This window comes from Gopherus evgoodei, chromosome 9, assembly GCF_007399415.2.
Source record: "Gopherus evgoodei ecotype Sinaloan lineage chromosome 9, rGopEvg1_v1.p, whole genome shotgun sequence".
Taxonomy (NCBI): domain Eukaryota; kingdom Metazoa; phylum Chordata; order Testudines; family Testudinidae; genus Gopherus; species Gopherus evgoodei.
In genome coordinates, this window is record NC_044330.1 from 66,217,541 (window position 1) to 66,284,346 (window position 66,806).

General features: G+C 45.8%; 2 protein-coding genes across 2 annotated transcripts; one reads left to right on the forward strand and one right to left on the reverse strand.

Moving 5' to 3' along the window:
- Positions 1–1,163: 1,163 nt before the first annotated feature.
- LOC115657146 (glutamine amidotransferase-like class 1 domain-containing protein 3A, mitochondrial) lies at positions 1,164–13,869 on the reverse strand. The gene is made up of 4 exons (XM_030574520.1): positions 13,718–13,869; positions 9,364–9,535; positions 7,601–7,802; positions 1,164–1,879 (listed from the first exon to the last, which is right to left on the reverse strand). Exons 1-4 carry the CDS (start codon positions 13,823–13,825, stop codon positions 1,687–1,689), a joined length of 675 nt encoding a protein of 224 aa, XP_030430380.1. The 5' UTR covers positions 13,826–13,869; the 3' UTR covers positions 1,164–1,686.
- A 2,961-nt stretch (positions 13,870–16,830) lies between these two features.
- LOC115657025 lies at positions 16,831–29,759 on the forward strand. Its single transcript, XM_030574219.1, has 10 exons — positions 16,831–16,840; positions 18,380–18,451; positions 18,951–19,064; positions 21,746–23,431; positions 24,018–24,117; positions 24,796–24,944; positions 25,119–25,231; positions 27,362–27,451; positions 28,552–28,674; positions 29,249–29,759. The coding sequence occupies exons 1-10, from the start codon at positions 16,831–16,833 to the stop codon at positions 29,450–29,452; spliced, it is 2,661 nt and encodes an 886-aa protein (XP_030430079.1). The 3' UTR covers positions 29,453–29,759.
- The last annotated feature ends 37,047 nt before the right edge of the window (positions 29,760–66,806 follow it).

The window sequence follows — 66,806 nt, forward strand, 5'->3', positions numbered from 1 at the left end:
CCATTTCCGAGGGGGGGACTGAAGCGTTATGTTTGCGTGTGACACTCCTTTATATGTTGGCAAGATGGCAAAGATGCATCATATCTCAGAAGGGAAAAAAGCCCATTAATATCAAAATTCTAGGACTTTAGATAAACTGATGGAAATTTCAGATCAATCTCTCAGAGTCTGGAACAACCCAAGAAAACTCCTCTGCCATTCAGCAACCTAATGACAATTGCTATGTCAGGCCACTAGAAGCCTGACATAAGCACGAGACTGTGATGCACCTAAGTACTATTATTATTGCCAATGCTTACATTTCATTGCCAGTGTACGACAGGGTATCTGTGGTAAAGGTGGCAAGATCTTAGCGATAAAGATGCCCAGGTTTGTCTAGAGGAACATTTCTCAAATGCGGCCACCATGGGCTTTTCCTGTGGCCACGACAGCCTCCTGGGTGGTGATGGGGGAAGCATCAGCCCCTCCCTCCTTGTTGCTCCTGGATGTGCCATCCTGCACCATCTCTGGAGAGAGGGGGGGCACAACGCTGCAGGACCAAAGTTCTTGAGCCACGTTGTGGGGAGAGGGGTTGGGCAGCAGACTCCAGCGGCAAGTCTTCAGGAACCTGGCCATGCAGCCCCAGGCTCTGACTGTGGGGCAGTGGGTACTGACTCCTCCAGCTCTGATCACACAGCCTCCACCTCCTCTCTGCCCCCATTGGGGACTCCTGTCCCATCCAACCCCCTTGTTCCCTGATGGCCCCCCAGGGACCCTATCCCACGGCCCCTTCTCCCTGTCCCGACTGCCCCTGGAACCCCTGCCCCTGACTGCCTCCCGGGACTCCTGCCCCCATTCAATCCCCTGTTTTTCCCACTAACTGCCCCATCCCCACCCTCTGACCACAACCCCAAACTCCCGTGGCCTTTATCCAACACCCCCTGCTCCCTTCCCCCTTATTGCACAGCCTGAAGCACCAGTGGCTGGCGGCGCTACAGCCGCACCATCCGGCTGGAGCCAAGCTACATTGCCACCACCACCATGCAGCTCAGAGCACTGGGTCAGGCCAGGCTCTGCAGCTGTGCTGCCGCAGGAGCTCACAGCCCCGCCGCGCAGAGCATTGTGCCAGCGGCGGGGCGAGCTGAGGCTGCGGAGGAGGAGGAACAGTGGGGGAGAGGCCGGGGGCTAGCCTCCTGGGCCAGGAGCTCGGGGGCCGGGCAGGACAGTCCTGCAGGCTGTAGTTTGCCCACCCCTGCACTAAGCCCTGGATAGGGGGAGGGGGGACTTAAAGGCAGGAGACAGCATTATTTTTGTTATTGAGTCTGCCAAAAAAACCCTACAAATATACATTACAATGATTGGGATATGTATCTGTGCATATTTAATTGTTTTTCCTAAAGGTAATTAAGTATTTTAGAAAAAAAGCGTCAGTGTGGCCACCAGTGAGAGCTGGTGGCTGCACTCTGAGGCCACCAAAAATTTTGATGTGAGAACCCCTAGTCTAGACCTCTCCCTCCTTGGTAGCTAGCAGCAGTCCAATGGGAAAGGGCCCAGTGTAATCAGAAATATGCTTTGTGGCACAAGGGTGTAGGAAGAAGAAGAGCAGTGACCCACTCTCAGTGGCTGCTCTCCATTACTATGTATCCAAAATTTATTTCAGAAGACTTGGATTCCCATCATTTTCCAGCATGTTCTGTAGTCAGGCATTCAGGCAAGTTTCAGCACTTCTTTGATCATCTTTCCAATACCATCATAGACCTCATGGACTGGGGCATTGCACATGAAGGCACTGGTCGTCACCAACTTGTTCTTCACATCCACATGAATCTCATCTACGTGCTTGTTCACGTATTTGCAGCCAAGTTCCTTCATGGCTTCTGCAGTCTTTGCATAGGGCCACCTAAAAGAAGAAGTGAGAATAGATCAAGTGTGTGTAGGTGATCCTGACACAGAGAGACGCTGCCAAGGCCTTCAATGGAAAGGATCCTTTCTCATTAGGCGTCCCACAGCAGTAGCTAGGAGTCTGCCATCACTAAATGAATACCCCTCAGGTAAGAGACCACTCTGTGGAAGACAGTGTATACTGTGGCAGAGGAATTCCTCAGAAGTCAAGGAATTAAGCAAACTCTATACTACTCCCTTTCCCTCACTAAAATAATCAAAAAACATCAATAAATTTAAACGTTAAGGGTATGTCTACACTACGAAATTAGGTCTATTTTATAGAAGTTGATTTTTAGAAATCAATTTTATACAGTCGACTGTGTATGTCCATGCTAAGCGCATTAAGTCGGCGGAGTGTGTCCTCACTACCGTGGCTAGCATCGACTTACGGAGCGTTGCACTGTGGGTAGCTATCCCACAGTTCCCTCAGTCTCCACCGCCCATTGGAATTCTGGGTTAAGCTCCCAGTGCCTGATGGGGCAAAAACATTGTTGAGGGTCGTTTTCAGTACATGTCGTCAGTTGCCCCTCCCTCTTTGAAAGCAAAGCAGACAATCGTTTTGCGCCTTTTTCCTCTGCAGATGCCATGCCACAGCAAGCGTGCAGCCTGCTCAGCTCAGCTCAGCTCAGCTCACTGACACCACAGGTGTTGTGTCCTGGGTGCTTCCTGGGTGCTGCTGGCAGCAGACGGTGCTATAGGACTACAAACCATTGTCATCATCATACACTGCTTCTGCTGCAACTCCGCTTTCCTGCTCTCCTTCAGACGCCATACCACAGCAAGTGTGTAGCTCGCTCAGCTCACCGACACCACCGCTGTTCTGTCCTGGGTGCTGCTCTCAGCAGACGGTGCAGTAGGTCTGCAAATCATCGTCATCGTCATACACCGCTTCTGCTGCAACTCTACTCTTCTGCTGTTGTAAACAAGCTCAGTCTCAAATGAGTAAAAGATGACTGACCACAATAGAGTAAATGAGTTCAGTCATCCACCGCTCCACTGCAACTCTGCTTTCGTGGTGCCATGAATCCACCTCGCAGGTCTTCTCGTCGTTCAGTATAAATATCTATTCTCGTAGCATCCATCATCATCCACGAATTCCGCTGCAACTGTGCTCTGCTGATATTTCCTTGACAGCGAATTTCTCTGTTGTCTGTCATGGGCTCCTGGGTCCTCAGGAAATGTGTGCGGTGCTAACCGTCGTCTGCTACCGCTTCCACTGCAGCTCTGCTCTCCTGGTGCCATGGATCCACCTCTCAGGTCCTCTTGTCATTTGGTATAAATATCTATTCTTGTGGCATCCATCGTCATCCACCGATTCCGCTGCAACTCTGCTTTCCTGCTCACCTTCAGATGCCATACCACGGCAAGCATGGAGCCCACTCAGCTCACTGCTGCTGTTGTGAGCATTGTAAACACCTCACGCATTAGCCTGCAGTATGTGGAGAACCAGAACCTGCAAAAGCAGGTGAGGAGGCAATGACAGCATGATCATGATAGTGATGAGGACATGGACACAGGCTTCTCTCAAAGCACGGGCCCTGGCAATTTGGATATCATGATGGCAATGGGGCAGGTTCATGCCATGGCACGCCGATTCTGGGCCTGCGAAACAAGCACAGACTGGTGGGACCGCATAGTGTTGCAGGTATGGGATGATTCCCAGTGGCTGTGAAACTTTGGCATGTGCAAGGGCACTTTCATGGAACTCTGTGACTTGCTTTCCCCTGCCCTGAAGTGTAAGAATACCAAGATGAGAGCAGCCCTCACAGTGGAGAAGCAAGTGGCGATAGCCCTCTGGAAGCTTGCAATGCCAGACAGCTACTGGTCAGTCGGGAATCAATTTGGAGTGGGCAAATCTACTGTGGGGGCTGCTGTGATGCAAGTAGCCAAAGCAATCACTGAGATGCTGCTACTAAAGGTAGTGACTCTGGGAAATGTGCAGCTCATAGTGGATGGCTTTGCTGCAACAGGATTCCCTAACTGTGGTGGGACGATAGACGGAACGCATATCCCTATCTTGGGACCGGACCACCTTGGCAGCCAGTACATAAATGGCAAGGGATACTTTTCCATGGTGCTGCAAGCACTGGTGGATCACAAGAGATGTTTCACCTACATCAATGTGGGATGGTCGGGAAAGGTACATGACGCTCGCATCTTCAGGATCTCTGATCTGTTTGAACAGCTGCAGGAAGGGACTTACTTCCCAGACCAGAACATAATTGTTGGGGATGTTGAAATGCTTATTGTTATCCTTGGGGACTCCACCTACCCCTTAATGCCATGGCTTATGAAGCCATACACAGGCACCCTGGACAGTAGTAAGTAGCAGTTAAACTATAGGCTGAGCAAGTGCAGAATGGTGGTAGAATGTGGATGTTTAAAGTGCACTGGTGCAGTTTACTGATTCAGTTACACCTCAGCGAAACCAATATTCCAATTGTTATTGCTGCTTGCTGTGTGCTCCACAATATCTGTGAGAGTAAGGGGGAGACGTTAATGGTGGGGTGGGAGGTTGAGGCAAATTGCTTGGCTGCTGATTATGTGCAGCCAGACACCAGGGCAATTAGAAGAGTGCAGCAGGGTGCGCTGCGCATAAAAGAAGCTTTGAAAACCAATTTCATGACTGACCAGGCTACGGTGTGACAGTTCTGTTTGTTTCGCCTTGATGAAAACCTGTGCCTGGGGTGGAGTGGTTGGGTGGCCAGAGCCCCCCCCCCGCCTGCGTTCTTGGGCATCTGGGTGAGCAGGCTATGGAACTTGGGGAGGAGGGCAGGCGGTTACACAGGGGCTACAGTGACGGTCTGTGTTCCTGCTGCATTTCCTGCAGCTCCACCAGATGCCAGAGCATATTGGTTTGATCCCCCAATAGCCTCAGCATAGCATCCTGTGTCCTCTCATTGCACTGTTTCCACCTCTCCTCTTGCTCCCGCCAGCTCTCGTCTCGCTCGTCCCTCCTGTCCTCATGTTCATTTTCTGCTTTCCTGGATTCTGACATTGTCTGCCTCCACACATTCTTCCTAGCTCTTTCATTGTGGGAGAACTGCATGAACTCAGAGAACATTTCATCGCGAGTGCTATTTTTTTGCCTTCTTATCTGCGCTAGCCTCTGGGATAGAGATGATAGGGGCAGCGTTGAAACATTTGCAGCTGCGTGAGGAAAAAAAGGGAGGGTGGTATATAAAAAAAAGGGAGAGAACAATGGGTAGACTCTTTCACGGTGAACCAAGCTGTTAACATTACATAGCACATGTGCTTTGGGTACAAGGTCGCATTTTGCCTCTTATATTGGGGGCATGCCAGTTTGGTGTGAGAGATCACACATGCAGGGCCGGGCAACAGAATTCGGCTTGCAGGCAGCCATGGTAAGTCACAGTCTTTTGGCTTCTTCGACCTTCATAACGCGTGGGAATGCTTTCAAACAGCAGCGGCCTCCTTTCCCATACCAAGCACCCGTTGGGTTGGCCATTTAAAAGGAGGGGCTGTACTGGCCGTGAATCCATCCCAAGTCTTCAGGACAAATTAATCATTAAACACGCTTGCTTTTAAACCATGCATTATATTTACAAAGGTACACTCACCAGAGGTGCCTTCTCCAGCTTCATAGTCCGTGAGCCTGGATTGGGAGGGTATTGTCTCCAGGGTGATAAACAGTTCCTGGCTTTTGGGGAGAATGGTTTCTCTGCTTGCGTGCTGTGTGCTATCCTCATCCTCCTCCACCTCCTCATCTTCCTCATCCCCAAAATCCTCATCCCTGTTGTGTGACACTGCACCCTTGCAGGTGTTCATGGACAGAGGTAGGGCCCCCCCTAGAATTGCATGCATCTCATCATAGAAGCGGCATGTCTGTGGCTCTGACCCGGAGCAGCCGTTTGCCTCTTTGGTAGGCTTGCCTGAGCTCCTTAATTTTCACGTGGCACTGCTGTGGGTCCCTGTTGTAGTCTCTGTCCATCATGCCCTTAGAGATTTTTTCAAATGTTTTGGCATTTTGTCTTTTGGAATGGAGTTCTGATAGCATGGCTTCATCTCTCCAAACAGCAATCAGATCCAGTACCTCACGTTCGGTCCATGCTGGAGCTCTTTTGCGATTCTAGGACTGCATGGTCACCTGTGCTGATGAGCTCTGCATGGTCACCCGTGCTAATCACCTTGCCATGCTGGCCAAACAGGAAATGAAATTCAAAAGTTCCTGGGGCTTTTTCCTGTTTACCTGGCCAGTGCATCTGAGTTGAGAGTGCTGTCCAGAGTGGTCACAATGGAGCACTCTGGGATAGCTCCTGGAGGCCAATACCATTGAATTGTGTCCACACTACCCCAAATTCAACCCTGCAATGTCTTTTTAAGTGTTAATCCCCTCATCGGAGAGGAGTACAGAAATGGATTTTAAGAGCCTTTTAAGTCAACAAAAATGGCTTTGTCGTGTGGACGGATCCACAGTTAAATCGATCTAACGCTGCTAAATTCGACCTAAACTCATAGTGTAGACCAGGCTGTGACTGTACTGGGACTCACCACTGCTGGCGCCTCCCACTGGTGACTTTGGGAATTAGCCCAGTCCATGGGGAGAGCCCTCTGCTGGGTGGTGTCCCGTCCGTCTTTTGCCCTCCATTGGCGCCTGGACTCACGTTGCTCCCTTCTGCTTGCAGCGTCCCCTTCAGGACACTACCCTCCGGCAGTGCCCCCTAGTCTGTTCTCACTTCCCTTCCAGGAGGAGGGGGGGCTAACAGCAGCCTTTCACCTGCCGCAGTGGCCAGCTGCTCCCAAAGTCTAACCCTTTCTTTCAGGGGTATGGTGCAGTCCAATATGGCCACTTCCCATGGCTAGTTGCAATATAAGGGAGAAGGGGGTGACTCAGACCCACCCGCTACTCTGGATCCTGACCGAAGGACCCTCTAGTGGCAGCCTCCCTCTGCCCTCCTTCTCTTCCCTCGCTTGCTGTCTGCTCTCCCTGGGTCACTTCCCCTCTGACCCTTTGCACCCTTTTGGCCCTTCCCTCAGGGCCTATAATGTGGCAGGTAGTGGGCTGGAGTTCCCTTCAGCTCTCCTGAGCCTGCCCAGCACTGCGCTGTCCCAGATGTTGGTCTCCTAGCTCAGGAGACAGACCTTCCCTGTTGGAGGTCTGGGAGAGACTGCCTGCTCTTCTCATGGACAGCCTTTATATAGGGCTGAGACCAGCCCTGATTGGCCGCCATTTGCCCAGCCCTGATTGGCTCTCTAACAGGCCCTCCCTGATTGGCTGCCTCTGTGCACAGCCTCTCTGGCCTGTCTTAGACCAATCTCTCATAGGGGTGGGGCAGCTGCCCCACCACACAGGGCTAAGACTCTAGCATCCCTCAGTAAAGCTACAAGTAGCCCTCCTCCCCCAGGTACCTGTATTGGGTTATTGACCAACTCTACTCAAACAAGTTAACTCTCCCTCAAACAGCAGATGCCAGCACAATACATTTCCTGCCACTGGGATAATTTAGCCCCAACGTTGAGGCCCTTTACTACAATGGTCTCGGCCTGGTTAGTGGAAGAGAAGAGGTATTGTGTCAGTATGTACCATAAATGATGTAATGAGCATTGTGAATCACTACCCTGGTGTCTTTCCTACCCTTGGGTTGAGAAAGGTGGACCGTTGTGCTGCGTCAATCCTTCAGAGTCAGATTTTGCACTAGAACTCTGCGACACTTACTTCTCACATTCTCTGTCCTGTCCAACCGTCAGCTCGCATCCTGGGAAAATTTTGGCTGCCAGGACTGGGGAGATGCAGCACATGCCAATGGGTTTCTTGGCAGCATGGAATGCCTTCAAAGTTTCCTCCACAACTTTAGAGATTGTGCAGTTCTTCCCCTGTGTTGCCCAAGTACTCAGGTTCTTAGCCACTCCAAAACCACCTCAGAATAGGGAAAGAGATTAAAAATAGGCGATTGTTTGAATGTAGGATTCTTTTTTTGCCAACTCAGCTATTTCACTAAAATGCTTAACTGAATTTGGTGCAGTGTGGCATTTATCCATGGTCCAAACATATTTCAATAAAACCTCAGCACACCACCACATCCACTGAATACCTGCAGCTCCCTCTTAGGCCTGGCATAGTTTTGCTGGCATAGCTAAATCAGTTAGGAGTACTGGGGGAAAAAAAAATCACACTCCTGACAGATATAACAATGCCAGCAAAAAAAAAAAAAAGTAGAGACAGTTATACCAGCCGATGAGTACCTTATTCAGTATCGCTTATTTAATGCAGGCATCTGGTATAAGCTGTACTGGCACTAGAATTTGTTTGGCGGCATAAACTGCATTTCTGCTAAATGGGTTTGCTGGTATAGCTCCACTGGTGTAGTTATACTGGCAAACCCTTTGTAGTACAAACAAGGCTGCCAATTACCGTCCAATGGAAACTGCAAAGAATCTTGGTGGTCTCTAAATATCTGGAGATGTATTAGTGCTTTATTCATGAACTTACTCCTCTTCCATTCTCTTATTTTTCTAAAGTTATGGTGGAACATGTTGCCAGAATAGTTCCCAATTAAATCCTCATCTAGGGTCTGAGCCTGTGCTCACTGAAGTCAACAGCCACACTTCCATTAGTTACAACAGGTGCAAGAGTGATTGAGCTTTTCATCATTTGCTCTTACACTACCCCTCCGTGATTCTCCTGTCTGTGCTAATGGCTGTACCAGGTACATCTTGATGTTGTCTACTAAAGTCAAGGAAAGAGAAGCATGGCTGGTACCGTGGTGGACCAGAAGTAGTGTGGCCCACTGACTAGAGCACTCAGGAGGGCTGGGCTGTAGTTCTGGCTCTGCCATTGGTCTGTTGGGTGACTTAGAGTGAGTCCCTTCACCTATCTGTGCCTCAGTTTCCTGTCTGTAAAATGGGGATAATGATACTGATGCTCTCTGTAAAGTGCTTGAGATCTACCAGTGAAAAGCTGTAGATGAGAGCTGGGTATAATTATTTCCTCCTCTTATTATTTCCTCCTCCAAAATAGAAGTCACATCAAATCACATTTATACCAAGCAGTCTGTTAGTGCAGCTCTCCTAGTGTGCTGCAGCTTTTCTTTAGGGCAACAGACCTTTCTCTCCCAACCTCCAAAAACCACTACAAACAAAAAAACTCCTCTTCCTTGTGACTCATGGTGGGGCCTCTCCAGATTATGCCAATGGACAGTTGCTCCCTTCCATGGGATCTCTAAGGGGATGTCTACGCATCAGCTGAGAGGGCGTTTCTCAGCACAGGTAGGCAGACGCACTCTAGCTCTGCTTGAGCTAGCATGCTAAAAATAGGGATGTGGTCTTGGCAGCTCACGCTAGCCACTTGAGTACAATCCTGCCCAGATCCAGGCAGCTAGCCTGTGCTGCCATGGCTACACTGCTATTTTTAATCTGCTAGTATGAGCAGAGTTAGTGCTTGTCTGCCTACCCATGCCGGGAGTCCACAATCAGCCCTACCTGGCATGATCAGGGCATCCAGTTCCTTGACATTAAGCGTGGCTAGGTCCTTGATGTTGCCTCTGGCAATTCTGGCACTCTCGACCAGCACGTTGCGTTTCTCCTGAGTTGGCTGCCCTTTCACATGGTCCACCACATGCATCTGTTCTACATCTGGAGCATAGAACTCCCCCTGGGACAGAAGAAGAGAGAGATTTTTTTTTTTAACTTGGGCATTGGCTGGAAAAAATTTTTAAGTGATAATACAGATTTGGTGACCCTGAAACATTGTGTGAATTCATGTTGACTATCAAATTGTTACAGTGTTTTCAAAATATAACATTTCAAGTTTCTGCTTTGAAATTACTTTTAATTTAAAAATTTCCTCCAATTTTATTTTTTAAATCATTAAAAAATGCTTTAAAATATTTGAAGCTGAAACAAAACATTTCAGTTTTGTCAAAACAAATCATCTTGTTTGACTTGAAATGAAAATTTCAACTTTTTGATTTGCCAACAATTAAAAAAAAATTAGGGCTGTCAATTAATCACAGTTAACTCATGCGATTAACTCAAAAAAATTAATCACGATTAAAAAAAATTAATCACATTGCTAAACAATAGAATACCATTTGAAATTTATTAAATATTTTTGGATGGTTTTCTACATTTTAAAATATATTGATTTATATTACAACACAGAATACAAAGTGTACAGTGCTCACTTTATATTACTATTTTTTATTACAAATATTTGCCCTGTAAAAATGATAAAAGAAATAGTATTTTTCAATTCACCTCATACAAGTACTGTAGTACAATCTCTTTATCCAGAAAAGGTAACTTACAAATGTAGATTTTTATTTGTTACATAGCTGCACTCAAAAAACAAAAAAATGTAGAACTTTAGAGTCTACAAGTCCATTCAGTCCTACTTCTTGTTCAGCTAATTGCTAAGACAAACAAGTTTTGCCTGCTTCTTATTTACAATGTCATCTGAAATTGAGAACAGGCATTGGCATGGCACTTTTGTAGCTGGCATTGCAAGGTATATACATGCCAGATATGCTAAAGATTCATATGTTCCTTCATGCTTCGGCCACCATTCCAAAGGACACGCTTCCATGCTCATGATGCTTATTAAAAAAAACAACAATGCATTAATTAAATTTGTGACTGAACTCCTTGGGGGAGAATTGTATGTCTCCTGTTCTGTTTTACCTGCATTCTGCCATATATTTCATGGTATAGCAGTCTCAGATGATGAACCAGCACGTTAGTTTTAAGAACACTTTCACAGCAGATTTGACAAAAGGCAAAGAAGGTACCAACGTGATATTTCTAAAACTAGCTACAACACTCAACCCAAGGTTTAAGAATCTGAAGTGCCTTCCAAAATCTGAGAGGGACGAGGTATGGAGCATGCTTTCAGAAGTCTTAGAAGAGCAACACTCAGATGCAGACACTACAGAACCCAAACCATCAAAAAAAAAAATCAACCTTCTGCTGGTGGCATCTGACTCAGATGATAAAAATGAACATGTGTTGGTCTGCTCTGCTTTGGATCATTATTGAGAAGAACCCATCATCAGCATGGACGCATATGGACATATGAATCTTTAGCACATCTGGCACGTAAATACCTTGCAATGCTGGCGACAATAATGCCATGAGAACATCTGTTCTCACTTTCAGGTGACGTGAACAAGAAGCAGGCAGCATTATCTCCTACAAATTGTAACCATACTTGTTTGTCTGAGTGATTGGCTGAAGTAGGACTGAGTGGACTTGTAGGCTCTAAAGTTTACATTGTTTTGTTTTTGAATGCAGTTTTTTTTGTACATAAATCTAAATTTGTAAGTTCAACTTTCATGATAAAGAGATTGTACTACAGTACTTATATTAGGTGAACTGAAAATACTGTTTCTTTTGTTTTTTACAGTGCAAATATTTGTAATAAAAATAAATATAAAGTGAGCACGGTACACTTTGTATTCTGTGTTGTAATCGAAATCAATATATTTGAAAATGTAGAAAACATCCAAAAATATTTAAATAAATGGTATTCTATTATTGTTTAACAGCATGATTAATCGCATGATTAATTGCAATATTTTTAATCACGCAATTAATCGTGATTAATTTTTTTAATCACTTGACAGCCCTAAAAAAATATTTCTTGTTCTTACTCAAAATAATATTTTTTGGAGGCAGGACCACCCGGAACACCTGGAGCCTGCATCTAAAGCCCGTTTCGGAATGTTGCCCTGCGAGCATAGGCCGGAGGACTCAGGAGGAGCAAGGGCAACCGCGCAACCAGCAGCTAGAAAGAAGTGGCGCTTTCCTCTTCAAAGCCGGCTGGAGAGAAGCAGCACTTTGAAGGGGAAAGCACTCCTTCTCTCCAGCCACTGGCTGCATGGCTGCTCCTGCTCCTCCTGAGTCCTCCGGCCCATGCTTGTAGGGCCGCATTCTGAAAGGGGCTTTAATAAAGCAGGCCAGGGCCTCGGGGTCCCCTTAGCCCAGGGCCCTGCAGCCTCTAAAGTCCCACTCTTCGGGGGGGGGGCGGGGAAGCTCCCAGAATTGCAGCTCCCAGAATCATGGCCATGGGGGCAGTGCTGTGCTGCGCACAGCCACCTGCACACCTCCTGCACCAAACAGAAGTTGCCCCAGGTAAGTGCTCTGCACCTCCTGCCTGCCCCAGCCCTGAGCCTCCTCCCGCACCCCCACCTGGAGTGCCCTCCCACACTCTAACTCCTTCCCAGACCCTGCACCCCCAGCCCTGAGCCCTAGGGGTAAGCCGGGGCACCTCCCCATCACAGTACAGTACTGTGCAGTATATGCCTTTTGTCTGTCACTCCCCCACAAATTTCCTTGGAACCTATCCCACGCATTTACATTAAATCTTATGGGAAAATTGGATTCAACATCCTTTCACTTAAAGTTGCACTTTTCAGGAACATAACTACAACGTTAAGTGAGAAGTTACTGTAGTCCTAAATTTTATGGAGGAAAAGTTATACCAGTTTCCTCCATCAGAGGGCTCCTTAGGTTAAGGGATGAAGAAGGGACCTGCAGCACTCTGAATAGTTTTTCAGTTTTGTGAAAGAGGGAAAGTGAAAAATACAGGAAGAAAAGAACAAGAGGAGAAAATACAGTTTCAGAAAGAGGGAGACAAACGCCTTTTTTTTATAAACAGGAACTGAGAATGTGAACCTTGAAACCTTTATTAGATCCTTAGCTGATATAAAACAGCATTGTTCTATTGCAGGGGTAGGCAAGCTATGGCACGTGTGCCAAAGGCACCATGCAAGCTGATTTTCAGTAGCACTCTCACTGCCCAGGTCCTGGCCACCGGTCCGGGGGGCTCTGCATTTTAATTTAATTTTAAATGAAGCTTCTTAAACATTTTAAAAAACCTTATTTACTTTACATACAGCAATAGTTTAGTTATATATTATAGACTTATAGAGAGACCTTCTAAAAACATTGAAATGCATTACTGGCACGCAAAACCTTAAATTAGAATGAAAAAATGAAGACTCGGCACACCACTTCTGAAAGGCTGGCGACTCCTGATCTATTGACTTCAAAGGAGAAACAATCATTTATAGAAGCTGAGGATTGGGCCCAGATTTGTCCCCTGCTGGGAGCAAAGGGTGATCTCATGCAGTGTTCTTGCACTCAGACAATTTGGCTACAGTTACTAATTCTGTATTATCAGCTTCTTGCTGGCTGCTGTGATTTTCTGTTTCAGATTAACTGGCAAGAGCCCTTTCAGTAGCTTCTGTTTTTATTTTCTGCCTCAAACAGGAGTTTAAAAAGCAGGTGTGGCAACTGGCCACTTAAAAGAAACAGAGAGAGAACTGCAGAAGTGAGCAAATGGCTAGGTCAAAAAGAACACTAGAACTGCAGCGTAGCAGAGGAGGGGCATATTAGGGAAATTGCTTAAGGAGATTTAGATTTTCATGTATACAATTCAGTCCAGACAGTCCATATTCTACTGCAAGATTTCTGGGTGCTAAAGTGGTGAGCTCCGGATAGAAGAAGAAAGATACAGAAATAAGAGACTACCTAGGTTTTTTTAATCACATTCCCCCAGTGATCAAGTTCGCTGGTGCTGGGTGCAGTGCACCATTTTAGATAGATAGATAGATATTATCTTATCTAGATTTTTGTACTGTACCCACCACCTGATCACTAGGGCAATTTGATTATCTCAGCAGCAACAGGAACTAACACCTAAGGAAACTATGACTTACTGCTCCAATGAGCCCCAAAATGATTCCTGCAGTGGAGGAGATGGTAAAAAGCAGCCCAGGGCAAAAGGATAGATAGCCAAGATAGACCTTGGCTCCAGAGCCAGGATGCTTCTTACCTGTGCCCCCTCTCTGCTGAGATGCACCAGAACGGCAGAAGACTCATGGATTTCACTGCCATCATACACCCCACAGCCAGACAGGACAATGGCTACCTTCTTGCCCATGTTCAGACTCAAAGTAGGTGGATTCTCTCCTAGGCTGGAGTTGCTGTCTCTGTTCACTGCCCTGAGTTTTTTATAGCAGGAGACCCCGCCCCAGAACAAGGCGGGGCTGTATGGGCTGGACAGAGCCCTTTACTGGTAGGAAGTTTTCTATTTCTCCAAAGCAGGCTTTGATGTGTACATAAATGTAGTGCAATCAGCAGCTCCCTGTTAGCTCTCCTTGTGCATTGCCACAGGGGGAATTCCCAGCTAGCTGGAGCTGTTTGTTGGCTACCTGTGCTCATCTTTCTTTTCTCAATTTTAAATTGTGTTGCAGACTAATGCACAGGAACTTTTATATGTATAATGGCATGTAACAGAGCCATGCATTGGGCTAAACCCCCAGTTTAAATCCATTCCAGTCAGTGCAGTTACAGCAGGGATGCACTTTTTAAAATTTTTTGCTGCACAGGCAGTGTTCCCTTTCCATTGTTAAATGTGCTCCATCTCTAAGCTTGGTCTCCAAACAGCAGGCTTTCTACAGACACTTTAATTCTCTGGACTTTGGGCCATGAATTTAGAAACAAGGGGCTTGGTTCTCTGCACCTTCACACTAGCTTTATGCTAATTTAACTTGACTGACTGCAGCAAAAGTGGTGTTACAGAGGCAAGGGCCTGGGAAAATCTATAGAATATCAGGGTTGAAAGGGACCTAAGGAGGTCATCTAGTCCAACTCCCTGCTCAAAGCAGGGCCAATCCCCAGACAGATTTTTACCCCAGTTCCCTAAATGGCCCCCTCAAGGATTGAGCTCACAACCCTGAGTTTAGCAAGCCAATGCTCAAACCACTGAGCTGTCTCTTCTCCTCATTAATGTGTGCAATCATCATTTTGATACACCCACCATTCTTTCACTTTATAGGGATGCTCTCAGCATGCAGAGGTGCCTACGTTTCCATTCTTTAAAGTCTCGTACAGCAGCCCTAAATACAGTTAGATAGTCTCCTGAGATTATTTATGAAATACCTCTTGTTTGGGTCTCTATTGAGATATAGACTTTCTTTAGCAAAAATACAGTTTGGGGTGCTAATTATTTATTACAAGTATGTATAGTGTGCCCATCACCACAGCATCTGTGTCTGCAGTTTTTACTGGCATACTTTACAAAACAATGACATGTGTTTACGGCTATTCCATGTATAAACCAGAATAAGCAGCGCAAATATTAGAGAGGGAGAAAAGTCCAGTTAAGGTCCATTTAATCCCAATGCACATTTGGTCCCTACAGTGCTTTTACTAGTCCCAACGCAGGTGACCTGCATGATGGGTGTGAAAAACCCAACTGGTATCTATGGATGCAAATAGTGTGCAAATTCACTCCTTCCTGATTTAGATACAAAACTGCCAAGTCATGCTGTAGTTGAAAAAATGATTAGTTCCTCCTCCTTCAGACAGTTAGATGGAGTCATATTACTGAATACATATAGCATGGGAAAGGTGGCAGATCCAAACAAATCTAGTGCACACTGCAAACATAATCCATTTGTGTATGTTACAATCTGGCCAAGCTGTCTCCCATTTTACAATACCGTCCCGTGCTATATGGTGCTTACCCCACTGCACACCTGTTTATCATATATTAGGGCCTGAGCCAAAGTCAATTAAAAATTTAAAATTGTCTACAGATGGAGTGACTCCAGAAAAACTATTCTTGGTGGGTCCTGGTGTACCCTGGGAGAGGGTGGGGGATCGATCTAAGTTACACAAGTTAACTTAGATCTAAGTTAACGGCGCTGGAATACAGGAGTCGACAGGAGAGCGGTCGGGGGTCGATTTATCACGTCTACACTAGACGTGATAAGTTGATCCCCAGTGGATTGATTGCTACCTGCCAATCCGGGGGGTAGAGAAGACATTCTGTAACAATCTTATTCTGGAATAAGAGTGCCTTTCTCCAGATTATCTGAATCCACTTTGGATAAGCGTGTCTACACATGGAGTTATCAGGAATAGCTATAGCACTTTAAATTCACGCTCTTTGTTAATCTGAATTAACTTTCAAGTGTAAACAAGCCCAAAGGTATCTCACTGACTTAAAAGGGCATTATGCTGTCAAAGAGGGGTGAGTATAATTAAATGTAATAATTGCCTCAGGCGTTTAATGAAAACCAACTCTGGAGCAGTAATGGGGAATTAAACTGCTCTAGAGAGGAGATTCTAGGATGAAGCACAGCACAGGACTGGGAGCCCTTAAAATACTAACATTTGATTATACTCAGCCCTCATCATGAGAAGTGCTGAGTGCCCCCAATCTAACTAAAGTCAATGGAGATTCAGCAGGAGCTCAGTTCCTCTCAGGATTGGGTCCTATGTTAGTAATTATGTAGATACAAATTGGTGGGAGAAAGTGTTTAAATGCTGGCCAATGCTGTAGAAATTTTCCCACAAAGCTCTGTTAAGGCCCCTGCTTACCACTGTTTTCTGACCAACTTCCACTCGATGTGTAACTAACATCACCACTTAATGCCGTATCTGGATTTGGCCCAATAGATACATTATACACTGTGAGCACTTGAATTGCTGTTTGGTTCTGGTCTGTCTGAGCATCTTTGACTTTTGTGGCTGTTACTTGTTCTGCCATGGCCCGCTCACTTCTCTAGCAAGCTGTATTCATCAAGTGATTGCTCAGTAAATGTGGCTCTGAGACTATTCTGTTAACTTCTCAGATTAAGCGCATGGCTACACTTGCAGATGTAGAGGACTTTGAGTTAAACCATCCTTTGTAGAGCGCAGTAGGGAAAGTGCTGTAGTCTGTCCAGACTGACAGTTGCCAGCGCACTGGCGTGGCCACATTATCGGCTCTTGCAACGGCCACAGAGAGCAGTGTATTGTGGTAGCTATCCCAGAATGCAAGTGGCTGCAATGTGCTTTTCAAATGGGGGTGGAGTGGGGTGGAGTGTGACAGGGAGTGTGTTGTGTGTATGTGAGAGGAGAGAGAATGGGTTTTTGGGGGGCTGAGAGCATGTCAGCATGCTGTCTTGTAAGTGCAGACAGCAGCAGAACTCCTTCCCCCCGCCGCTCCACCTCTCTCTCTCACACACAGCGTTCCACAGTAATGGTTGCTTTGTCTTGGAGCAGATAAGCATGCCGGCAAACGGAGCTTTCAAAGGGCATATCCAAAACAATGATGAGTGGTCACATGACTTACAGGGATTATGGGACGTTTCCAGAGGCTGATCAGAGCACAGTAATGCAACATCTCGTTCACACTGACGCTGGGGTGCTCCAGCAGAGGCACATCAAATGTTATTCTACTTGCCGAGGTGGAGTACCAGGAGCGCTCTAGCCATGGAGTCAGAGTGCTCTACATGCCTTGCCAGTGTGGACGGGTAGTGAGCTAGTGCTCTCAGGGCTCCTTTAATGTGCAGTAACTCGCAAGTGTAGCCAAGCCCTTACATGACGTTGCTTTTATAAGACAGACCTGTCCCATAATGGGCAATGGTCTGATCTGGCAGCTACTTTCTTGTAAAAAAAATGTAACGTTCTAATGCAGATCACAGCTATCCTTGACATTTTAAAACACCTTTGCCGAGCAGTTTATAGCCCCATTCACACTCCCACTGGAATATAGGATAGCTGTCCCACACATCCGGCCATCCCATGGGTATCTGTATACAGAACTGCACCCGCTCCCATTTTTCTGCATCGTCACTTGCTTTGAGGAACATCTGGAAGGGTAGGAACTATCTTTTCCAGTTCTCTGTCAGGTTCCCTTTTGGACTGGCTTCATTTTTGCTAAGACCTAGTTCTCCGCTAACCTTATGTCAACACAGGAGTGCAGGTAAGTTTGGAGTTCACCTGACATGACTCAGAGTTACAATGGTTAAACCCCATCATAGGCTAGGTCTCAGCACCTGTTGTTTCAGTGGTAAAGGCAGTGGGGCAATGAAGACATTCTTATTGTGGGAGAAAAAGACACAGGACATTCAGGCTGGATGGAATCATGTTCTCTTTGTAGGGCAGCCTGCAGGGGGCGGCATAATCACATACTCTTGAGCAGGCCTGATTCCATCCAGCTAACAACAGCAGTGCACACACCAGCCAGTGTTGGCATTTTCTAAATGTGTTAGGAATTAAGGGGAATATTAAGTCGAAATCAGGAGACATGACGGAACCCAGGGCCTCTCAGAGAGTGAAGGTGTGCTTGTTAGCACCAGCAGATGGATTTTTTTAGAACTATTTTATTCAGTACCCAAATTGTCCCATTGGCAACAGGGGCATATGAAAATAACCTCTACCAATCATTTATAAGGTGTCCTTTTAGCAAGAGTTAATCAAGAGTAAATTAACAGGCCTTTGGGGAAAGATAGGAGCAACATAGGCTGAGTCACAGACTAAAGTTTATTACGTTTAACAATCCACTTGCATTTCCTTCTCTGCTACTCACAAGGGAAATATAAATGAAGCTGTTGCTGTTAGGGAAAGGGGTGGAGTGCTGTCAGTCAGTGGGGCAGGTTTGATTATAAAGAGCTAGGAAAAGGGAGAGAGACAGCATTTCATGCTGCCTTTGGGTCTTCAGCAAACTTGGTCATGGCAGAGGGACGGGTCCAGTCACTTCATTACTCCATAGGGCTCCTGGGCATTGCTTCAGGTAGGAACCAAGTTTACCTGGCACGGGAGGCTGGTGGTGGAATTGAATTTCTTGTGCAATGAGGTTACACATTTTAAATAGGGACTAACTAGATTCTGTTATGAAAGAAAGAGTTCTTCCCAACAATGGGTTCTCTGAATCTTCCTTGCTTGGATAAAACCCTCAGATCTATAAACCAATCTGCATAAAGCAGTCAATAACATGTTTATCTTGCCTTTCAAACACTGAGCTGAACTTTTCCATTTGGTTGGGAGTCAAACCTAAACTTTCCAATACAGTGTAGTTTCTAACATGATTCTTTATTGAGATTCACTTTCCTCTTTCTTTTCTTCTTCTGTCTCTCTTCCTTGGATCCCTCTTTTCCCCAATTGCTCTCTGTTTCCATTCCTCTTTCTTGATTCCTTCTTTCTTTGCATTTTTCTGTTCCTTCTTTATCTCCCCATCTCCCATTTTCCTGGAAAGCTTTTAAGATGTTTCTTTTCCCGTGTGTTCCATGCAGGATCCCTCTTGCTAGCTGTGCACTCCTACAGCTTCACCAGCCCAGCCCCTCTGATCCCCAGCACGGCTCTGGGCGTCCTTCTGTTTCTTATATCGGCTCTCTTGGCATATGCAGGTAAGACTAGGAGCACTGGCATCTAACAGCCCTTTCTGCAGCTTTATACATATTTTTATACTGGCCTCTATTTTGCCAGCAGGTAAACTTGTGAGACTATGGATTCTCTCACCTGGAATGATATGCTAGGACACCAGTTTTGTGAATGTGCAAAGGGACTTGAGAAAGAAACATCAGTTCTAAATGAATCATTTACTGAGTTAGGTTCACTGCACTGGAGGTTTGCTCATTATAAATACAATTTCCAAACTCTGTAAGAGTGATAGTTTAAGGACAGTCAGTGAATTAAACAGTGTGTTAAAAAGTAGTTTGCCAAGATTGTAATCAGTTTAGAGGGAAATCTCAGGCTATAAAAAGTTTCAAACTATTTTGACTAACTGGGGAATTACTCGTGTCTCCCCACCAGGGGGAATGAAGAGATTGATGCTTAGGTTTCAATATATTTATTTTTAGGGAGGCATTAATGGGATTGTCTTGTATTGGTCCAGGCATTTTTCTAGATATTAAACAAAATGCTAACCAGAGGGGAGTGGCCATGGGTAACAAAGCTTTTAAACTCTCAGTACTGGGTTCAGATCTACTCTCGACCAGTGGTGGCACAAAGCTGCCCTAAAGCCTGATCTAGAGCCCACTGAAGTCAATGGGAATCTATCGTTTGGCCTCACTGGGCTTGGGATCAGGCCCTTAGCATCGGGCAGCTTTTTGAAAGCCCTCATAAAATGGGTTGGTAGCCTTCGTTCAGCCCAGTGGGCCGGTGCTGTCTTCACATTAGGCAGTGATGAATCATGATAGAGGCTGGTGAACACGCTAGGGTTGCCAGGTGTCCGGTTTTCGACTGGAATGCCCGGTCAAAAAGGGCTGTTAAAAGTCCACTCGGTGGTGCAGCGGGGCTAAGGCAGGCTCCCTGCCTGCTCTGGCTCTGTGCAGCTTCCGGAAGCGGCTGGCATGTCCGGCCCCTAGGTGCAAGGGTGATCAGGGAAACTCCGCATGCTGCCCCCACCCCCAGTGCCAGATCTGCAGCTCCCATTGGCTGCAGTTCCCGGCCAATGGGAGCTGTGAAGGCGGTGGTTGCAGGCGTGGGCAGTGCGCCCTGCGCAGAGCTGCCTAGCTGTGTCTCTGCCTAGAGGTCGGACATGCTGGCTGCTTCTGGAAGCAGCGCAGAGCCAGGGCAGGCAGGGACGGAACCCCCTCTCACACCCTAACTCCCTTCCAGATCCCGCACTCCCACCCTCATCCCAACCCCCTGCCCCAGGTTGGAACCCTCTCCCACACCCAAACTCCCTCCTAGAATCTGCACCCCAACCCTCTACCCCAGCCCTGATCCCCCTACCAGAGCCTGGACTCTGCACCCCCTCCAACACCTCAACCCCTTACCCCAACCCTGAGCCCCCTCCTGCACCCCTCAAACCCCTCATTCCAGCCCCACCTCAGAGTCCAAACCCCCAGATGGAGCCTGCACCCCCTCCCACACCTCAACCCCCTGCCCCAGGCATGAGCCTGCTCCCAGATTCCAAACCTCTTGGCCTCATCCCGGAGCCTCTTCCTGTGCCCCAAACTCCTCATCCCCAGCCCCACCCCAGAGCCTGCAGCCCAGCTCCATGCCCCAGCCTGGAGCCCCCTCCCACACCCTGAACCCCTCCTTTCTGGCCCTACTCTGGAGCCCACATTCCCAGTGGGAGCGCTCACCTCTGCCTGCAGCCCAACCCTCTGCCCCAGCCCAGTGAAAGTGAGTGAGGGTGGGGGAGAGCGAGCGATGGAGGGAAGGTGGCTGGAATGAGTGGGAACAGGCCTCAGAGAAGGGGAGGGGAAGGTGCGTGGCCTCAGGGAAGTGGCTGGGCAGGGGCAGGGTGACTTGCCTAATAATTACTCAAGTAGTTTTGGGGCATAAACACAAAGGGTTAAATTATGGCCACCCTGCATGGATATAAGCGTGGGAAACCTCTTAGCCCCTAACACAGTTTTGCAGGAGCAGCCATGACTGGGTTGCTAGCTACGTGGGAGCACTAAAGGAGAGGTCAGGCAGCACTGCAGTCTCAGGAGGAAGTGGTGTGATAGCTGAATTCCATTCAAACTCACATTCAACTTTAAGTTTCTCTAATCAAGTTCTCTGTCCACTTTCGGAGACAGGGCACTGTATTAGATTGACCTTAGGTCTGATCCGGTCAGGCAGTTCCTATGCTTCTTTGTGAATGACTGGTTATTAAGTGCCAACAAGGTGCTCCGTGCTGCACTTGACATGTAATACACACAGACTCTGCCTCAAAGGGCTGGAAATGTAAACTAGATAGAAATGGAGCAGACAGGATGCACTGGGAAACCCAGAGAAGAGAGCACCAGCACTTTATTTGTACTAGTCTATTATGATAATTATTATTGACTTATGGGCATCATGGAATTTGGACAAAGAGACGATAATGACTTGGGGGGACCCAGACTGGGCAGGGCCATCCATGGACAAGGGTTGGAGGTGTGGAAAATGGCAGAGAGTTGGTTGTGGAAACTTGTGTAAGTTCATTATCATTAAGAATTGATGCAATTTATTTCAAAATGTGGTGCTGGGATATGTCATTCTGGCACACTGACAAACACACCCTATTGTCCTGGTGGTGTCTTTAAGAGCTGGTGGCTTCCGCGACATAGTGACCTGGCATTCCTGCTTCCTTTATTTATTTCCCTTGTAGGAGTTCAGAAAAGCCTGAGAAGTGCCTCCTTGTTCGTGTCGCTGTGTCTGACCATCTCAGTGCTGTGGTGCAGCTATGGAGTCATCCACATCCTGGCAGGGCAAGGGGTCTTGAACGGCACTGGTGATTTCCGCAATGCCGTGGTGCCCGGCCTGGCAACATTTACTCTGGGGCTTCTCATCATTGGGGTGGTGGGCTTCCTTCAAAGAGAGCTCATCCTTGCCATGGTTGCTTCTTGCATTTCGCTTGCCTGTGCCCATGAAATTGCCATGCTTTATAACACGGCTTTCGGTTCCTCGGCAGTGGCTTGCAATTATATGATTGTCTGCTTCCTTGGGGGCTATTTTGCTATGGGGAGGGGTCTTTATTTCCTCAGCAAGAAGAAAATCATCAGTCCTGGCACAGATCTGGGCAAGAGTAAGACCAATGAGCAGGTCCAGGCCAATGATGCCAACACGAATGACTTGGCAGTCATTGGTCTGATCTTGAACATGTTGTCTGCCAGTATCTTTGGCTGCAGGCTCCTGGGAGTGACCAGCAAGCTATTTGTGGGCCAAGTACCTTGGCTTTGGGCAGCTGGGATTTACCAGATTGGGGTCTGCATTTTCTCTTACCGTGCACTGGATACGTTGGCTGCCACATTCTTTGGTTTCACCTCTGTGCTGAAATTTGCTGGAGGCTATTCCCTCCTGTACCAGATCTGGCAGCAGGATGAGCCGGTTTTCCCTGTCCCTTTCTTGGTGGTTTTTGCTATCCTCTTTGCTGTCTTGGCCCTTTTCATCACCATTAAAAGTCTGGTGGATGGCCTGTATTTGCTCTTTTACGTGGCCTATTGCATCGCTCTAGCCTGTCGCCCTCATGGTGTTTTTGAAGGTGGTCCCCAAGGCGTGGATGTGACCATCTTTGTGGCCTCGGCCCTTATGGCTCTCATTTACCAGTACAACATGAAGGCAAGTGCCAAAATCCCTACAGGGGAGGGAACGGTCAAGGCCTTGCTCTCCCACAGCAGTCATCTCAAACTTCATGAAGGGAAAGACCTTCACGCTCCCTACCTTGGCTATTCCAAGTATGCCGATGCCGAGGTGCTTGGCTTTGCGTGCAGTGTCCTTGCTTCCTTTGCTATCACGGTGACAGTGGACCCAAGGGCACCACTTGCTACTGTTGTTATACCCTGGGTGGTGGTAGCCGGAGGGATCCTTAAGCTTTTATGTGGTTCAGTGGCCTTTGCCCGTGGTAAGACCTTGGAGAGCAGTGCCTTCATTCTCTATGGGGTCATGTGGATCATCTGGGGCTTAACCAGATATGGTGGTCTCTATGGCACTAGCAGGGGCTTCCAAGTAGCTGTAGGCATCATCGCCCTCATGCTTTTCAACTGCTTCATTGTTTTCTGCACTGTTTTCCTAAGCATTTCCTGGTTCATTTACTCCCTCACCTTCTTACTCATACTCATCAGCTTCTTGCTGGATGCAGTCAATGCCATGCCAGCTGGCTATGATATTGCCGTCACTGTCATCTTTGGGCTTACCAGCTTCTATTGCTTCCTTTCTGCCCTTTTCAACAGTACCTTTGAAGGCTCCTACTTCCCTGTGGGTAGGCCTATTGTGCAGCTCAGTGGTGTTGGGGGAGGAAGCACCAAATGCCTTCACTTGCCTGCCAGGAAAGCTTCCTCAGTCAAGCAAATTGCAGGTAAGGAAAATATATAATGGAGAGAACAGGGGTTGGGGTTAACTGAGGGGTTTCATATTGAAGGAAGTCATGATAGAAGAAGAACTACATTTTTTTCCCCTGTCTGAATCTAGAAACTATGGCATTTTGACCAAGGCAGTATGGTCAAATGGTTAGAGCAGGAGAGTGGGAAGTAGGGGTGAAATGCTCTGCTAGTGTAAATGGGAGAAATTCCATTGAAGTCAATGGCTTTGCACCCACTTATGTGGTTCAATGTCTCCTGGTTTCTGTCCCTGGTGGGCCATCCCATCTGCTTCATACAAATCCCACAGGCTGGCACTGCAGCATGACACAGCCTCTGGGAACCACTGCTGGGATATTTCAAGGGGTAGAGGGGGAGGGTTACTCTCTTAATAGTGGGACGTCTCCTTGTCTGTCTGCATGTAACCTATAACTCTCCTTTAATGAACAGTAGAAAATATACTGTAGTGGGCAACTCTTTAGCTGCCAGGGGATGAAGCCGAGGGCCCATAGTAGATCTCTCCCATCTACATATCTTTTGTGAGTTTATCACCCAGAAGTTCTCTGGGTTGTTTCCTGTTCTTAGAGATCATGAAGAATGGAGGAGCTTGTGGCATCCCCACAGACACAGTGTATGTTCTGGTGGCAGCCTGCAATCGACCTGATGCCGTAGAGAAAGCTTACAAGTAAGTGTCTTCACTACAGGCCGAGGTGAGGGCTTCTTCTAATAGTCTAATGGAGACTCTAGCCACAAGCTGTAAGTGGCAACTGACAGCTGCTGTTGGGCAGTGTCTGCTTGCTGCAACAGGTCTGAAGGTGCAAGGGCCACGATTCAGCCCTCATAAGAGCAGTAAGCCTGTGGGTGAAGATCCGGGTTAGAAGAGGGAACAACTATCTCGGTAATTGTCCCCTAGAACATAGAACAGGAACATCACCCCTGCCAGCTGATGGAACCAATTGGCTGGGAAATCACAAGACTGTACAAAGAACAAAAAGTTGGGGCAGACAGTGGGAACGCACTGTCAACATAAAAATCATATTCATGGGAAAAACTCCTCCTCTGGGTCTGATTTCTTTTTCACGTTGGGCCCCCAAAATTAGTGGACACTTTTGAGAATTTGGGCCTAAGTGACTTGCTCACAGCCACACAATGAGTCTGTATCATAACTTGGACTATATCCCAGCTCTCCTTCCCCCCGCCCAGCTGAGGGCTTTATCCGCTGGACCATGCAACTTCTACTACAAAGGCTCTTGTGCTTGGCTGAAGTGTGCAAGGGCATGTCTGAGTCTAAACCTCCCCCAAAATAATTCCCAACCTCCCGTTGAGTGCTCAAGAGTGTTCCTTTCTTTTGTCTTCTTACCAGGACTAAGTGCCAGGCTCAGGATCGCCCCATGTCACTCTGGATTTCTAGTCTGAAGCAGCTGGAACCTACAAAGCATTTGTTCAACCCCATACTGTGGGATTTCATGGAGGCTGCCTGGCCATCTCCCATTAGCCTGGTGGTTCCCAGAGGTGAGAAAATATTGTTGTTGTCAAGCTTTCCACAAGGCGGAGAGTGCTCCTGATCCAAAACACAGCGACACTGTGCACCGATGCTGGACCATTGCTCGTATAGTTACAAGGTACCACCGCTGTTTGTAGATTCGACCCCCATCAGTAAGTGTTGTGTGGCTCTTTCCCTTACAGGAGAATGGGTGGACTTTCTGGGGATGAAAGACTCTGCCAAATATGTCGGCACCTCTCAGAGCATTGCCATCCGTATCCCCGACTGCTCTGTCACTACACATCTCATTGATCTGGTGAGTGACCAACACGCATCTCTCTCAGCTTGCTAAGGTCAAGCAGCAAGAAAGATGATGGGTCTAATGATCACATGGGCCACCATGAACAGGTTTGGTGTCAACAACTAGCATTCAGCACATGGTGCATTGGCTAGGAACTGGTGTCAGGAGACCTAGGTACTTGTCCCAGCTCTGCCATTGTCTAATCTTGGGCAAGTCACTTCACCTCACTGTTCCTCCAAATGTAAAATGAGATGATGTAAAGCCGGTCAGGAATTTTTTGTTAGAAAATTGCTGATTTGTCAAAGCCAAAACATTTAGTGGAAAGGATTTTGAAAAAAAAAAGTTTTGGAAGTGTCAAAACCTCCTGTTTCAATATTTTCAAAACAAGAAATGCCAGTTTTCCTGTTCTGAATGACTTTTTGTTTTGAGATTGAAGCCAAGTAAATAATCATAAAAGATCAAAATTGAAACAAAGTGTTTTGACTGACCCAAGACAACATTTTTTTTGGATTTTTGGTTCTTGAAAGTTTTGGAGATTTTGACATTTCATTCCGATTCAGGATGGAGGAAAATGGTCAAAATCTCAAAATTTTTCATGGGATCATACAATCCTTTCTAGCCTAGCTCTTGATGGGAGGGATAGCTCAGTGGCTTGAGCATTGACCTGCTAAACTTAGGGTTGTGAATTCAATCTTTGAGGGGGCCATTTAGGGAATGGAGTTTTAAAAAAAAAAAGGTCTGGGGGTTTATCCTGCTTTGAGTAGGGGGTTGGATTAGATAATCTCCTGATATTCTCTTCTGTAAAGTTCTGGGGAAGAAAAGTGATGAATATTATTATTACCAGCCCAAAATCTTCATTAAGGTTTGGTTTAGGGTTGCAGGCACACATAGCAGTTGTTTGATTGAACATATGCTTACAAGAATGTTTCAAAAAACCCAACAATCCAAATGTTAGAAACCTAGAAAATGCATAATAATCACCCCTCTTGTCCGATTCACTGTATATTTACTCGAAAAGTTCTACCTCCGTTTCACATCTAACCTCATATTTTGAATGCAATATGATCCTTTTTTAGATTGTAGGTGTGGACTGTGGAGCAAATGATGCTTATTCAACCTAAATTATGGAACCAATGCCATTGCTCCATAAATTACCCCCAGCAGTGGTAGGTGGGGTGACAACATCGCTGCCCAAGTGCCCCTGTGTTAGTATAGTGCAGAGGTGGAGCTGTATTTATCATACCAAATCACAGAAACAGCTCCGTCCAAGGATGTGATCCACATAGCTACCATCTCAAGGCAACTCCTCTCTCTAATGTCACAATGCCACATGCTGAACACTCTTTGTTTTCACATTTGATACATCCCTAAGGTCATTTCCTCTGGCCTTTGCCAGGTAGAAAAGCTTTTGCCCTTTCCTCCTTGGTGCTCAGCACTTCTGCTGTCTTCTTTAAGAACTCTTGGTGGCAGCAGCAAATGAAGGTGTGATTGGGTGCAATTCAGTGATATAACAGCTACATAGAGCGCTGCACATGGGAAACTTCCTACAGCAATGCTGACCATTGCACCTATGCCCCATTGATACAGCTCCAAGTGGGACCACATTGATCGCCCAGAACAGTGGGATGGCTGGTGCTGCTGTACTAAGGCAATTTATTTGGAACCTGATCCTGACCCTTCACAAATCAGACTCCTTCCCCACCACTGTGTCTGTGGGCCTTTGCTGACGAAACCATGACACCCTGTCTGCTCTTTTGATAATTTGCTTGCTGCCTATATTTCCATTGGGGTTCCAGTATAATTTACTGTCCCATGTAATTAAAATGATTCATTCCTTCCTGAGGAAATGTGCTCCAGGAATTATCTTGGGGCAGTTCTCTGGCCTGTGTAACACAAGAGGTCAGACTAGATGATCACAAGGGTCCCTTCTGGCCGCAGAATCTATGAGACCTCCTCAATTCAGCCTAGTTTTCCATATCTTCCTCACTGTACTGCTGTCCTCACACTCACACTCTGGCATCCTCCTTCAGTTAAAATGGGTTTCAACAAACAAAGCATAAAGTGAAACGAGTCCAAGAGCATTATTGTTTCTGTGCTGGAAGCTCTGATCAAAACCTACTTTCTCATTTTGCTCTCATTTACCAGGTTGGCCCCATTGCAGTCACATCAGCCAATCCAACTGGAGAAGCAGACACCACCCACCACAATCAGGTGTATGCCAAACTGGGAGACAAGGTAATCACCATGTGCTTCTTCACATTCATCCTGGGATCTGAGGGAGATGTGATTGCAAGGTAATATCGATTTGCTCCCAGCTGGCAAGTCAGTGGTTAAGACTAAAATCCTGAGATAGATTGTAAATTACAAGATCATTGAGGCTTATCCCAGAAGGGCCAGGGAGGGCAAGAAAGAAGGCTGGAAAAATAAAGAATCAATATTAACACAAACATTTTTGTTTCTAATGCGCAGTCTGTGACCCACCACTGTGGTTGGTTTCTCTTCAGATCCATAAGGATCTGAAGAGAAACCAAGGTGCCATGGAGCATTTCTGGACCTAGAAGTGATAAAGCCCTTGACATTCTACTGTTCCAAAGCCCTTGGGGATGTCAAAGATTTTAGAACCCTTGTTGTCTTTTGTTTTAGTTTTCAGAACTAAAGTTTTAAATCTATGACTAATGCTCTAGAGACTAGAACCACTGGGAATTCTAAAACTTTCTGAATCTTAGGGGACTCCCGTCTTCCATGAGTACTGCCAATTAAATTACCAGATTCTTGTATTTTCCAGTTTTTAAACTCTGAAAGCAGAGTTAATGCCTTAAGTAATCTCATGAATGTACTGGATATTTCCCACTGAAAATACAGAACTTGAGACAAGAAATTAATGGCAAGTTCATATGAGGATGACTTAGGCTCAGAGTAAAGGGGACCACTGTTCTTTCACCATTCTCACATCTGACCATTCTGACATCCTACGCATACAAAGGCAACCTTAGAGATGCTCTTCAGATGTAAACCAGCATAGCTCCGCTAAAGTAAATGGAATGGTGCCAATTTACACCAGCTAAGGATCTGGCCCTTGAGTTTTACTTAGTGCATTAATTCCAATTTGCATTGGTCAAAGTCACCCAAGATCACTGGGTGACTGCTGGAAATCACCAAGGATTTCTGGTGACTTTGGCCAATGCAAGGTGGAAAAAGGAGAGGGAAGGGATGGGAATCTGTAGCATGGCTAGAACCTGTAGATAATGCTAAATCCATTGAGAAAGGGGAACTCTCCCCACTTTAACCAACTGTCTGAGAAGCGCCCCATAATATGAGTGTTGCTTACTATCAAGGTGGATGCAGTTCTATGCGATGGGCCTTCTCCAGAGAACATTGCCTCGACTGTTGTGGACTGCACCAAGATTGAGAGTGGAAACATTGGGTTCTTCAGGGTTGGCATTGTTCCCAAATCCCAGGTAAGCCATCTCTTTTCTGTATTTCTCTTTCCCTTCTCTCTCTCTTTCCCTTCCCCACTAAGTGGGTACTGGAAGGACAGGGAGGCACCTAGATCCACAGAGAGGCAAAGATATCTCCAATAGTCTAGTGCTGGAGAGACAGGGAGTGAGAGTTAGGGTGCCCATGTCCTATTCCTGAGTCTGGTGTGACCCTGGGCAAGTCACTTCCCCTCTCTGTGCACAAGCTTCTCCATCTGTAACATGGGGTTATGATACTTGCCCATTTATGTAAAGAGCTTTGGGATCCAAGGTTGAAAGGTGCCTCATATGTTAGTGCAAAGGGTTTTCCTTATTCCACTAGATTAAAAGATGGTGGGGAATCCATTGCCAGTCAGCAACTGGGACTTTGAAGTGTACATTCTTCACTTGTGCCAATCCAAGAGTCTTTGAGCTGAAGTGAAGGCTGGGTGCAACTTGCAAGAGAGAAGGGCCAGCCTGTGTGGCTTTAAAAATATTATGGCATCTTGTGATGGCAAAAGAAGCTAGTGCTGTTGCTGCTCAATATCCAACTCCCAATCCTGTTTGTCAACTCCAGGTGCTACAGATACTGGAGCAGGTGCAGAGGAAACACATGCAGGGCCATACCAATGGTAGTGTCGCCATGGTGGGCCAGAAGAAGCAGCAGCACCTCTCCCATGCCATCTCCAATGGGATACATGCTGCCAGCCCAGAAGATAGTGCATTGACATCATTCACTAATGGTGCATTCAGCGCTGATGAGGCGGGAGGAAAGCTCTGAGCAGCCCAGTTACACATTCACCAGGGAAGGGCTTTCCAGTAAGTGCCATGCAGATAAAAATAGAGGATGGAAGAGAGATCCCTATCTCAGGTGCTGTGAATCCACCCTTCTATGGATACTGCTAAACTGCCCCTGCCTAGTGGTGATTTATAAGCCAGAAATGTACAGTGCTATTTTTCATCATTGGAGTCCACCAGATTTCACCAAATACTATTTATGAACAAACAGGAGTGCCACCAGCTTTTCTGGCGCTCTAGGTAGCGGAAGGTCCCGCCCCTGAAATGGCGCCCCCAACAGAGGTGGTGGAAGGTCCCGCCCCCAAAATACCATGGATGACCACGGCGGCCCCCAAATGTTAGCGCCCTAGGTGACCGCCTAGGTCACCAAATGGGTTGCGCCGGCCCTGTGAACAAACATTCTTACTGGAATGGCTTACGGGCACCAGGTCTTTCTTCAAGGGTTTATTCTTCATCCCAATATGAAGACTGGTCATATGGCCTCTGATTTGGTAAAGTCTTTCTGTTCATGTTACTTATATTGATTTGTTTAGGGGGGAACCATACATGAAACAAGTGGTGAACCCTGCCCCCCACCCCAAATAGACCTTTTCAGAGGCTTGAACCCAGGGGTCATGAGGGCAGTGTAAATATCAAGGTAGACTGGAGATGGCACCTGGATGTTGGCACCTTCTTCCAAGAAAGGCAGGTACCTAAAGTTTAGCTACTTGGCTCAAAATAAAGATTGCAGAAGTAGTGGAGTTTCAGGAAAGACCCTCCTTTCTGAGGGAATGATATCACCCTGGGAGCGGATATTGTTTACACTGCAGGCACATTTTTGAAGTATCAAAACTCTTAAACCTGAGAATGTAGTACCTAACCCTTGGATTGATTTTTCAGTTTGCTGGCTGAACCAAACAAATGTTCCAGGTCAAAATGGACATTTTAATTTTTAGAATGAAATGTTTTGTTTCAAATTTTTTAAATTAAAACTGAGGTAAATTTTGAAATGCAAAGTTGTTTTGAATTGAAGAATCAAAATGTTTCATTTTGAAAATGTCAGAATCAAGCATTTCAGTTTTTTTCAACATGAATTCACAAAATGTTTCCGTTGATCCAAGTCTGCAGCTCTCATTGTATATCCTTATACTGTAAAGTTGCACATTTGTACAGCAAGTTTCATGGCTCCGGTGCAGGTTCTATATGGATTTTTCAAAAAAAATCAATAAAACATTTCTAATAAAATATACAGCTTGTAACATTGAACAGCATTACCGTGCATGGTGATTATCAGACCATCTGCACACCAGGAGCCATGGCTATGAAATGAATTTAAACACTTCACAGTGTCCTTATCTGTTATCCAGATACCCCTCAAGAATGCAGGGAATTGTTCGTACCCTTCACAAAAGCTGCCCATGTCTCAGATAGGAGTGAGGTCGTAGATAACATCAAAATTCATCTGTAGGATAGTTTCAATAGGATTGCACTTTGAATGTAAGCTCTTTGGGGCCTTTGTTCTGTATTTGTACAGCGCCTAGTGCAATGGGTACTATGGGTACTATGGTGTGCTAATAATAATGCCCCTGAGATGAAGTGGGCCCCATTCCTTAACCAGGTTGAATAACAAGCAGGCATCACTGAAGGAGATAAAGTTCAAGATAAGGAGTTTCTGAAGAGGGTTAACACAGAAAGGTACCTAAGTATCACAGACCTCTTCCCCAAGCACATCTAATAAGGAGTCCCAGTGGAGAGCTTCTGGATTCATCATTGTTATGTACTTTGAATAGTCCTTTATACCAGTGAGTTCAAAGTGGGTTGACAATTCTGGCCCCTCTCAAAAACCCCAGTCTGGATTCTTTCCTCCCATTGACCAAGTAGCCAGTCCCCATGATGTTAAATTATGTCCTTAACCTCCTTAAGTCCAACTGGAAAGACTCACAAGTGCCTCATTTTGTAACAGTGTCTTCTTCTGGCTCTGTAGGGAAGAGTGTTAATGAGCTCCAGAGGGCTTCCCTTCTAACCCTGCTCAGCAGGAAGTGTGTTGGGTGCACCACAGGGCCACAGGCCAGGGAAGCTCAGAACTCCATCAGAGGGAGGTGATTAAAGTACACCATGACATCATCAGTGATGGGCACATAGGTCCATAAGTTCAGAAGGTCCATAGGTTCATTTTGGTTCCATCTCTGAATCCCTTGAGCCTGAAAACTTTGGCTGGAAATCATGTGTGAGATTTTCAATACTTCCTCTTCCTGGCTGGGGTTGGAACTAATCCTTCCAGAAGGGCCTTTCCAGCAGCACGTTGGCCTTTGCAGTCCCAGGGGTGCAGAGGCAGCCATGACAATGAAAAACAAAACCCAACACAAAACGAGTATTTGTCATTCTCAGGAAAGATCAACTTCACCATCTGCTCCTGCATATCTGATCTGTTGGCAATGACATCTTAAAACGGGCCTGTTGGCATTGCAACTGGGGTCTAGCACCGTACCAGATGGACTAATTCAGCTGGAAAGCATGATATGAGATCCACCTCTCCAGGGAACCAGTCCTAGAAGGGGAGGGACACAGGGGCAAGGGAACAAGTTGAGTTGAAGTCCTGCATAACAAAACCATATCTGATCAAATCATCCCTGAGCCCAAAGGCCTCTAGTCACACTGACAAAATACTAAGACTGTCAATCCTCGTAGAGGGCAGCATAGAGCCTTTGACTTTTCCAGCTCAGGGAATGATCAAGCCAGTGGAGGAGCCCCCGCAAATTCTTTCCCATGGGTTAAAAAAAGCAACCAGCTAGAGGCTAGTAGCAGAGAAAAGTTCTTTGTCCCAGTCAATCCTCTCCAAATGAAGTGCAGGTCAGAGCACACCAGCTTTGAAAGGGCTCTCTATCATTTGTTGGAAGGCTTCCCATAGTTCCAGGTCTCAGTCCCCATGTGACAGAGAGAGAAAGCTAACACATTAGCCAGAACTCTGGTCACTATTAATACTAATTAGGTTCTCCTGGAGAAGGACAGAGATGTATTTGATTACTGGGCTAGTGAGTCAATGAGCCAATTAGTCCATTAACAGGGAAGCTGTATAGAAGGAGTGCTGAGCAGGGAAGAGAAGGAGAGAAACAGGGAGACAGAAGGCTAGAAGGGCCTCACAAAGGGGTTTTCTGTGTAGGCATCTTACCTCCTGCCTCTTTTGGGGAAAGGATTAGAAAGCTGAGATGTGTAAAGGTATGGAGACACTGATTTGTGCTGGTGAAGGGATTAAACACTTAATAACCTACAGCGAGTGGTCACAAACAAGGTCTCAGAGTGGTCTGTGTGGGTGAAAGAGATGGGGGTGTAGCACACTGCCCTGTCACACCTCATCTTCAAAGGACTTTGTGGCGTGGGCCTAGGGTATCTCAAAGACCCTGTAAAGCTCTGGAATGAAGAACATGGATGACAATTTATCTCAGGGGTTCTCAAACTAGGGGTTGAGACCCCTCAGGGGGTCACAAGGTTATTACATGGAGGGTTGCAAGCTGTCAGCCTCCACCCCAAACCCCGCTTTGTCTCCAGCATTTATAATGGTGTTAAATACATAAAAACATGTTTTTAATTTATTAGGGGGTTGCACTCAGAGGCTTGCCGTGTGAAAGGGATCACCAGTACAAAAGTTTGAGAACCCCCCGATTTAGCTCCTCTGGCACCTTGGAGCTCTCTACAATAAGAGTAAAGCTCATCTGTGTGAGAGACAGAGCTTTCTCAGGGGTGGGCCCCAGGTTGTGGAATGAACTCCCCCAGGAGCTAAAGGATATCACAGAGTTCAAAACCTTCTGGTCCAAATGCAAGGTACATGGCTCTGACTGGCCTTCTCTGATATAAATACGTAGTGTGAAGATGGGGTATATACCTCACACTGGCACTAAAAAAGTCAATGGGGACTAGAGAGGCCAGTTATGCTACCTGGCTGCATCTGGAGGGTCAGCCAGGACTCATTAAAGATGAAATCCAGCTGGGGAAGCAGCTGGCTGGTTTCTATAACAATAGGGAAGCTTGGAGTAGAAAGGGGTGCAGGATGACATGGTAGAAGCCTGCAGTTCCTCTGTGACTAGCAGGGACAGGAACCTCGAGAGATATGGAGACGCCACCTAGGTGGTGCATGCTCCAGTGGTGAGCCTTGCTAGAAGAAGGGCAGGACCTGGACCTCCAGGGAAGAAACCCAGGACAACGTTCCACTGAAGAGAGGCTTCAGGAGGAAGTTTACACCCTGGGGTGGGCCCTGATGGAAGAGGGCAGTGGGGGGTGAAGGAGACTCCTGGAGTGGGCCTGAGAGAAGCCACCCCAGAGACAGATGGCCTTAGGGGTGGACTGGAGCACAGCAAGACTCCAGGGAGGAAACCCCTGAGAGGCAGCATTCTGCAGAGACACGGAGAGCTGGGAAGGAGCCCCTGAGGGAGGGGGCAGAAGTTGCTTTTGTTGTAGTTTGTGTTTTGCTTTTGAGTTTGGTTTAAAGCCTCCAGGGAGAAGCCCTGGGGCCTCCGCTCTGACAGAGGAGCTGGACAGAAAAGGGGCCCTGCAGAAGAGACCAGACCGATGACTAGTGTTACAGGGGACACTGATACCCCTGAAGGGGAGAGACTTTAAAGTGACCTGGCCAGAGGGCTGAATCATGAGAATAAAGACCACCATATGAGTCAGAGCAGCTGTCAGTAGCGGGGGCTAGATGAGGGAAGAGCTGGTAGGCCATGCCCAGCCACGAGGCGGCACCTGTAGTGAGTCCCCTCTGTCACACATAGCAACAGAATGAAACACTCCACTGCATTCACGTCTCTCCCTGGGGGGAGGAGGAGAGAAGAAACGTGGCTGTGTCATTGCTTAATGCTTTACTGGAAGTGGGTAGCTTTGGGGCTTGGCAAGTTTGTGATTGGAAACAGGATCCGGATCCAGGAGATGACCTCAACTCAGGGCACTTGCTTGGGAGAACGACAGGAGGCTTCGGCAGCTGGGATAGAGTTGAGTCATTTGAGGGGTGGTTGTAGGGGTTTGGCGTGGAGAATGTGAGCTGAGGTTGGATCACTTTGAGGTGAGGGTAGACTAGCTGGTTAGATTTGTCATTTAGAAAGTGGCTTAAAGTCACTTGTTAGGTATGCTGCCAGTGTTAGCTCCCGCAGGACAAGCAGAGTTGCTACTCCAGGTTCAGAGGCAATGGGCCAGACTGCCTATTGCCTTGTGCCACATGGCATCACTTACACTAGTGTAAAGTGGGTGTATGCTATCACTATTCTGATTCTGCGATGTTTTCACACCTACTTTGCACTCATTTTGGACTGGTATAAATGACTCGATGAGATGCAAGTAACAGATTCCAGCCTAATGACCTTGGTTCTCCTCTGCTTTATGCTGTTATAACTCCATTGATTTCACTGGAGATACTCCAGTGTTCTCATCTAACTAACAAGAGAGTTCTACTCAATTTCTTCAGGGTATTTGCCTTTGACAAGACACAGGCTTTAACCATGAACTTGGCAGGGCATTAGTTATAACTGTAAAAGCCAAATTGCAAACACGTGGTACTCCAGTCTCTGAGAACTCTGAATGTCTAGGATTCTTCTGATAACTTAAAGATAGGGTGCTCTAGTTACATACATCACTGAAAAATAAGGACCTCAGAGCACCATCGGAGCTACTCCAGTTTACATCAGCTCAATATTGTAGTGAAGGGGGTGCTCCATCAGTTTCTCTATGGCTGACATGCAGTAGCTTATAGTCCTTGGATGGGAGGCCACAGTGGAAATGGCCCTGATTAACCCCATGTTCTCCAAGAATAAAGCCAGAACTACAAGGCTGATCACAGATGAAAATCTGTGGTACTAATGCCACAGTTGAGGTTGAAAATCTTTCCAGCTGATTTTTGAGTCACCTACTTAGTTCCACAATAAAAAGTCTTTGCTCCTTGAAATTCTTCATGCATTGTCTCCTACCAGAGGAGATTTGTTCTCTTTTATTCATTCATTGATTTTGCAAAGTTTGAGGTGCTTGGCACAAGCCATTTGTGAGATGTGTGGCTTTAAAACATAGCCGGTACCAGTGCTTTACTCTTAGAATAGCCTTCTGCATGGGCAGCCCCTGAGCCTGCTGCTGCTCTGGTAACCCTCATGACAGGGCATAAAGGGCTCTGGCCCCTCCAGCTCGTGTGTGAATTTCAGTGAGTTGTTTGTCTGGGACAATGTTATGTCAATATGATCCATGAGTCAGAGAACAGAGATGTTTGGAGGAAGATAGAACCAGCAGCCTGGGCTTATCTTTCTGTCCTGCTGCGAACACCCTCTCTATAATTACATGTGATTATTGTTCAGTGCTATCAACTACCTGTCCAATGGACCGTGACTCACTCCCACTCCTTGAAGTCTGTGAATACCAGTGATCTGTGAGGACTAAAATAGGAGTTCTTGATTAACACCCACAGAAGGCAGCCAAAAGGTCAAACTGTGCAGATGGGCTGTACATCTTGTCAAGACATGCAACTTGGGTGCTCTCATGCCTTGGATTGCAGACTCAGGGTGCGAAGGTTAGAAGTTGCAGGAAAGAAGATTAATTAATCCTCGTTTTTCCAGGATGTGTGGGGAGGAAACATTTAAAGGGTAATTTGTGACCATGGGTGACCCAAAGTGGGGCAGTTAATGAAAGTTGTGTCCTTGGCCCCATCTTAAATTTTTGTTAAAACCAGCCAACCAAAAAATGTATTCAAGACTAGTTCAGGGAGCTGGTAAAGGGAACAAATTCCCGATTGGGTAAAACACATGGAGCCAAATATCAATCAGACTCTGCATTCTGGGAAAGCTTCTCTTATCAACTCTCAAAATTTGTCTGCTAGAGAGATGTGTGTTATCTTGTAGGAGGAAAGGCATTACTGTGTCCTTCCATGACACCTGCCTACACAATGACACAGAACTACTGGAAATGGACAAAATGTAAACATGTCTTGTAGCAATTTAATTAGTTTCTTGGGGAATTGCACAAGTGGGTAGGGTGACCAAATGTCCTGATTCTAGGATCTTTTTCTTATATGGACTCCTATTATCCTCCACCCCCTGTCCCCAGACAGTTTTTTACCCCATTTTCCTAAATGGCTCCCTCAAGGATTGAGCTTGCCACTGTGAGTTTAACAGGCTAATGCTTAAGCCACTGAGCTATCCCTCCCCCATAGTCCAGTCCTCTGCACTCCTAGCAGGACTAAAATTATCTAGACCATCCCTGACAGGTGTTTGTCTAACCTGCTATTAAAAATCTACAGCAGTGGTCGGCAACCTTTCAGAAGTGGTGTGCCAAGTTCACTGTAATTTAAGGTTTCCCACGCCAGTAATACGTTTTTATGTTTGTAGAAGGTCTCTATCTATGTCTATATTATATAAACAAACTATTGTTTTTAAAGTAAATAAGGTTTTTAAAGTATTTAAAAAGCTTCATTTAAAATACAATTAAAATGCAGCTCTTATCAATTTAGTGCAATCCTTGCCTGCGATCCTCATCTGGGGTTCCAGCCACCAGCCCTACTCAGCCCACTGCCAGTCTGGGGTCCAGCTGCTGGCCCTGCTCATCCCGCTGCCGGTCTGGGGTTCCATTCACTCAGCCAGCAGCAGGCTGAGTGGGCTGGTGGTGGGCTGAGTGACTCAGTCCACTGCCAGTCTGGGATTATGGCTGTTGGCCCCTTGCCAGTCGGGGTCCCAGCCACGGGCCCTGCTCAGCCTCCTGCCAGTCTGGGTGAGCAGAACCCCAGGCTGGTAGCAGGCTGAAGGGGGCCAGCGGCCGGGATCCCGGCTGGTAAGGGGCTGGCAGCTGGAACCCCAGACCGGCAGCGGGCTGAGCGGCTCAGCCCGCTGCTGGTCTGCGGTCCAGGAGGCCCTACTCAGCCCACCACCAGCCCCGCTCAGCCCGGTGCTAGCTGAGTGAATGGAACTCCAGATTGGCAGCGGGCTGAGTGGGGCTGGTGGCTGGAACCCCAGACATGGATCCCAGGCCCTGCTCAGCCCACTGCCAGTCTGGGCTGAGTGGGCTGGTGGCGGGCTGAGCGGCTCAGTCTGCTGCCAGTCTGAGGTCCCGGCCACTGGCCCCACTCAGCCCACTGCCAGCCTGGAGTTCCATTCACCCAGACTGGCAGCGGGCTGAGTGGGGCCAGCGGTTGGGACCCTGACTGGCAAGGGACTGGCAGCCGGAAGCCCAGATTGGCAGCAGGCTGAGTGCTGCCGGCACCCCAGACTGGCTGCGGACTGAGCCACTCAGCCCCCCGCCGGCCCTGCTCAGCCCACTGCCGGCTGAGTGAATGGAACCCCAGACCAGCAGTGGGCTGAGCAGCTCAGCCCACCGCCACTCTGGGGTTCTGGCTGCCTGCTCCTGCCAGCTGGGGTCTCAGCTGCCGGCTTGCTCAGTCCACTGCCAGCCTGGGGTCCCCTGGGGATCCCCAGGCCACCAGCGGGTGCTGAGTGGGGCCAGCGGCCGGGACCCCAGCTGGCAATGGGGCAGCAGCTGGAACCCAAGAGTCCACCACTGTGTGCCATCAAAAATCGGCTCGTGTGCCACCTTTGGCATGCATGCTGTAGGTTGCCGACCCGTGATCTACAGTGATGGAGATTCCACATTTATTCTAGTGCTTAACCACCCTGACAGGAAGTTTTTCCTAATGTCCAACTGAAACCGCCCTTGCTGCAATCTAAGTCCATTCCTTCTTGTCCTATCCTCAGAGGTTAAGGAGAACAATTTACCTCCCACCTCCTTGTAACACCCTTTTATGTACTTGAAAACTGCTACCATGTTCCCTCTCAGTCTTCTCTTCTCCAGACTAAACAAACCCTGTTTTTTCAAATCTTCCCTCATAGGTCTGTTATCTAGACCTTTCATCATTTGTGTTGCTCTTCTCTGGACTTTCTCCAATTTGTCCACATCTTTCCTGAAATGTGGTGCCTAGAACTGAACACAACACTCCAGCTGAGGCCTAATCAGTGCGGAGTAGAGCGGAAGAATTACTTCTCGTGTCTTGCTTACAATACTCCTGCTAATACATCCCAGAATGATGTTTGCTTTTTTTTTTTCAACAGTGTTGCACTGTTGACTCATATTTAGCTTGAGATTCACTGTGACCCCCAGATCCTTTTCGGCAGTACTCCTTCCTAGGTAGTCATTTCCTATTTTGTATGTATACAGTTAATTGTTCCTTCCTAAGTGGAGTATTTTGCATTTCTCCTTGTTGAATTTCATCTTATTTACTTTAAATGATTTCTCCAGTTTGTCCAGATCATTCTGAATTTTAATCCTGTCCTCCAAAGCACTTGCAACCCCTTTCAGCTTGCTATCATCCACAAACTTTATGCCATTATCTAAACTGAACAGAACTGATCTCTGTGGGACTCCACGTGATATGCCCGTCCAGCTTGACTGTGAACCGCTGATAACTACTCTGCGGGAATGGTTTTTCCAACCAGTTATGCACTCATTTTATAGTAGCTCCATCTAGGTTGTATTTCCCTAGTTTGTTTATGAGAAGGTGATGCAAGACAGAATCAAAAGCCTCACTAAAGTCAAGATATACCATGTCTACCACTTCTTCCCTGCCATCTGCAAGGCTTGTTACCCTGTTAAAGAAAGCTATTTTGTTGGTTGGACATGATTTGTTCTTGACAAATGAAGGTCTATGTATCTTGGCCCCTTTGTGGCTTCTGTCTACAAAACTTTGTGTGGTTAGAAGAATTCAGAATTCTGCTGAATGATAAAGTGGTCTGGAAATGGTACTTAACCACATGAGCAGCCCCAGAGGGTGCCAAGGGATGACCTGCAGTCCTGCATCCTGGTATGAGAATTGAAATCAGTGGGAAAGTAATTGCTGACTGGGCAGAGATATAACCTGGACTGGCTCTTTCAAGGTGATATGGCTAATGTGCCCCAGATGAATGGAGTCTATAGGATTGGATCCTGTATTTAGAGGCAGAAATCTGAAGTCAGGCACCTTCATCCTCAGAACTCTTAATCTCCACGTCTGTCCTGAAGTAAGGGTATGTCTACACTACGGGATTATTCTGATTTTACATACACCGGTTTTATAAAACAGATTGTATAAAGTCGAGTGCACGCGGCCACACTAAGCACATTAATTCGATGGTGTGCGTCCATGGTCCGAGGCTAGTGTCAATTTCTGGAGAGCTGCACTGTGGGTAGCTATCCCGTAGCTATCCCATAGTTCCCGCAGTCTCCCCCGCCCCTTGGAATTCTAGGTTGAGAGCCCGGTGCCTGATGGGGCAAAAATAATTGTTGCAGGTGGTTCTGGGTACAGCCTCACCCCTCCCTTCGTGAAAGCAGCAGACAACCATTTCGCGCCTTTTTTCCTGGGTGAACTGTGCAAACACCATAGCACAGCAAGCATGGACCCTGCTCAGATCAATACCGCAATTGTGGACGTTGTTAACACCTCGCACATTCTCGTGCAGTCTATGCTGAACCGGGACCTGCAAAGCCAGGTGAGGAGGAGGCAGCGGCTACAGCAGCGCAGTGACGAGAGTGATGAGGACATGGACATAGAATTATCTCAAACCGCGGGCCCCTGCGCTTTGGAGATCCTGCTGGTAATGGGGCAGGTTCTAGCCATTGAACGCCGATTTTGGGCCCGGGAAACAAGCACAGACTGGTGGGACCGCATAGTGTTGCAGGTGTGGGACGATTCGCAGTGACTGCAAAACTTTCGCATGCATAAGGGCACTTTCATGGACCTTTGTGACTTGCTTTGCTCTGCCCTGAAATGCCATAATACCAAGATGAGAGCAGCCCTCACAGTGGAGAAGCGAGTGGCAATAGCCCTCTGGAAGCTTGCAACGCCAGACAGCTACCGGTCAGTCGGGAATCAATTTGGAGTGGGAAAATCTACTGTGGGGGCTGCTGTGATGCAAGTAGCCAAAGCAATCATTAAGCTGCTGCTACGAAAGGTTGTGACTCTGGGAAACGTGCAGGTCTTAGTGGATGGCTTTGCTGCAATGGGATTCCCTAACTGTGGAGGGGGGGGGGGCGGTAGATGGAACCCATATCCCTATCTTGGCACCGGAGCACCAGGGCACCCAGTACATAAACTGCAAGGGGTACTTTTCAATGGTGCTGCAAGCACTGGTGGATCACAAGGGACGTTTCACCAACATCCACGTGGGATGGCCGGGAAGGGTTCATGACGCTTGCGTCTTCAGAAGCACTGCTCTGTTTAAACTGCTGCAGCAAGGGAATTACCTCACAGACCAGAAAATAACAGTTGGGGATGTTGAAATGCCTAGTAGTTATCCTAGGGTGACCCAGCCTACCCCTTGATGCCATGGCTCATGAAGCCATACACAGGCAGCCTGGACAGTGGTCAGGAGCTGTTCAACTACAGGCTGAGCAAGTGCAGGATGGTGGTAGAATGTGCATTTAGGCCATTTAAAGGACGCTTGGCGCACATTACTGACACGCTCAGACTTCAGCCAAATCAATGTCCCCTTTGTTATTGCTGCTTGCTGTGTGCTCCACAATCTCTGTGAGAGTAAGGGGGAGACCTTTATGGCAGGGTGGGAGGCTGAGGCAAATCACCTGGCCACTGATTATGCACAGCCAGACACCAGGGCGATTAGAAGAGCACACCAGGAAGCGGTGCACATCAGAGAAGCTTTGAAAACGAGTTTCATCACGGGCCAGGGTACGGTGTGACTGCTATGTTTGTTTCCCCTTCATAAGCCCCCCCCCTTTATTGACTCCTTCCCTGTAAGCAACCCACCCTCTCCCTTCGATTACAGCTTGCTTAAGGAAATAAAGTCACTATCGTTTAAAAATCATGTATTTATTATTAAAAAGTAATTATAAAAAGAGGCAGAGAACTGACAAGGTATCCCGGGTGTGGTTTGGGAGGAGGATAGGAGGGAAGGAAAAGGCCATTAAACACATTTCAAAGTAATGACAGCCTTTTGGTTGGACTGTCCACAGGAGTGGAGTGGGCGGGTGCACAAAGCCTTCCCCCACGCATTCTTACACGTCTGGGTGAGGAAGATATGGAACATGGTGAGTGGTGAGGGTGGTTACACAGGGCCTGCAGCGGCACTCTGTGACCCTGCTGTTCTTCCTGAAGATCCACCAGACGTCGGAGGATATCAGTTTGATCACGCAGCAGCTCCAGCGTTGCATCCCGCCACCGCTGATCTTCCTACCTACACCTCTGATCTTCCTGCTGCCATCTCTCATCTTGAGCGTCTCTTCTATCCTCACGTTCGTCCCTCCTATCCTCACGTTGGTCCCTCCTGTCCTCACGTTCACTGGCATCTTTCCTGTACTTTGCTACCACGTCCTTCCACTCATTCAGATGAGCTCTTTCATTGCGGGTTACTTCCATGATTTCAGAGAACATTTCGTCTCGCGTCTTCTTTTTCCTCCGCTTTATCTGAGAGAGCCTTTGGGATGGAGTAGGGAAGCTTGAAAAATGTGCAGCTGCATGAGGGAGGGAAAAAAGGGAGAGAAGTATTTAAAAAGATACATTTTACAGAACAATGATTATACTCTTTCATAGTGAACAACACTATTCACCTTACATAGCACATGTGATTTCACTACAAGGTCGCATTTTGCATCTTAATATTGAGTGCCCACAGCTCTGGTGTTACAGATCTCACAGATGCACGTCCAGGCATCAGAATTCAGCTTGCATGCGGCCATGGTAAGCCATTGTCTTTCGGCTTCTCCAGCCTTCATATACACAGTGCCCTCTGATGCTTCTTTCCTGTTAACATGCAGGCAGCAGAAGCCAACCCCCTCATCCAATTCTGTGAGATGATTGCTTTACCCCTCCCCCCACCGCATAGCTGGTATCATGGAAGATCACTGCTAACCACTCCGCTTTCCTCCCCCCCACCGCATGGCTGGTAGCTGGGAAGATTCCTGCTAGCCAAATGCAAAAAAGCTCTAGCGCTATCCTTCCTCCCTCCCCCCGCTTGGCTACGCGCAAGGAAGGATTTCTTTTAAGCAACAGCCCAGTAGGAAAATGGCCATCTCTGTCCCCTTAATTAAATTCCTGAATTTCAATCAGGTTACCATGAATGATATCACTCTGCTGAGGATAACAGAGCGAGATAAAGAACGGATGTCTCTTGAATGCCAAGCAATCACCGGGACCATACGCAGCTATGCTTTGTCATGCAATGATACCCGATTACTTGCTACATGCATGGCGTGGTAAAGAGTCCTACCATGGTGGATGGAACAAGGGTGCCTTGCCCAGAAACCTTCTGCAAAGGCTTTTGGAGTACCTCCAGGAGTGCTTCATGGAGATGTCCCTGGAGGATTTCCGCTCCATCCCCAGACACGTTAACAAACTTTTCCAGTAACTTTACTGGCTACGAATGCATCCCAAGCCCTCATGGCAAATCAATCATTAAAAAACGCTTGCTTTTAAACCATGTTTTATATTTACAAAGGTACACTCACCAGAGGTCGCATCCATGGCTTCACTGTCTGGGCTAGTGGCTTGGGAGGGCTGGGAGGGTAATTCCGTCTGGGTCACAAAAAGCTACTGGCTGTTGGGGCTAACGGACTACTGTGTGCTCGCTGCAAGGTCGTCCTCCTCTTCCTCCTCCTCCTCCTCATCTTCCCCCTCTGCAGAATCCTCAGCCATGGTTGAGATTACAACCTCCACCTTGGAATCCATGGACAAGGGGGATAGTGGTGGCGCAGCCCCCTAAAATTGCATGCAGCTCAGCGTAGAAGCAGCATGTTTTCGGCCCTGACCCGGACCTTCCGTTTGCTGCTTTGGTTTTCTGGTAGGCTTGTCTGAGCTCCTTAACTTTCACTCTGCACTGCACTGAGTCCCTGGCATGGCCTTTTTCTATCATAGTCTTGGAAATTTTTTCAAATATTTTTTCATTTCATCTTTTGGAACAGAGTTCTGTTAGCACTGAATCCTCTCCCCATATAGTGATCAGATCCAGTACCTCGCATGCGGTCCATGCTGGAGCTCTTTTTCTATTCTCAGGAGACTGCATTGCTACCTGTGCTGATGAGCTCTGTGTGGTCACCTGTGCTGATCAGAGCTCCACGCTGGCCAAACAGGAAATGCAATTCAAAAGTTCGCGGGGCTTTTCCTGTATACCTGGCCAGTGCATCCAAGTTCAGATTGCTGTCCAGAGCGGTCACAGTGGTGCGCTGTGGGATACCGCCCGGAGGCCAATACCGTCGATTTGCGGCCACACTAACCCTAATCCGATATGGTAATATCGATTTTAGCATTACTCCTCTTGTCGGGGAGGAGTACAGAAACTGATGTAAAGAGCCCTTCATATCGATATAAAGGGCCTCGTAGTGTGGACGGGTGCGGCGTTAAATTGGTTTAACGCTGCTAAAATCACTTTAAACGCGTAGTGTAGACCAGGCCTAAATAACACAAGCCTTTCATAACAAGAGATTTCTCATGAGTACCGTAAATGGCCAGCCCTGCGTTCCTTCTCTCACACGCAAATGATTGGTACTAGATAAGGCAGTAACTGTCCCCCTCTTCACCTCAGTGCTGGTTCATTCCAGACACTAGCTCTTTCATCTGCTAAACTACTGACAGACTCATAAATACTGTTCATTGGTCAACACCAAGTCATGTCCTCTTTGCCGTGAAGGGCAAGACTCCCATTGGCTCCAGTGAGAGCAAGATCTGCTCATGTAGGTTTTACTTTCAATCAGCTTGTGCCTAAGAGTCCTGAAAAATGAGTACATTATTCCCCATTGGCACTGGACTGACCCCCTCCTAGGTTCATAATTCTCCCATAATCCCCCTCCCCCATGGGTCTCAACACTCTTCCACCTACAGCCCCGCTAAGGACCATGTCCTTCCAGGCCAGCTGTCCAACTTATTTGACATCTGTACCCTAAGAAGTGCCCCAGTCCCCTTTCTCAACTGCTAATCACCCGACAATTCAATGTGCCATCTCCACCAACAGCTGCTCAATGTTCACACTTCCCAGGTGTCTTTCACCACCAAAATAGGTTGACTCCTTAATGCTGATGTAGTAACATCCTGGTACGAGGATGTCTGAGCACCATGTGGGAACGATAAACTAAACAGAACAATAAAAAGCAGAACATCAGGTAATACCAATATTCTCAACACAGCTCAGAATAAACATGGAAATGAGAATGTTTCATTCTCTTATTGAAGGATACCTGGGCTGGACCATTAATTGGCAGGTATGCAAAGGAGAGCTGTAGAGGAGTGGGCCCTTGGTGGGGGAAAAAAAAGCCATTCATGGTTCTATCTCAGGACTGTCAGTAATCTCAGCCCTAAGGCTTTCATTTTCCATAACAAGACATAAGACAGCCTCAGGGAGACTGGCAGCATATTATTTTAGGGCAGTTAAATACTATATGCAAGTGTTGGCATTATGACTTATGAAAGGTATTACCATGACACTAATTTAACCATCCATTCTTCTATTAAATTCAAAGGCGATTTGGTATGTACATTATATGCTCTAAACATGCCTAAATAACAAGTGATTTACTAACTCCAAGAGTAACAAAACATTTATAAGCATTTGATCAAGGTACTTATGAATGGGCTAAACCCAGGAATGCTTAGCCCCATATTGGCCAGGCAGGTATTAACAGTGAACCCTTCAAGAGTTCACTTTTTTACACCATTTATAAACAGCTGATGTCATTGCCAATTACTGGACTTTAGCTAAAGCCAGACGAAGCAGGTTCTTATGTAGCTAGTTATTTACTGCACCTGCAACCCAATTAACCATGTTTTATTTCGATTAGTTCAGCCCAAACCTTAATATACCATTATCTTATTTGAAGGGTCTCTACAAGTTTAATACAACAACTCTTTTTTCTCATGATCTCATTCTTTTGGTCACATGCTGGGGCTTATTGCTAATGTTAATATCCCAGCTCAACTTAAAACCACAATTCACCCAACTGTAATGTGGGCTTATGTTCCTACAGCAAACACTGGCATATACTTACACACTAGCTCGCAGATATTGCTTCAGTTTGATGTGGATGTCACTGATTCTCAAGCACAGGCGCATTGACAAGCCAGACTGCCATATTCTGGGACAGCTGCAGTTTGATGGGTTTCACAGCTAGCCTTCCAAATAACAAATGTTACAGTCCTCAAGCCCAGAGGTCACTAAGGTGTGAACTACTGAGGTAAGGGTCTTCTCTGCTTGGAAAGAGACAAAAACAGGGCTTTGAGGGTCAACCCATGGTCAGCAATGACCCCACCTGTAATCAGATCAACCTGCTTGGCCAGACCCCATTAGAAGACATAGTTACCAAAGGGCAGGAGAATTCCTCCAGAAACTAGCTTCACAAAAGAATTAAGCACCTTAATGCACCTTATGATTTGTAGGATCTAGCCATTGGTAATTTTGGGGCTTTGGCCTTGATAATGCCGTTGCAAGATTTACCTAAAGTACTTTATCAGTCCCCCATTGCCATGGTAGCTGAGCGCTTCACAGTCTTTAATGTACTTATCCTCAAAATACTCCTGTGAGCTGGGAGATGTGATTATCTGCAGTTACAGATGGGAACGGAGGCACAGATTGTTTAAGTAATTGCCAAAGGTCTCACAGGGAGTCCATGGCAGAGCAGATAATTGACAAGTCTCCTGAGTCCCAGCTAGTGCAAAAAAACACTAGACAATGGTTCCTCTATGCCATCACTTACTGCACTTATGTGCCAGTACACTTATAACAAGAGATGTTATGTACAACTATCTACTGCATAGTGTACGTCAGCCAACCAAAATGTAGCAAAGCAAATATTTATTGTAAAGAATTTATTTACGAGCTTAACAGAAGTCCATTTAAAGCAGGTGATTTGCATAATATCAATCTATTCAATTAGAGTTTAATCCTGAAATTCCTGGAAAAGCATATACTTGTCACCTTTGTTCTGTAAATAATTCAGAGATGACCTGCTGCATAACTATACAGAATCCTTGAATATTTTCCTGCTTGCATTTTGGTGGAATCTATATTCCTCCACTCCTTCATATAGCTGAAGGTCATATGTAAATCAGGTCAAATATTGCAAAACGGTGGCTGTGGGTATTCATTGGAATTCTGAATGACTATTCAGTTCAGTCTGACTTCACTCATGTTCCCTTATTGCTCAGTATTTGCAAATGGAGCTGAAAAATAGGAAAATGATTTAATATAAAATGTTGACATTTCAAAGATGCTTCCACGTCCCAGCATTAGAAATGGACCCATTTTCTGTTTCTTTTCACAATATTTTCCACAATAATTTATTGATGTTTTTATTTTTATTTTTATTTTTTGGTCAAACTTGTTACAGTAACTTTTTTAATTTCACAAACCCCTAGTTACCTTTAAAAATAAGGTTTTTGTAAAATGAAAAACACTGCGAACAATTGCAAAAATGATTTTGTTAACAGTTTCAATTAAAATTTCAGGTAAAAAGATACAGAAAATGTCCTGAAAAGCAGAAAATTTCTATGATGTAGACAATTTTTGTGAAAAGTTTTGTTTATGGGGGAAAAAGCCGTAAAATAACTGTGTGTGAAAAATGTTGACCAGCTATATTAGTGAAAATAGGTTTGTGTTGGCACAAATACTTGGGGAATTAATGTTCTTGTCCATATCTGTATCTTTATACAGACAAGGGGCTTTCTGCACCAACAAAGATCTTTCTTGTTCTCCTGTTCAAAAAGCTTTAATAAAATCAATCGAGATCATGAGATTTAGGTGACCAATCATAGATGATGAATAAATTGCTATTTGTTCAATGGAACTGTTTGTGAACACATAGTAATATGATAATTGTTCACTAAAATGATCCAGAGAGTAGTCAGAAACAATCCTCAAAGATATTTAGGTACCTAACTCTCATTGATCTGGGCCCATGTGCCAAGTTCAGAAGTAAAGTACAAGGTGAAGTAAGTTGGGTGCCTTTGCACTAATATAGAATCATTTGCTTTCCATCAGATCTACTTATACTCTCCTTGCCCATGCAGATGAGAGTCAACATTGGCGTAACTTACAGACTACTTAAATTAAAGTAGTTGGGGCTACTTTAACTCAGACCTTCACCAACTATTCAGTACATAAGCTATACCAACCGAGACTTCCTTGCACATCAGAACAGTGGATGTAATCAGATCTAAGGGAGTTTAATGAAATATAAGGGGGAATTAGTGCATTGTAACTTACATCACCTTATGTGACACATCTGAATTTGGCTTGCTGAAGAAATCTCCAGAAAACCAGTCTCAGCATAAACTGGGCTAGGTCCACAATAACAATTACTCAGTGAATAATTTGACCAGCTCTAAAAATAGCATTGGTAAAGCAGGTGATGGGCTGCTACATATCTTTGCAATGCTTTGAATCTCAATCAGAAATGGAGTTGAACAAGAATATTTGGCAGATTATAATCAGGGCATACTTCCATTCCTTTCAGCTTTTTCCCCAGGCCAAAATAGAGAGACCGAGAACTTATGTCCTGATAACTGCAGTCACAGCAATCCACCTCCCAAATTCAAACTGTCTTAATAGTCCTGATTAGGGCTGGTCAAATATTTTCTGTCTGTATTGTCTTTTTAAAGAAAGCTGGATTTTTTTGACCAAACAGTTTTTTTCCTTTTGTGAAAAGTGTCTGCTTTCTCTAAAAAATTTAGATTTTCCCTGGAAAACAGAATACCTGAAAAGTTTTAATGATTGGCCAAAATCCAAAATATTTTGATTCTGAAATACCACTGAAGTGTCTCATGAGAGTTGAAGTTTGGATGCCTCATGTTCCCATTCTCCTCTAGGGACTGGACTCCCCGGCTGGACTTTTTTCCCATAGATATATTGGGACCAGGCAACTTCCATAATGCATTCCCTCCTCTCAGCCAGGGGGACACAATGGTGCACTATGGAGTAAGTAGCTCAGCTGAGAAAAATGGGAGTAGGAGACACCCAAATTACAACTCCGCTAAGGCACAACAGTGGCATTTTGGAATTGAAATAATTCAGTTTTCAGCAAGACCTTGATTTTTTTTTTAATGAAAACTCAAAATTTTCTGCAAGGAAATACCCATTTAATGACAAGCTATAGTTTAGCTTGATAACAAACCCTTCCAAATAGAGATGAGGCTAACAGCTTCCTGTTTTATCTAACTTTCCATTGTAATGATGTACATTCCCTGTTAGGGGATTAGTCTTGTAACCCATAGTCTTGGGAGAGTGTCTAGCAAATGCTACAACAAAGGGAAAGGTATAACTAACCTTCTGCTCCCTGACTCAAAGGGGTGAATGGGGGGTAGACCAACAGACATATCAACCAGCTTGAAGGTTATTTGATCCATCCTGTCATTTGGAATCTCAGGCTATATACAAATTGCACAGGTTTGACTTAGAGCACAAGTAAAATCAATTTAGTTGTACCAATGGAAATAGCTTTCATTCATTCCATTAGCTCTTAGTGTGATATCCTGGCTTATACTGATTTAGCTTAACCCCTTCCTAACTGATTTGGGCCATGGCTGCCTAAGAAAGTTGCACTGGTTTAGTCAAACTGATGCAAACGTTTGTGCAGGTAGTTATTCCAGTTTAAGAGGACTTTATTTCAATTTATCTTAAATGGTCTCCTAATTGACTTAGGCTGAGCTGCAATAAATTGTCTGGTTGAAAGGTTTCAAACAAAACATTTTACTGTCAGAAAATGGGGCTTTTGTCAAAATAAAAATTTTCCCCAGGAAAAGATTTTGGTATTTCTGGAAGGAAAATTATCTACTGACAGTTCCCACATCAGACTGAAATGGAACTCTCAGACCACCTCCATACTGCATTTAACTCCTAAAATAACAGTTATACTTTGCAACACTTTTGACTAACAGACTCCCCAAAACAGAGTTAGATGACTTCACTGAGCTATGATGTGCCCCAGATTACACTGAGGAGGACAATCTCAGTCGGTTGAGAGAGAGACATGTCACTTGTGGCTCCAGACACTCTTTTCCCACACGGAACTCTCATACACATACAATCTGATAACAAGTGCATCCAAACAGATATGACCCTACCAAATTCCTTGTGTGTGAGGGCAGTAAAAGACAAATTAAGTCACGTACCAGGAAGTTTTGATTTTAATCATGTTTACTGATATGATTTTATCGTAAAATCTGCCAAAGTGTTTGTTTGAACACCCTCATTCTCTAAATATTCCCAGAAGTGGTACAATGTCCTTGTAATTACATTGCACCTAACCTTTTTATTTTTTTTTTTAAAGGAAGGGGGCAGATCCTCACCTAGTGTAAAATGGTGCAATTCCATGAAAATCAAGAGAGTTACATTCATTCATCCTAGCTGAGGATGTGGCCAAACAGTTAAAAAAGTTCTCAGTGGAAAAGTGCATGAGAAGAATAACAGAAAAACTGTTCAGAAAATGGGGCTTTTGTCAAAATAAAAATTTTCCCCAGGAAAAGATTTTGGTATTTCTGGAAGGAAAACTATCTACTGACAGTTCCCACATCAAACTGAAAGGGGATTCTCAGACCACCTCCTTACTGCACTTAACTCCTAAAATAACAGTTATACTTTGCAACACTTTCGACTAACAGACTCCCCAAATTAGAGTTAGATGACTTCACTGAGCTATGATGTGCCCCAGATTACACTGAGGAGGACAATCTCAGTCGGTTGAGAGAGAGAGACATGTCACTTGTGGCTCCAGACACTCTTTTCCCACACGGAACTCTCATACACATACAATCTGATAACAAGTGCGTCCAAAAAGATATGACCCTACCAGGTTCCTTGTGTGTGAGGGTAGTAAAAGACAAATTACATTATGTACCAGGAAGTTTTGGATTTTGATCATGTTTATTGCCAAAGTGTTTGTTTGAACACCCTCATTCTCTAAATATTCCCAGAAGCGGTACGATGTCCTTGTAATTACATTGCACCTAACCTTTTTATTTTTTTTTTTAAAAGGAAGGGCGCAGATCCTTACCTAGTGTAAAATGGTGCAATTCCATGAAAATCAAGAGAGTTACATTCATTCATCCTAGCTGAGGATCTGGCGAAACAGTTAGAAAAGTTTTCAGTGGAAAAGTGCATGAGAAGAATAACAGAAAAACTGTTCTTTAAGAGCTGGGTCCCATGCACACTGGAGCTAGCAGAAAGACTTTCATCGATACAGCATCAGGCCATTGACCCTCAAATTCCTCAGGCAGGAACAGAATTGTATTGCTAGTTAATGGGAAATCCCAGCTGGGTCTGGGGTTTACTTTCTTGGTTACAATTTACAGAGTGACTCAATTTTATCACCACTTTTTGCGTGTAATTTTCCATTAATAGAATAAGAACTTGCTTTCCCCTTGTTAAAAATTTCCTTTCCTTTCCCATCCTTCATTCTAATTTTCCCCTCTATGATGTGGTTTTCCCCTCTCTCTGAAGGAGAAGTTCAAATGCACATCAGCCCTCTCACACACGGACTATTGTTCCACCTGTGAGTGGCTTAGGCCCCCATTCTGCACATTATTCCATGCAGGCAGGCCTCTGCCCACATACAGCCCTGCTAGCTTTAGGCTTGGGGCACAGGCAGCATGCTGAGCCCCCCGGGTAAGCCTACATGAGCAGCACAGAGCAAGGGCAGACAGGGAGCCTGCCTTAGCCATGCTGTGCCACCGACTGGACTTTAAATAGCCCTGTCAGTGGTGTTGACCGGAGCTGCCAGGGTCCCTTTTTGACCAGGCGTTCCAGTTGAAAACTGGAGACCTAGCAACCCTACTTGGAGATGGTAGCTCCAAGTGAGGTGAAATGCTCACTGCCACAACAACAGCAGGAGGGAAAGAAGAAGCTACACGCTGGATGGTAGTGATAATGAGCCCTGGTGCTAACTGCATTGACGGAGATGTTGGGTATGTGGCTGAAATGCAGAAGGTGGCTGGCATACGGCCCCATTCTCCTGCCATGAGGAGCAAAGAGCTGCCTCTGAAGTCAGACTGTTACTGGTATCTGTTAGAAAGGGTGAGCCATCAAGAGACCATGGAGAGGCACTCCACCTTTCTTTCCCCACTTCAGTCAGATGCAAACGGCCATGTCGTCCATACATAAACTGTACCAGCTCACCCTAGGGTTCCACTTTTGTGAATAAACAGAATTTCCTAGAGGATAATGTAGCACCACGTGATAAATATTAGCTATTGATTTAATGGAGAGCCCCTGAATTTAGCATCCTTCAGTGAGGGCTTGGACGTCTATACTGCTAACAAGAATATCCAGAGTTTTAATGGTTAATGCTAACAAATTTTGGTAGTCTCTGAAATTTCATGCTTCAAGATTTATGCCAATTTCTAATTATTAGGGATTAGGATTAATCTTTAATGGGATGTGGGTGGATTATCCCCCATTTGCCTACTGCAGGGTTTCTTGCCAGGGCTGTCCTTAGGTATACGTGGCTGTATAGGGCACCCAAAAATTTGGGGCACCACCAAGACAACAGGTGAGAGCAGGTCGGCTCCCACACTCACAGCATGTGCTGCAGTCTCCTTAGGCAGAGGTCATATTTGCAGACCTGAATGCACCAGTGCAGCGCATTCTGCGTGAGGGTACTGGGGTCTCTGTGGGGAACTGTGACTCTCCGGTGCCCTGAGGCGGGCCAGGCGGCTTGGTATCCTTTGCTGCCTCTTCCCTCCCTCTCCCCCTACCCCCGGGCTGAGAGCCTGGGCTGCTGCAGCATCTGCTGCATACAAAGCTTGGTGGTGTTTCAATACTTCATAGTAATTTCCAATAAAATGTAGACAAATTAAAAAATTGTATTATGTACATAATTCTGTCAATAAATCAGAATTTTTTCTATAGCGCTATTTCTTTAGTGCAAGTATAGTCCATCAGTATTATAGTGTGCTTAATTTGCTTAAACTGTTTTTAATAAAGTGCATGTGGCAAATTTTCCAGTACTGTAAACTTATGTTTGTGTTGCTGAGAGCAAGTTGGACATAGGGGCACCAGTTTAATAATCCAGTGTAAGGCCCATAAATCCTAAGGATGGTCCTATTTTTGGCACCTTCCTCTGAAGCATCTTGGATGGGCATCTGTTGGGGACAGGATTAATGGGATAGATGGACCTCAGGTCTGAACCCATCTGGCAATACCTATGCTCAGAACTGGACATTAAAGGCAAGAGGCTCCCATTGGTATTTTTGGACTGAAAACACCACAGCTATTTAACAATAGTTTCCTCATCAAATTGGGGGCAGGGGGAGGAAATCACAGAGCTAATCCAAGTTAAAATGCCCCCAAATAGCTCTTATCTCCCAATACTGTATCTTATGTCACTGTAACACATGGACACTGTCATAGATAAAGTGGGATGGCAATATTTAGCAGATTCACCCAGCTGGAGTTTTTTTCCTAAATGCCACATGACTTGATTTCCAGCCATTCCTAAGACAGAGAAAGGGACGTTGTGGTGGTGGAAAGAAGAGGTGGAGGAGAGAGGTGGGGGTTAGAGTTTGACAAATAGAACTCACTTCCCGGTATGTTGTAAACAGATATTCATCCTCACTCCCAAATAGAAATTATCTTAAAAATTCTCTACAAAACAAGCATGCATAAAACATACAACATAATGGCCCACACCTCCTTACAAAGCACTAGACCGAAATCTCTAGCTGGTTCACAGTGGTCACAAAATTGCCATTAGATGGAAATGTCAATCAATGACTGGTGGTATGGGCTGAACTTTAAATAGTGACTTAGAGATGAAAGACTAAATATCCCTGGTGAAATCCTAGGCCTATTTAAGTCAATGGAAGTTTTGTCTTTTGCCATCTATGGGACTAGGATGTCATTCTCCAGCACCAGTCTTCTGAGCCATTCAGTCCATTTGGGAATTTGTCATCTTCATTAATAGGCCTGTATCTCAGATGCACAGGATTGGTGCTACAACCCCAGCTTTGGAACAGTCTGTTGGAGGACCCCCTGCACTGCCCAGACTCTTTCTTACTCCAGGGTAAGCCCTGGGGCTTCACCACCTTCTTAGGCTGGGCCTCTGAAGCCTGGTCTACACTACAGAGTTAGGTTGACGTAAGGCATCTTTCGTCTACCTAACTCTGGAAGCATAATCTACACTAACATGGAGTTCCCACCGATGTAACTCGCCCACTACACTGACTTAACTCCACCTCCACGAGAGGAGTAGCGCTTATGTCAATGTAGTTAGGTTGATGCAGTGTCAGTATAGACATTATGTTATTTCCGTTGACTGTTGTTGCCTTTTAGAAATCCATCCCACAATGCTCCCCACTGGCAGTTAAATTGATGCAAGCATTGGTGACACAAGGAGCATAATGTGAATGCCTCTCCCTGATTTGGTGGTCTATAATAGACCCCTACTGTGACATTACCCCTCTTTTTCCTTCTGCTTATCTTCACTCAGAGACTTTCACCTGGCCTGCCTCTCCCTTTCTTCTGGACCTCAGAACACGTGTATATATTTGTGACAGGTTCGGTCACAGAGACCCCCTTCGGATTGTCACCTGACTTGCTGATTTTACTGCTGAGCCCGTTTTCCCTGCCAGCTTGGGACTCCAGAACCCTGCCTTGTTGAGCCAGACATGCTAGTCTTCTGCAACACAGACCCAGGTCAGGTCCATGCCCCCAAAGCTGCAGACTTTAACCATGGCAAGTCACCTATCTCCAGCACCCAAAAACTCAGTTCCCAATGGGATCCAAACCCCAAATAAATCCATTTTACTCTGTATAAAGCTTATACAGGATAAACGCATAAATTGTCTGCTCTCTATAACACTGATAAAGAGATATGCGCAGCTGTTTGCACCCCCCCAGGTATTAATCACTTGCTCTGGGTTTACTAATAAACAAAAGTGATTTAATTAAGTAGAAAAAGTAGGATTTAAGTGGTTCCAAGTAATAACAGAAAGAACAACGTAAGTTACCAAGCAAAATAAAATAAAACATGCAAGTCTAGGCCTAATACAGTAGGAAACTAAATGCAGGTAAATCTCATCCTCAGAGATGTTCCAATAAGCTTCTTTCACAGACTAGTCTCCTTCCTAGTCTGGCCCCAATCCTTTCCCCTGTTACAGTCCTTGTCAATTCCATCAGGCATCTTAGGTGGAAACTAGGGCTTTTCTCATGACTAGAAGCCCTTTTGTTCTGTTCCACCCACTTTTATAGCTTTGGCACAAAGTGGGAATCTTTTGTCTCTCTGGGTCCTCATTCCTCTTCTAAATGGAAAAGTACTAGGTTTAAGATGGATTCCGCTATCAGGTGACATGGTCACATGTCCTGTGAGACCCCCAGCCTCCATTCTTCCTGGGCTGGCCTACAGATACACAGGAAGGTTTGAAAGTAAACAGAGCCATTTACAGCCAATTGTCCTAGTCAATGGGAGCCACCAAGATTCCAAACCACCATTAATGGCCGACGCTTGGCATAATTACCATAGGACGTCAGAGTTATAATTCATGTTTCTAGTTTTAGATACAAGAATGACATATACATACAAATATGATGAGCACACTCAGTAGATTATAAGGTTTGTAATGATACCTTACAAGAGACCTTTTGCATAAAGCATATTCCAGTTATATTATACTTACACACATAAGCATATTTCCATAAAACATTATGGAGTACAACATCACAATATTCTTGATGTATAATGCAACACTTCTTTCCCTGCCTGTCTTTCCTGAATGTCTATACCCTTTTCTACTAACTTTCCTGTCATGAGATTTACCCCACCAAGTCAATTAAGTCACAATTTATCTTATATACTAATACTCCCAGTTCTTCTTGTTTATTCCCCTCACTCCTTCCATTTGTGTACAGACATCTAGGATATTGAGCTAATTCCTCCCCGTTTTCCCTCTTGTTGCTTCTATGATCCTGCTGTAATTTGCTATGTCACCCCAATCCCCCCCACATCTAACCTTCTGTTATGGTCACTATTTTTTATACCTTCTTTGGGGTTTTGTCGCCCTTTGAACCTTGTTTAAGGGCTTCCTCACTAGGCTGGTGACTTGGTGCACGAAGATGTTCTTTCCCTTCTTGATCAAGCAGTCACCATTGTCAAAGTTAGAATCAGGACTCACAGTTTGTCAGACCACTCTGTTTTATTAGCACAGCGCTCCGCCAATAACACCCAGATAATGTGAGTGGCCATGCAAGACCCAACAGTCTTATTTATACAGATAAAAGAGCAGGAATTAGACAAAGGGACAAAGAAAGCAAAACAGTAAAATTCACCAGGGGCATAGCATGCATATCCTATTTCCTTACTAACTCTTATCGATCTAAGGTTAATACTTCACCAATTGCCCTTAAACGGTGCAATTGTTCTATGTGAATGTCTGTATTCCTGACACCTGGATTGCAGCATTCCAACAGTTTTACTTAAAGGTACAGACAGCATTTCTTTAATCCTTTCTATTTTCACAATATAATTCATTTTACTTTCACACCATCTTTGCCAGTAGATCTTCTTCCCGGAGCAACATTCCATGGTCAAAGAAGCCATGAATGCATCTCCAGGATGTGCGAGTCCCTGCCTGGATCTTTACCCTCAAAAAGGAGGATAGATGAGAACACCACCTGCCATTGAGTGATATAACCATAGCAGCTTATTGCCCTGCAGCGTTGGCTCCAGGACATATTGTATTATTCAAAAAAACTCCACTTCATTTTCCTCCTCTCACTTGCAGCAATGTAAATCATTGATTTAACTGAAGTGACTCCTAATTAAAGATGAGATCTGATTCTCTTTGTAGCCAATAGGAAGGTTCTCACTGACTTTGGTGGGTGTTGGATTGGGGCCGCACACCAGTGAGAGTGCAGAATAAGGCACTTGCCCTACAAGGGAAGTTCTGACCTGAAAAAGTCACTCTGCAAAAGAATTATGGGACTCTGGCCCAGATCCTCAAAGATATTTAGGTGCCTAGCTCCTATTGAGGATTTGGGCCTCAGTGTTTATTGTTTTTCCATGGCTCTGGATAAAGGTTTGCCTTGTTGAAACAAAGATGATTTTGGATCAGATCTTCAAAGATATTTAGGCTGCCTAACTCCCAGGGATGCATGTGAAATGGCACAAAGAAGCTGTAACTGAACACAGTGAGAATGTATGTATTTATAGGATTATAAATTATGAACTGGTGAAACAGAATATTAAGTCCTAAACAATGTGGGTCCCGTATTTCTCAGCAGCATTAATCGCTTCTGTCATGGTATAAACCCCACTCTGAACCTTAGCATCCAAAAGATGGGGTACCAGCATGAATTCCTCTAAGCTCAATTACCAGTTTAGTATTTGTAGCACTGACACCAACCAGGAATTCCAGTGCCTGGTACACTCTGGTCCCCCCAAAACCTTGCCCGGGAACCCCCAAGACCCAGACCCTCTGGATCTTAACACAAGGAAAGTAAACCCTTTCCCTCACTGTTGCCTCTCCCAGGCTTCCCCTTCCTGGGTTACCCTGGAAGATCACTGTGATTCAAACTCCTTGTATCACAAAATAGAGAGGACAATTCACCTCCTCCCCCTCCCAGACTCTCCCTGAGAGAGAAAGTAATCCTAACACACAGAGAAATTAACCTTTCTCTCCCCCTTCCCTCCTTTCTCTCCACCAATTCCCCGGTGGATCCAGACCCAGTCCCCGGGGTCTCACCAGAATAAAAAAAAACCATCAGGTTCTTAAACAAGAAAAGCTTTTAATTAAAGAAAGAAAAAACAGTAAAAATTATCTTTGTAAATTTAAGATGGAATATGTTACAGGGTCTTTCAGCTATAGACACTGGGAATACCCTCCCAGCCTAAGTATACAAGTACTAATTAAAATCCTTTCAGCAAAATACAAATTTGAACTCCTTCCAGCCAAATACACATTTGCAAATAAAGAAAACAAATATAAGCCTAACTCGCCTTATCTACTTAGTACTTACTATTCTGGACATATAAGAGACTGTATCAGAGAGATTGGAGAGAAACCTGGTTGCACATCTGGTCACTCTCAGAACCCAGAGAGAACAACAACCAAAAACTAACAGCACACACAAAGACCTCCCTCCCTCAAGATTTGAAAGTATCCTGTCCCCTGATTGGTCCTCTGGTCAGGTGACAGCCAGGCTCACTGAACTTGTTAACCCTTTACAGGCAAAAGAGACATGAAGTACTCCTGTTCTATTAACCCTTAACTATCTGTTTATGACAGCTTCTTTGGGTCCTTAGTATCTCTCCGCATTCTCACTGTGCTATAATCCTCATATTTCGTTGCCTCAGGGCTCTGTCTCCAGTAAATACTGCATCATGGAAAAAGTACTTGTCCATCAGCCCTGAGAGCACCTTGGAGATTTACAAACAAGTGGCAGAAAATCTTTTTGTTGGAGCACTATTGCTCCATCATCCCTGTCAATATGCAAGATCAGAGGTTCTCTAACTGGGCTCTGGGGACTGCTGGTGCCTCACAGAGCACTTGCTGGTGGGCTGGGGAGAATGGGTTGGTCCCAGGGTGCTGGTTCTCCTTTTTGTTTCCAGCCACTAAATCACATTACACAGCAGCTAAAAATACATGAAAACCTTTCATCACATTTCTTAGCCGTGTAAATAATTGTTGTACTTGCTATTGGGATATCATACAGCTGTGAATGGGAGGGGAGATGTCCCACTGTCATAAACAGATAGCTAAGGGTTAATGTCTCTTTCACCTGAAACACCTGACCAGAGAACCAATCAGGAAACCGGATTTTTTCAACTTTGGGTGGAGGGAAGTGTGTCTCTGAGTCTTTTGTCTGCCTGCCTGCTTCTCTGAGCTTTGGAGAAGTACTTTCTACTTTCTAGTCTTCTGTTTCTAAGAGTAAGGACAAAGAGATCAGATAGTAAGTTATATGGTTTCTTTTCTTTGGTATTTGCATGAATATAAGTGCTGGGTGCTTTGATTTGTATTCTTTTTGAATAAGGCTGTTTATTCAATATTCTTTTAAGCAATTGACCCTGTGTTGTATCATCTTAATACAGAGAGAACATTTGTATTTTTTCTTTCTTTTTTATATAAAGTTTTCTTTTAAGACCTGTTGGAGTTTTTCTTTACTTCAGGGAAATTAAGTCTGTACTCACCAGGGAATTGGTGGGAGGAAGAAATCAGGGGAAAGCTGTGTGTTGGATGGCTAGCCTGATTTTGCATTTCCTCTGGGTGAAGAGGAAAGTGCTTTTGTTCCAGGATTGGGAACGGAGAGGGGGACTCACTCTGCGTAGTTTCACAGAGCTTGTGTCTGTGTATCTCTCCAGGAGCACCTGGAGGGGGGAAGGGAATCAGGATTATTTCCCTTTGTTGTGAGACTCAAGGGATTTGGGTCTTGTGGTCCCCAGGGAAGGTTTTTCAGGGGGACCAGAGTGCCCCAAAACACTCTAATTTTTTGGGTGGTGGCAGCAGGTACCAGGTCCAAGCTGGTAACTAAGCTTGGAGGTTTTCATGCTAACCCCCAAATTTTGGACGCTAAGGTCCAGAATCTGGGAATAAGGTTATGTCATGGTGGCAGCGGCGGGAGATAGACAGAATCCAGAAGCCAGTAGGAATATTATATTTTTCTTTTCTCTGCTAAGGGTTTTTTAGCAGAGAGAAACAGTTTGGTTTTAAAAGGGAACCAGAGAGAATTTTTTTTTTCTGCTCTCTCTAGCAGTTTGTGGCTTGCATAGTAAGCAAGAAGCCATTAGCAGACTATTGACAGTCTATTGTCACACAATAGCACTCCCATTGAGAGTCATACCAGCACTTATATGCATGCAGATAAAGTGGTTTTTCTGGTTTCCCTTAATTGAACATTAGCTAGAGAGAGAAAAGGAAAAAAGCACTGTTGCTAGGCAGACTTCAGGAGGCAACAGAGAGCCTGCAGTTCAGAAGATAAACACCGGAGGGCACCCCAACACAAGAAAACAGGAACCATGACTTCTAAGGCAAGGATTGACGCCGAAGACCAAATCAAAGAAGCTGAACACAGGCGACAACTAGAAATAAAACAAAAAGAGATGGAGCTGAAAGAAAAGGAAGAAAGCATCAAACAGGCAGCCCAAGAGGCAGCACACAAAAGAAAACTAGAAGCAGAAGAGGTGGCCTACCGAAGGAAACAAGCAGAAGATGAGGCAGCCCACAGAAGACAGATAGAACTCCAGAGGGAAGCCCACCAACAGGCCATGGAATTAGAAAAGGCTAAGCAACAGACTCCAGCCAATCCTAACAACCCATCGCCCATTATTGCTCCACAGCACAGGAAATTTCCCACCTACAAGGCAGGTGATGACACCGAGGCCTTCTTGGAAAATTTTGAAAGAGCCTGTCTTGGGTACAACATCCCCGAAGACCAGTACATGGTGGAATTAAGGCCACAACTCAGTGGACCTTTAGCAGAGGTGGCAGCTGAAATGCCCAAGCCGCAAATGAATGACTATAAACTTTTTCAAACCAAGGCCAGATACAGGATGGGGATAACCCCAGATCATGCCCGTCGGCGCTTCAGAACCCAAAAGTGGAAACCAGAGGTGTCATTTCCCAAACACGCCTACTACATTGCAAAAAACTATGAGGCCTGGTTAACAGGAAACAACATTCAAACCTTGGAAGAAGTGAACCTCCTCATACAAATGGAGCAGTTCTTGGATGGTGTTCCTGAAGACATCACACGGTACATACAAGATAGAAATCCCAAAACTATCGCTGAGGCGGGGGAGATTGGAGCCAAATGGATGGAACTGGCAGAAAGCAAAAAAGCTACTGTCAAGGGGAACGATTACCCCAGGGGGCACACAGACCATAAACCCTACAACCGAGGACAGCCAAAGACCCTACATACCACCCAAGTAAAGCCACAGATACCCTACTCTTCAACCTCACCAGTCTCCAGTAACTCACCTCGGCCCAGTGACCCATCAGATGGAAGATGCTTTAAGTGTAATGAACCGGGACATATCAAGGCCAACTGTCCCAAGAACACCATGCGAGTGCAATTCATTACACCACCATCACACCAAAGATCCCCAGGCCCGGATGCCTCTCAAATACCCTTGGAGCGAAGGGAAAATTTGAGAGTGGGCGGAAAGAAGGTTACTGCGTGGAGAGACACGGGGGCACAAGTGTCAGCTATCCACTAATCCTTCGTTGACCCCAAATTCATCAACCCAAAGGCCAAAGTTACAATTTACCCCTTCATGTCACAAGCTGTAGACTTGCCTACAGCTCAACTGCCTGTCCAGTACAAAGGCTGGTCAGGAATGTGGACTTTTGCAGTCTATGACAATTATCCTATCCCCATGCTACTGGGGGAAGATTGGCCAACCAGGTGAGGCGGGCCAAGAGAGTGGGAATGGTTACACGTAGCCAAACCAGGCAAGCTTCCAGACCCATTCCTGTTCCTGAGCCGTCCACAGAGGCCCCGTCTGTGTTACCAGAAACCCAGACAGAGGTAGTGGACCCGGATTCCATGCCTACCACTGAAACAGCCACAGCATCTCCAGTCCCAGGCCCGGAACTGGAACAGCAACCAGCACCAGCAAGTGCAACCACATCTTCAAACTCAACGCCAGAGGGCGCCAGCGAGCCAGAACTGGCAGAAGCACACGACAGCCATACCCAAAAGGCTCAGCCAGAGCCTGAAATACCCTCAGGTGCACCAGCGGAGAGCGGTTCACCAGCAACGGAAACAACCCCATCACCTACATCGCTTCCAGAGGGACCAAGCCCAAGTCCACAGTCTGAGGAAGAACTGGTGACCCCAGCCTCAAGGGAACAGTTCCAGGCTGAGCAGGAAGCAGATGACAGCCTTCAGAAAGCGTGGGCGGCGGCACGGAGCACCCCACCGCCTCTCAGCTCTTCTAATCGATCCCGGTTTGTTATAGACCAAGGACTTTTATACAAGGAAATTCTTTCTGGTGGACACCGGGAAGAATGGCAGCCGCAAAAACAGTTGGTGGTTCCAACTAAGTACCGGGGGAAGCTCTTAAGCTTAGCCCATGATCATCCCAGTGGCCATGCTGGGGTGAACAGAACCAAGGACCGGTTGGGGAAGTCCTTCCACTGGGAGGGGATGGGCAAGGATGTTGCCAAGTATGTCCGGTCTTGTGAGGTATGCCAAAGAGTGGGAAAGCCTCAAGACCAGGTCAAGGCCCCTCTCCAGCCACTCCCCATAATTGAGGTCCCATTTCAGCGAGTAGCTGTGGATATTCTGGGCCCTTTCCCAAAAAAGACGCCCAGAGGAAAGCAGTATGTACTGACTTTAGTGGACTTTGCTACCCGATGGCCAGAAGCAGTAGCTCTAGGCAACCCCAGGGCTAACACTGTGTGCCTGGCCCTAACAGACATCTTTGCCAGGGTAGGTTGGCCCTCTGACATCCTTACAGATTCAGGGTCTAATTTCCTGGCAGGGACCATGGAAAAACTGTGGGAAACTCATGGGGTGAATCACTTGGTTGCCACCCCGTACCACCATCAAACCAATGGCCTGGTGGAAAGGTTCAATGGAACTTTGGGGGCCATGATAAGAAAATTCATCAACGAATTCTCCAATAATTGGGACCTAGTGTTGCAGCAGTTGCTGTTTGCCTACAGGGCTGTACCACATCCCAGTTTAGGGTTTTCACCATTTGAACTTGTGTATGGTCACGAGGTTAAGGGGCCATTACAGTTGGTGAAGCAGCAATGGGAGGGGTTTACGCCTTCTCCAGGAACTAACATTCTGGACTTTGTAAGCAACCTACAAAGCACCCTCCGACACTCTTTAGCCCTTGCTAGAGAGAACCTAAAGGATGCTCAAGAAGAGCAAAAGGCCTGGTATGACAGACATGCCAGAGAACGTTCCTTCAAGGTAGGAGACCAGGTTATGGTCTTGAAGGCGCAACAGGCCCATAAGATGGAAGCATCATGGGAAGGGCCATTCACGGTCCAAGAGCGCCTGGGAGCTGTAAACTACCTCATAGCATTTCCCAATTCCTCACTAAAGCCTAAAGTGTACCATGTTAATTCTCTCAAGCCTTTCTATTCCAGAGACTTACAGGTTTGTCAGTTTACAGTCCAGGGAGATGATGCTGAGTGGCCTGACGGTGTCTACTACGACGGGAAAAAAGACGGTGGCGTGGAAGAGGTGAACCTCTCAACCACCCTGGAACGTCTGCAGCGGCAACAAATCAAGGAGCTGTGCACTAGCTTCGCCCCATTGTTCTCAGCCACCCCAGGACGGACTGAACGGGCATACCACTCCATTGATACAGGTAATGCTCACCCAATCAGAACCCCACCCTACCGGGTGTCTCATGCCCAAGCTGCTATAGAACGGGAGATCCAGAACATGCTACAGATGGGTATAATCCGCCCATCTACCAGTGCATGGGCATCTCCAGTGGTTCTGGTACCCAAACCAGATGGGGAAATACGCTTTTGCGTGGACTACCGTAAGCTAAACGCTGTAACTCGTCCGGACAACTATCCGATGCCACGTACTGATGAGCTACTGGAAAAGTTGGGACGTGCCCAGTTCATCTCTACAATAGACTTAACAAAGGGGTACTGGCAAGTACCACTAGATGAACCTGCCAAGGAGAGGTCAGCATTCGTCACCCATGCGGGGGTGTATGAATTCAATGTCCTTCCTTTCGGCCTTCGAAATGCACCCGCCACCTTCCAGAGGCTGGTAGATGGTCTACTAGCTGGACTGGGAGAATTCGCAGTTGCCTACCTCGATGATGTGGCCATTTTTTCAGACTCCTGGCCCGAACACCTACTACACCTGGAAAAGGTCTTTGAGCGCATCAGGCAGGCAGGACTAACTGTTAAGGCCAAAAAGTGTCAAATAGGCCAAAACAGAGTGACTTACCTGGGGCACCAGGTGGGTCGAGGAACCATAAACCCCCTACAGGCCAAAGTGGATGCTATCCAAAAGTGGCCTGTCCCACGGTCCAAAAAGCAAGTCCAATCCTTCTTAGGCTTGGCCGGATACTACAGGCGATTTGTACCACACTACAGCCAAATCGCTGCCCCATTAACCGACCTAACCAAAAAAACCCAGCCAAATGCCGTTAAGTGGACTAATGAGTGTCAAGAGGCCTTTACCCAGCTTAAGGCGATGCTCATGTCTGACCCTGTGCTCAGGGCCCCGGATTTTGACAAACCATTCCTAGTAACCACAGATGCATCTGAGCGTGGTATAGGAGCAGTGCTCATGCAGGAAGCAACAGATCACAACTTCCATCCTGTCGTGTTTCTCAGCAAGAAACTGTCTGAGAGGGAAAGTCACTGGTCAGTCAGTGAAAAGGAATGCTATGCCATTGTGTACGCCCTGGAAAAGCTACGCCCATATGTTTGGGGACGGCAATTCCAACTACAAACTGACCATGCTGCACTAAAGTGGCTTCATACTGCCAAGGGGAACAACAAGAAACTTCTTCGTTGGAGTTTAGCTCTCCAAGATTTTGATTTTGAAATTCAACACATCACAGGAGCTTCTAACAAAGTTGCTGATGCACTCTCCCGTGAAAGTTTCCCAGAATCCAGTAGTTAAAAAGTGTTCTTAAAATCTAAAGTCTGTTAGTTATATACTTAGTAGTATATGTAAAGGTGCATGTGTTGTATTAATCTGTTTATTTTCAAGTTCTAGAAGAAATTGCCGCCAGTGAGCTTCCCCACTGTCTGCAATTTGGGGGGCGTGTCATAAACAGATAGCTAAGGGTTAATGTCTCTTTCACCTGAAACACCTGACCAGAGAACCAATCAGGAAACCGGATTTTTTCAACTTTGGGTGGAGGGAAGTGTGTCTCTGAGTCTTTTGTCTGCCTGCCTGCTTCTCTGAGCTTTGGAGAAGTACTTTCTACTTTCTAGTCTTCTGTTTCTAAGAGTAAGGACAAAGAGATCAGATAGTAAGTTATATGGTTTCTTTTCTTTGGTATTTGCATGAATATAAGTGCTGGGTGCTTTGATTTGTATTCTTTTTGAATAAGGCTGTTTATTCAATATTCTTTTAAGCAATTGACCCTGTGTTGTATCATCTTAATACAGAGAGAACATTTGTATTTTTTCTTTCTTTTTTATATAAAGTTTTCTTTTAAGACCTGTTGGAGTTTTTCTTTACTTCAGGGAAATTAAGTCTGTACTCACCAGGGAATTGGTGGGAGGAAGAAATCAGGGGAAAGCTGTGTGTTGGATTGCTAGCCTGATTTTGCATTTCCTCTGGGTGAAGAGGAAAGTGCTTTTGTTCCAGGATTGGGAACGGAGAGGGGGACTCACTCTGCGTAGTTTCACAGAGCTTGTGTCTGTGTATCTCTCCAGGAGCACCTGGAGGGGGGAAGGGAATCAGGATTATTTCCCTTTGTTGTGAGACTCAAGGGATTTGGGTCTTGTGGTCCCCAGGGAAGGTTTTTCAGGGGGACCAGAGTGCCCCAAAACACTCTAATTTTTTGGGTGGTGGCAGCAGGTACCAGGTCCAAGCTGGTAACTAAGCTTGGAGGTTTTCATGCTAACCCCCAAATTTTGGACGCTAAGGTCCAGAATCTGGGAATAAGGTTATGTCACCCACACGCTAGCCAAAGAGGTGCTAGCAATCCATGAGACACTCTTAATTAAGAACTTGTCCCTACAATACAAAAGTTGGGGAAATCCCTAGTTTCAGTAATCTGATGCACATGGGTTGACCATGCAGAGTCCCAATGAAATCAGTGGGAGATGGGGCCCACTTGTATGGGTCAAGCTGAAAGAGCAGAAGCTCCGATTATACACTGACATATAAGTGTCACTGTGAGAGTTCCCTTCCTGCAATGGTTGACATAAATGATGATGACGATAATTTCATACTCCATAAATTAGCACATATCATTGCAAAGACTGCAAATATCCCAACTAGAACTGGGTGCTTTTTTTCCTGAAAATAGTAAATTCACCCAAAATTGCATTTCCCATAGCACTGAAATTATTAGCAAATTTGGGTCCAATTCTGCAAATAGTTATGACCTTCCCCCAAAAAATAGAGAATCCCCCCCAAAAGTCAAAATGGTTCATTTTGACACAAAACATTCCAGCTTTGCATTTCAAAATGACATTTTTGTTTAGGAATTAAGCTATATTTATTAAAGCCCAAATCAAACTAAAGAAAAGAGAGTGTGAAAAACATCCAGAAATGAAAAGAAAACAAACAAACAAAAAAACCCTGAAAAAATTCAGTTTCTGTTGAAAATGAAACTTTTCTCCCCAGATTTTTCAGTTTAACCCTCAGACAGTAGTGCTGGAACTAGGAGTGCTACCTGGCTTGAAGTAGTAATAACAAACACCAAAACCATGGTTTCCATCATCAGCACCCTCACTATAAAAGTTGTTCCCAAGCCCAAAAATCTATTGTTCATTCTCTAATCCCAGTCAAACTGATAGCGGAATGTCTGATGTTAGTAGTGAGTGACCGCATGAAGTATTCAGCAGGACAGCCTGACTCATCTGAGATTGTCTGAGTGAAGCCAGAAAAGGGACACAGAAAGAGACAGGTGTATAAGACACAGACATAATAGAGGAGAAACCAATCTCACTTGCAACATATTTTCCCTTCACAGAACCTCTCCTCAATGCACAGTCTGACACCAAGTGTTTATAAGCAGGGAAAAAGAATAGCTTCTGGTTTGATCTTACTCTCTTTAGGCTAAATCCTGTCCTGACTTACAGCTTGTGCAAGATCAATTAAGCTAATGGCATGACATGGGATGCATGTCACGTCAGGATCTTTCAGTACAGAGATGCATGAGGATGAGGATGGTGGCTATTAGTTGCAGTATTTTTGTGGCATGCACATAAGATGATGGCACCAAGAGCTTCATGTTTTAACTGCTTTTCTCAGAGTAGAGGTGAATATTGGCCAGGAATTCACAATACATGAAACAGATCCCAGTCAAAGAGATATGATGCATTCAAAGTGCATTTGACACGATTGTCTCCTACAAGTACCTACATGTGGAAGAGATTTCGGTTAGTCTAGGTTAGGATGCAAAGGCATAAGAATATCCTAAATGTTGGAAGCTGAAACTAGACAAAATGAGACTAGAAATAAGGCTCAGATTTTCATTAGTGGGAGTAATTAACCATTGGAGCAACTTATCAAGGGATGTGGTGGATTCTCTATCACTTTAAGTCTTTAACTCAAGTCTGGATGCCTTTCTAAAAGATATGCTCTAGTTCAAACAGAAGCAATGGGCGTGATACAGGAATTAGTGGGTGAATTTCTATGGCCTGTATTATGCTGGTATGGCTGGCTTCAGCCACCAGCGTAGCAAGCAGGTGCTTGGGGTGGCCAATTCAAAGGGGTGACACTCCCTCCAGTATTGGGGCAGCATGTCCGGGTCTTTGGTGGAAATTTGGC

Excerpts from the sequence above, each read along its gene's own strand:
- LOC115657146 (XM_030574520.1), bottom strand. The coding sequence starts at position 13,825 with ATGGGCAAGAAGGTAGCCATTGTCCTGTCTGGCTGTGGGGTGTATGAT. Across the intron at positions 7,803-9,363 it reads GGATGCCCTGATCATGCCAG|GTGGTTTTGGAGTGGCTAAG; the intron begins GTAGGGCTGATT and ends CCCTATTCTGAG. Across the intron at positions 1,880-7,600 it reads CAGGACAGAGAATGTGAGAA|GTGGCCCTATGCAAAGACTG; the intron begins GTAAGTGTCGCA and ends TTCTTCTTTTAG.
- LOC115657025 (XM_030574219.1), top strand. Across the intron at positions 23,432-24,017 it reads CTCAGTCAAGCAAATTGCAG|AGATCATGAAGAATGGAGGA; the intron begins GTAAGGAAAATA and ends TCCTGTTCTTAG. Across the intron at positions 24,118-24,795 it reads GCCGTAGAGAAAGCTTACAA|GACTAAGTGCCAGGCTCAGG; the intron begins GTAAGTGTCTTC and ends TCTTCTTACCAG.